This window comes from Drosophila mauritiana, chromosome 3R (genome assembly GCF_004382145.1).
Source record: "Drosophila mauritiana strain mau12 chromosome 3R, ASM438214v1, whole genome shotgun sequence".
In the NCBI taxonomy this organism is placed as follows: Eukaryota; Metazoa; Arthropoda; class Insecta; order Diptera; family Drosophilidae; genus Drosophila; species Drosophila mauritiana.
In genome coordinates, this window is record NC_046670.1 from 2,377,346 (window position 1) to 2,449,434 (window position 72,089).

General features: G+C 44.8%; 3 protein-coding genes across 3 annotated transcripts; 1 reads left to right on the forward strand and 2 right to left on the reverse strand.

Moving 5' to 3' along the window:
- Positions 1–25,520: 25,520 nt before the first annotated feature.
- On the reverse strand, positions 25,521–28,322 carry LOC117142800 (centrosomal and chromosomal factor). The gene has a single exon (XM_033307007.1). The coding sequence runs from the start codon at positions 27,266–27,268 to the stop codon at positions 25,619–25,621; it is 1,650 nt and encodes a 549-aa protein (XP_033162898.1). The 5' UTR covers positions 27,269–28,322; the 3' UTR covers positions 25,521–25,618.
- Positions 28,323–49,987: 21,665 nt separating this feature from the next.
- On the reverse strand, positions 49,988–51,195 carry LOC117143692. The gene is made up of 2 exons (XM_033308484.1): positions 50,440–51,195; positions 49,988–50,388 (listed from the first exon to the last, which is right to left on the reverse strand). Exons 1-2 carry the CDS (start codon positions 50,461–50,463, stop codon positions 50,047–50,049), a joined length of 366 nt encoding a protein of 121 aa, XP_033164375.1. The 5' UTR covers positions 50,464–51,195; the 3' UTR covers positions 49,988–50,046.
- Positions 51,196–69,242: 18,047 nt separating this feature from the next.
- Positions 69,243–71,092, forward strand: LOC117144869 (geranylgeranyl transferase type-2 subunit alpha). The gene has a single exon (XM_033310277.1). The coding sequence runs from the start codon at positions 69,313–69,315 to the stop codon at positions 70,858–70,860; it is 1,548 nt and encodes a 515-aa protein (XP_033166168.1). The 5' UTR covers positions 69,243–69,312; the 3' UTR covers positions 70,861–71,092.
- The last annotated feature ends 997 nt before the right edge of the window (positions 71,093–72,089 follow it).

A 72,089-nucleotide genomic window follows, 5' to 3' on the forward strand; every position in this document is an offset into this window, starting at 1 on the left:
ATTTCCGAGCGATTACGCGTATTGACATTGCTCTCGGCGCTTGGCTCTGGCTGCCACATTTCATTGATAATTCCTGTACGTTTCTGTGCCGGTGCAGATAAAGAAAATGGGCTCGCCGCCCAGAACATGCCCCTTCCAACGGCCCTCCTCCTCCGCCCCTTGTGTTGTTTATTTATAGTTTATGGCCGCGGCCCTAGGCGGTCTCTGATAGATTTAGCAACAAAACACTCGAAATCGTTCGTTCTTATCGCTCACGTCATATGTTTCCAAGTGAGGAGGATTATGGGTTCGGAACATGCAATCTGCGGCTCTGCCATTAACGAATGGCTCCGCACGAAGGGCAAGCCACTTCCAGGTCCCATTGACCAGGTCATCCTTGCCTCGACCCTTTACCTTAATCATTGCGAACCGAAACTATATTTTTGAGCGACACTGGGAACTGCGAAGGTGCCTGATAAAATCGGGGGATTACTTCAACAATTATCTTGTTATTTTCATATCATTTCGCAATCCTTGAACGGCACGTATCTGTCAGATGTCTAGTTGAATCAAACGTTTTATTACTTTTTGTCACCTTAGCCTACATCACATACTACTAGGATCGACAATCAACAATCTACATTTTTATGACGTACTGATACTGATAGATATACTACTTTTTCTAAGCTGCATATTTCTATATATCGATTTAATCGTATCTTTATCTTTAACATCGCTATCCTACCATTTCACGGATCCTGTTACCACCCTTCAGCTGGATTCTCTTTTAGGTGGCTTAAATGAGGGGACATATTTGCATCTGCATGTCGGCTCATATCACACTCATATCACGATTGAAATCAGTTCGTGTTCTGTCCGCAGAGCTAAGGTGTAAATTTCCTTGCTGTTTTGAGCCATTTCTCAGTGGGCTGGCACTGAGCTCCGGAGCATCTTGAGGCCATCAATTATGTTGGTCGGGGCAGCACGAACACGTGACTCGGATTCCTCCGACTAGGCGGTTTTTATTTTCACTCGTTGGAGGCTTGGAACGCTACTCGGAGGTGACCTCCGCCTCCAGGTTCCTCCGGCCAATTGTTGCCACACTCTGGCCTTGGAAGCCCACACAATGGGGTACTCGCTTAAGCAGCGCCATGCACAAATTATTTATGTGCTACTTAATTTTGATGAAATAATTCCTATAGATATAACAACACTTAATTTCGCACATTAAATGTGCCATAACAGCGGGCCAGGGGTCGCGGGGAACCCCTCAATGGCATGTCATTCATCAGCAGAGCGCGGGCAAATGGAAATGAGGCGAAAAAATATATAAAAATGGGGAAAAAACAAAACGAAGCCAAAGGAAGAAAACAGAAAACACACCGAATTTAATGGCTTATGCGAAAAGCTCATCGCACACTGGGATGGTCGAAAAATTTCCATATATACATATATGTGTATAGGAAGGAACAGCCACGACCATATATATAGTTTTCATTGGAAAATTGATTACATTTTTGAAGCTCCGCCTCTGTGAACAATGATATTTTCATAAAACATAAGATTGCAATAAAATTCGTAATCCCTGGCTCATTCTACACATCGCCAATCAAAAATTTTGGGCCACTAAATAGTTTCTATCAACATAAGAAACATAAGAATATAAACATAAGAATTAAGCCAAAAACACATTTTGCAAAGTCAATATTGACTATTCAATCTATTTAATAGACCCACAATAAATGTTTTTCAATACTTGCCTTTATACCGAAATAAAACCATATAAAAATAAATATATTTAACACAGCTGAATCTTAGCCATAACTTTGTGCAATAAGAAAACCTTTTAGCAGCTCATTTAATTTCCCAGTGCCACGTTTCCATTTCCATTTCACAATCTAACTTCTGCCAGTCGTCTCATTTGAATGGAGCCGACTGTTCCGCAGGCAGTACAAGACAACTCGTCGGATGTGGTCCTATTAAAATAAATGTGAATCCAAGAAAATTATGCGTGTAACTAAAATGTGGCATGCAGGCGGCCAGAGACGCAGATACGGAGATCTGAGTGGAGTATCAGCTGCTTTAAGTTTTAAATATCTTCATTGTGCGCGCATAACGAATGAGCCGGGCCTGATTTTGAGCCCGGAGCTTGTGGACCAGACCGAGCAGAATGAAGGAAGGCCTGGGAAAGGCCGAGCAGACTGGTGGTCTGGAGCGGAGAGTCGGGCATGCCAAGTGGAAATAAAGTAATTTAAATATGATGGCAGCACAAAGGGGCCGCAGCTTTGAATAACAGCCATTGCCGACAAGGACTCTGGCACAATGGCCGCAATTGTCGAGGAGTCGTCGAGGAATCTGCGGACGGGTCACGGCTGATTGAATGCGCAATGCCGAGTGCCCAGGGTGCTCCAGTGAGCCGGAAAATCAGGTACTTTTCACACGAAGCGCAGTTTTGCAGCAGCAGCCCAGGTAGCGAAAAAGAGAGTGTCGCGCGTATCTGTCGGATGCAGATATATGGACGCGTATAGATACGCAGATGCGATAGCGGCTTTGTCTCGAGCTTAGGCTGCATTATCAATCACCTGTGTGTTCGCCAGGTAGCCGCAGCCTGCAGCTGGAAATGAAAACCGAAACCGAAACTGAAACTGAAGCGATGCCTGGCATTCATGCATTCTTTCGGCCTCGGAACGAAACCTTTGTGGTAAATCTGTAGCGACTGCTGTTTTTTTCCGTGCGAGTCTTTGGACGACTTTGTCTGCGGCATTTTTATGGCTTTTGAAAATTACTCATGAAAAACTTTTGACCAAACACACACGGCCACGGCGAGCAGGGGGAATAAAACAACTGTCGAGAATGTTTCAAATTGTTTTTCATGGCGAGCCAGCGGCGGCGGACGATTAAAGTATCTTGCAGATACCCGTTCGTACGGCATGCAGACGTGTGATAAATACATCCGCATTACCCGTAAGTATCTGCCAGATACACACTGCGAACCAAGCTAAGTGGTCGGTAGGGTTGTCAGGAGCAGCAGACCCGTATCGGAAAAGTTCGCTGGGCAAATCATTTACTTGGCCTGACTAATTGTCCCGCTAAAATCGAACAATGCCGGGATACTGAAAGGAAAGCTGCAAGACCGCCGCTGGACAAAGTGCCTGCCAGATACAATAGAGCAGTCCGCAGACCAGCGAAAACATAAATGACAGAAGATGAATGACTCCGGCTCCCTGGCGCTGCCTTTCCCCAACTCTTGCCCTCTGGAGTTGGAGGCCAAAGTCAGAGGCTAATGACAAATTAAGCGAAGTGCAATTAAAACAGTCGGAGCCAAAGAAAAAAGCCACTAACCCTGCCGTCGACCGAAAGTCTTCTAGAAATCCATCTGCATCTGCATTAGCACAGAGAGCAAAAGATGTTTTTAGAACAGAGTCTGAAACCTTAGGGTAATGACTCATAGCTTAGCATTAAATTACAGAAACAATACATATTAAAATATCCATTCATGATATGTGATTTGTGTAATTTATTTAAACATTATTTATCAGCAGTCGAAGTAAATAAAAATTCAAACACTTTCAAATTATTTTCAGACTTTTTTTTTCCGGCAATGTTTTTCTACTGGGTGTGTCCGCCTGTCGACTGTCCAATTCATTGGGGGAATTTATTTTCGCACGCATTTGTCGCAGATGGGGCTCCCAGAGACGGACTGACAGGCGGACGGACGGGCGGACAAACGGACGGACAGAACGCAGCCCACGTTCCTGTCTCGTCGGATACGCGGCTGCTTGGTTATCAGCAGCGAAGATGAAATGAAATTGTGCTAGACTATGAACGAGATCTGCCCGTGTGGGCCGCCGTTTTCAGCCAGGCCAGATACCGCTGATATGTATGTGGCCGTGCCGCCCACACGCTGCCCGCTTTCTTTGTCCGGCATTTCCACTTTGGCTCCTTGGCTCTTTGGCCCCCGGCAGTCGCAACATTTCGGACAGGCAGCTCCATTCGCAATTCGCCATTCGCCGCCGCCACAAATCATTTTCAAGTGCCAAAAGACAGCAACAGAGACAAAAACAAAGCACGACCAGCGGAAAACAGAAAGCCAGGCCAAAACCAAAGCCAAAACCCCCCAGAGAGCATTAGAACGGCCAAGACTGGGCTGCAAGGCACACGCAATGTTATGGCGGATAAGGAATATCTGCAGATTGTATGTTATGATGCCCGCACGAATTGTCAAAAATTTACCAAGCTTGTCGATTTGGCGGATTGTGTAAACTGTTTGTGGTAGTAACTTATCTTAAGTTGAAACTGAATAACAATCATAACAAGATACAACACTATAGTCAATTTCCACGACTTTCAGATACGTGTTACTGAGCTACTCAAAAATGTTTCAAAAGAGTGAGTGTGACGGTTTTGGCTTAATCTAAGCCCCCTAGCTGATCAAGAATATATATACTTTTACAGTATCTTCAAAGAATCCAGTTAAGGTTTTACCTCTTCGAGAAACGTTTATTAAAACAAGCGTGTATGTAATTAATATAGCACTTGTTTGGCTGATTATCAGTATAAGTTGAATTATGACTTTACATATTTTAAAGAACATCCGGATTAAATTGAACTTATAGAATGGAAAAAAAACCCATCAACAAATGGGCTGGTTGAGGAGGCAATCGCGTAGAGTAAAACTGACACAATCTAGATTTTAAGTTGAAAGATTTTAAATGCGTTTAATCTATTTACATCCGAACGACATGTGCAATCCGATTTGCGATAAATAAAAATTGCTCAAATTGCCAGTCATGGGAATCAAATGAAACGCATTTAATGCGCACTTTTCGAAATCAATACGTGCTGATTTCTGGGCTCTCGAATTGAGTTTTGGTCAGGTGGCTTTACGAAATACTTTCAAAATATTTGCATTTATGCATACATATCGTAAAACAAATTGTATAATTTTACATTTAAATGCGCTTAAGCCAGCTCTTAATGAAATGTAAGCTTTTGACTGGGGCTGAGCTGGGGCTTGGGGTGGGATCGTATCGGATTCCGATTCCAATTCCAATTCCGATTTCGATTCGGGTGCGGAATTCGGTTTCACCTTCGCCATGCGTGCGAGACCTCCAAAAATGCGGCAAGGCGAAAATCGAACGCAAATGATTTATAATTAAATATTTTGTGATTATCAAGAAGAAACGAAGGAAAAAAAAACAAAAGCGCCAAGCAATTAGCAGAAAATATACGAAACAAAATCGCATTAAGCGACGTTGCAGAAAATTTATGCTTAGCATAAAATTAATAATTTGCCTTTTCTGCGGGTTTGCGCCTTGTTTTTCGGTTTTTCGATTTTTGTTTCTGTTTCGTTTTTGCTTTTATTTCTGCAGCTCAATTATAAAACATTTTCAGCGTATAATTAAGAAGGTCTTTGTGCCGCGTAGCTAATAAAAATTATCAACAGAGTGCAGCTCGGTTGTTAATTTCATTTAGCGCACATTAAAAGTAAATATATTTTTCAAAAACAAAACCCGGCTCAAATGCATGCCCATCGAATTATGGCCGTTGAGAAAGATTCCCCTTCCAAATGTCACACAAGTCTGAAAATTAATGATTCCAGTTCAGGCGAGTTCGTTTCATTAGTTTTCCACTCAACTGAAAAATACGTCGTTTTCGAACTACCCAGATAAGATTGCTTTTGGACAGCTAAGTTGTGGTAAGCTAACCCTCAGAAGTTAAAAAATAGATCCCTAAAACTGGAAATTATTTATTCATAGCAATTAAAATGCGTAATATTCTCCGCAAGTACAGTACGAGTATTTAACTTGTCGAATATGAATAAAGAAAACTCATACTCTGAAAATAATTGGGGCCACTGGAAGTGGACCTACATATACGATGAATGTCTGGAAAAAGTTTTTTCCGCCTCGGTATTTGTGTTTGTGTGTGGATTTTTGTTGATTTTGAAATTTGTATTCAAGCGTTAATTGGCTTTGCTCATTAGCGGGTTTCTTTAATGCTATTAACTTTATTTGCTGTTTATTTTATTAGTAATGCGGCATTGTGTTTCCTGCGCCCTAAGGTCGGCCAGCGACTAATGCGATTGTTATGCCCGATGTGTGTACACTCGAGTCTATCGCATGATTGATAAGTACAACTGTCCAAAGGCGAGTTAGTTGACTGCCCAAAGAGCACTGGCCAAGTGTCCAGAATTTCAAGTGGACCTGCCCGCCGCCATTAGTCACAGGCCAAGAAATCGAATTGTGTCAACAGCACTGAAGTCATCACTCGAAAAGGCGAATTCAGAGTGAGCTACTTTCCATTTCGTGGATTTGTACCCATAAATGCAAGGCATTTCGATGGCATAGCACCCATTGACAGCAGCCGAGCAGTCGACAACCTTCGGCCGCCTTCAATTGCCGCTTTCAATTAGAATCAATCAGCTGTCAACTGCACATTGGGCTGCTTTTTGGGTGAATGTGCCTGCTGGCCGGCCAGACCTTTCTACTTCAATCATCCGCTGATTTCGGCCTCAAGCTGCAAAATGAAAAGCAGCTGAATCGAATCGAATCGTAAGTGATTTTGGCGGTGAATGATTTATGCACGACTTGGAGGGTTACAGTCCAGAATTTACGTCAATATGCTCAACTAACTATAGTTGAAAGTACAAGTATGATTCAGTTACTCGCTACTTTACCTAACTGGATATATACAAAAGGCACGCATATAAAGAAGCCTTTATTCCATGAATATCGCTCCTTATCATCAACAATTTCCCAACTAAAACTATTACACATTTATAGAAACGAACAAATTCCCAAAACTGGAAGTTCCCAAAACATTTACTTACGCCCTAAAGTGGTCAAAACTATGACGCGTGGGGAATATTTTTCCCTAAATCGATAACATTATAATGAATTAAAAATTTTTAGGAAAATGTGTTGTTTGTGTGATATCAATCGTCAATCGAGGCACTAAGTGGGGAAACCTGTTTTATAATGAGGCCAGATAACACACAAATCTTTTTCTGAGTGTGGAAAACAACTCAATGACAGCGTATCTGTGGCCCGTGAAAATGATCAGAGGATTTGTCATTCGGTCGGGCGGCATCCATCTGATGCAAAGCGGCTCTTCCTGTCCAGAAATGCGAGATGTGCGATGTGAGTTGGAGAAGCGAGGCCCAAGTCGTTGTTTCTGTTGCAGTTGCATGTCGAAAGTAATAATTTTATATATGGCACGACAAACACACTTATCGGCGACATGCGTGTTTCCCTCCCCCCGACTCGCTTCACCATCACCCCGCTGTGAGCGGATGTTCGAGTGTGTGTATTTGTGTTTGTGTGTGTGTGTGTGTTCCTTTTGAAGTGCACAGCATGTTAAATTCGTAAAATTCATTAAGATTCCGTTGCCGATGCCAACCAGTGACTGGCAACAACAACGACAACGGCAACGTTGCTGATGTCGAAAAGTGCCAAGAGCAGAGCCAACAAGCGGCAACCGAAACGACCCACAAGACCAGAGATGCCAGCAGCAACAGCAACATCAGAAGCAGCAGAGGTACACTGGGAGAAACCAGCGGAAGGGTACACACAGTGTGTTAGTCTCGGATTGATCAAATAATCTCATATCGTATATATGAATTCTCATATGACAATACTTACGTTAATATGTTAAACATCCATTTGGTTACGCAAGTTACTATGTTTTAATAGTTTAAATTATTACTTGGAAACTGAACTCATCAAAGGTGCGATTAGTTTCATTCTAGAATCAGCAGCTTCGAGAAAAGGTTTTCCAAAGGAATTGTAAGTTACTCGCCAACGACAGTACTTGTACTGCTTACAGACCCAACTTACAAATGTCCAGCTTTGGTAAATGGTTTTCCAGTGTATATTTGCGCTTGATGGTCGTGCTTAGTAAAAAGCATTTGAAACAAACTCAATTATGCCCGCTGCAGTGCACACAACCAGCAACCGACACCCAGCATCCAGTTACGGAGGAGTCCTCCCCGAGATGCCTCTTTCGCACTAACCGCTTCCACTTCCACCCCGCCGCACTCATCTTGCACTTCACGTCGAGGCACGCGGCCCGGCTCGGAAATCTCTGAATTAAATGTAACGTCTGTGTGCCCGAGTGTGACTGTGACTAAAATGCGGTCACATTGTTTGCCACCTCCCCCGACCCCTGGGAACCTGAAACTTTGCCTGCCCGCATGTGTCACACTACTTTGCATTTAACGAAACCCCAAACCGACGAGCCAGATACGCTGGCTTCCAGCCACAGCTCATCAGCGGACCCCTCGAAGAGAGCTCCTTATACACTGGCCAGCTATCCTATTTACATGCGTATAGCAAACACCATCCATACTTCAAATGTTTTAGCTTTAGCTATAGTAGGGAATAGTAGGAATTCGCATAACTGCAGATACTTAAGTTGTGAAACATGAAATACTAAGTCTTATTAGTTTCTTGTAAGTAGATATGCGATCTAATGCTATTGTTGTATCGTATACGGCTTTAGTAAATATAAATATAACTAAATAAGTTGGTGATAATACTGTTGTAAATATTTACGATTGAATTTGGGTAAGGTAATATAAGTTCATCCTCCGAGATTGAGTGTACTCAATCTGACTTCGAATACCAACCAGATTCCACAGGAACGGAATTCACAATCGCGGTGCCGGAGACCCGGTTTCCCAAGCAGTTCCATAGTCCAGACTTCAACTGCCTACTCAGTAATTCCATTTGACATTCAATTTTACGTGCTAACAAACATTTCCCGGCCGCATCTGAAAGAGGGGGAAAAGCCGAGGAGGATGGCGATTCCCCGGCGAATTTTAGAGCATCGCATAAATTCCCATTTCTTTGATTTATAAAAATGAACGACGCCCCGAAAAAAAGAGGGGAGGCCTAATAAATATTCATGCTCGCTGCGGCCGACAAACTATTGATTAAAAACCAAATTAAAAAGAGCCGGCAGCGAGAGCAGTCGTACTTCCAGTAGATACGATCCGATCCGATGCCAATTTCCAGCCGGCTGGCTGCCTTGCTGAAGGAAGCAGGGGAAGGGAAAAGCACTGGGTAGCGTTCTGGCCAAGCTGGGAGGGAGGTGAGCCGGGCCCATTGAGTCACTGGGGCGGCGAACGGGGACCGCTCTGCCATAAATTAAAGGTGATTAAAATATTTAAAGGCTCGCAGTCGGGCTTTCGCTTTACGACCTTAAACAAACATTGCCAAATATCCGACTCCCCCGTGGGCAACTATAAACCCCTTATCAGCCCCTTGGGAAAATGTGTCATAAAAACAAGACAACAAAAACATAAAACTGGCGACTTAACCCGCTGCCTGATAAGCGCAGCAGCGGCGAGGCGCAGTTCGAATGAAATCTTAATGCAAATAGCTGGAGTGGTCAGTGGAGCGGGCAGGTGGAGCCGGGGCTCGAAGCTGTGCTCCTGCATAAATCATTAGGCCTCCAATTCGGGGCCCAAGTGGGGCGGCTGTCGCCGGGCGGAAACTTTTATTTATGGAGCGGCGACCTTCGGCGGGCAGGCGCTTGGGCGGGGCAGCAGGGGGTTAAACACAGGGTGCAGGGGCCCGCAACTAAGCCGCATTAATTTTCATTAAAAGGGCTTAAATGTCGCGCCAAAGTTACTTGCTTGTTTTATTTTTTAATTAGCAGCCAGCGTCCGGAATCATGATTTATGGGAGGCAGCAAAACGCAAACAACAACTGCAGCACAGAGCCACAGCCACAGCCACAGGGATAGCCATCATAGCAATAGCCATAGCCATAGTGAGTTAAGCACTTTAATTAATAAAACACTCAACACAAAACAAATTGACTACTTGACTGGCAGCAACACAGAAATAAGCCAGAGTAGCGGGCCCTAAAATGGAAAAAAAAGGCTAAAACCTCAAGATGAGGGCACAATGGCTCTCCACAGCCTGAAGTGGACTTTTGCAATCTTTACGATGCCCACCAAATGATATTGACAAAAGTGCTCAAGTGGTAAAAATGAAAAAGGAAAAAAAGCACCAACAATTATAGCTCCTCAAGTGTCTGGTACAATCATCAGTCATGGCGCGAAATATGACGGACGAAAAAGCATTTATAGATTCCCCAAACGCGATGCGTAATCATGGGGATAGGGTAGGGTTCCATTTCGGTCAGTTCGGTTCGGTTGGGTTCGCTCCGATCCGATCAGTTCCTTCGACTCCATGTGCCTGTTATTTCATAAATTAAAGCAGCTGGCAAATAATCAGGTCCAACTGGCATCTGCGGGGCAGTAAACAATTACGATTATGGCCATGAGACTGCGGAGTGTCAAACTTCTCCCGAATCATTTTATTGGGCGCACATTTGATCCCCTCGCACAACGTACATACCATATATGGACTTTCGGAATATTAAATCAGACGGTTGTTGGGCAGTTCCCGGGGAAGTTATAAAAGTGGAGCTCTTCAAGGCGAGTAGCCCTCGAGATTATCGATTTCGGTCCAAAAGCAATCTTAACAGGGAGGAAGTTAGCTTGGGCAAGCCGAAGCTTATATACCTTTGCAGTGCATATATGTATTTATTATTTTTATTATTTATTTAATTAGATTTAAAGTCGTCTAATGAAACTAAAACTAAAGTTATATATGATCGAAACACTATTTTGTAACCAATAAGAACACATGACTTCATAACTGAGACACTACCTTGCGTAGGAACAGAAGGACAGACGGACAGACGTTGGTACTGATTAAGAATATACCATATATACTTTGAATGTTTCTGATTCAAAACAATATAACCTCTGAGGAATTTAATTAAACTCTTCTGGATCGGAACCATATATTTTTACTGTAGACCGCATTCTTATTCCAATAAATAATTATAAATAGCTCATAAATAATTACGAAATACGAATTTTAGAACTTGTTGAGCACCATTATAGCCAACTTTAGTATTTTGAGCTATCATAAAGTATCTGTAGGGTGCCTCTTCGATTGAAATTGGAAAGTTCTTTCCCAAAGAAGATGTGAATATTCTTTTATAAGACGAAGTTTATCTAAAGACAAATTTGAGGCATCGTAAGTTGGAGTTCTATTGTGTTTTTTATTGAGAATGAGTGGGAATCAGCTGCCTTAGAAAAGATACAGAAAACCATGAGCGGCGTTACATTGTACCCCGGATTGCCCCACCTTCGATGGCCAACGACTTTCGGCCCACGTCCTCCAATCAATCCCAGCTGTGACGTGCTCCAGTCATGTAAAGTGGAGTTTAAAGTTGAGGCTTCGTATACCAGACAGACCAGGGAAGAGGAAAGGGTGTGTGGATGGGAAAGCGGTTTGGGATTGGAACACTTGACCAGTTATCAGTGTCATAAATCCCTAAACAATCCACTTGAAATTGAAATGCCGCAAACGAAGGCGTTCGAATCGAAACCGAAATGCTGTCGCTGGTAAGTAAAATAAATGAGTTAAAAAGCCCACAAAACGAAAATAGCGATAAGCGGCTGGAAATACTTCACGTTTACTAGGCCCAGTTATAAATGAGATGGGGCGGGGCGGGGCGGAGCAAGTTCCTTTGCTTAATCACACTTGGGCGCAATTGCGGCTTTTGACCGATATTACGAACCACTCAACTAAGTCGCCATTCACGTAGACTGCTGCGTCAGCCGGTCGAGATAGTGGCAGTTCATACCCAGTTCATACCCTTGATAAGTTTTGGTGAGTTGTGGACGACGAATCTGAATCCAATCTGAAGCGGAGATTGCACCCTTTATTTTAGTTTCCGGTTTGCGGCATATCTACAAATTATGAGTGGGCTCAACCTATTTTTAGAACATGGCTTTCAAAATCAATCTTTTATGAAACGCAGTACTTAGAGATTGTATATAATCGCGCGAACTATTGTATTTAACAATATTTTCAGTCCACGAGGGTATTTAGCCAGTCGGAATCGTAAAACTGTCATTCAATCGTGGGTCTCGTTTCTGTTCCCTCGGAATCAGTAATTAATTAAGATACTTTTCATTTGATAATTTCGACAGGCATTCGAAAATTACGTTAGACGGACGGGAGGCTGAGCAGGTGGGTGGCGACGAACGAGGGGCGTGGTCCGTTGGGGGTGTATCAGATTTACGAGCTGACGGACCGACTTAATTGTGTTTGCTTGTCCCGCGTCAGATGAATTCGGGTTTTACTGTTTCGCTGTTTCACTTAGCCGCTTGGCAATGCCTAGATTTATGGGACAGCTCATGATCAGATTGTAGACTGCCCCGTGTGGGCAGGTCTAGAGGGCTAGAGAGCTATGTGCACGCTTATCGGAAAGGGTCTGGTGCTCGCGCACCCAGGAATGCTCGTCTAATTTATGGACTCCATACTCCTCCATTGCTTTTAATTAGTCGGGAATAAATATAATCGCCAGCAGAGCGAGATCTCAATCTGTCCGGCTGCAACAAAGTCGCCTGCAGGCAAGCAGCCAGGCAGCGATCACGTCGAAGATATCGCTATCGATTCTAGCGCTCGGGGCCCCCAGTCCGTACCCAAATCGGAGAATCGGGCGGTCACGGTGACGGGAGGGACGGGGAGCCTTTGTGCTTAATCACCCAGCGGACGGTGGACCTTTGAAGTGGCTTTTGGGGCCGCCGTGGGTTAATTGCGAGCCGCTCATTGGGTGGCAAATCAATTAAAGAGCAGCAAGAAACAGTGCTTCGTTGGAATTCCATTCCTGGAATTCCCCCTTTCCCGGCAGTGGTGGTCAGGTGGTCAGGTGCTCGGGCGACCCTCAGTGTCAGCCTGAACCTCTAAACCTCCCGAATGGGAGTTAGACCCCATGGGAACTCGCTTAGGTGCGAAAAAGCGGCAGAAAAGCAGTTCATGTAAAGCACATAACTAACATAATATATTATCAGGTTCGACAGAAATTCGTATATCATGAGTATCTGAATAGTGTTGAACTAATTCACTAATTAAGCCAAATGTTTCATAAATGCGAATTAATACCACAGCTGTGAGTCAAGGTGAGTCAAACATGCGCCCTTAAAGCGATTCAAGCAAAAAACTCTATCCTCGAAGGTGACCACCACTTGCGCAGTCGTTATTGCCAACCCAAAGTGAGCAAGCTGAAAAGTCCCGGCTTCACAGAAGACCACATTAAATGGCTTTTATTAATGATTATGATTTCGCATACATTAAACCCTCTGGCCGCAGTGGCTTTGGACCCAGGCCCAAAGAGCGGCCCAGTGGCCCACAATGTGAAACTGGCGCGCGCATAATGATTAGTCCAAGAGCAGATGGATGAGGGCAGAGGACAGAGGGCGGAGGGCGGAGGGCAGAGACGAAAACAATACCGGAATAAATGACGAAAACTTATTTTTGAAATTCAAATCGAAGCGCAGTCGAGGCCCTTTGGGTCTGCCTGCGAGTCTGGGCCCAAGTGGATTTCTTTGTATGCCTGGGCACGCCGGCGACAACTGGGAAACTTAATTAAAACAAACGTTTGCGGGCCAAATTAGCATATCAAAAGACCCAACTCAGCCCAGTCAGTCAGCCAACTCAGCCAAGTCAGTCAAGTAATCCACTCAGTCAGCTCAGTCGGGAAAGGTGGCTCGGACTCCCGATGGTTTTACGATTTTCCGCCGTTTTGGTCTCGGCATTTGCATTATAAATACGTTTTGTTTTCGCCGGCATGCGTAATTTGATGCACTGGCCCACTCTGAAGCTGGGCGAAACTACAATTAATCTTTAGAAAAATGCCATAAATTAGATTACCCGGCGAAATGCGACGCAAGCTTTGCGCCGATTATCGCCAGTTCGAACAAAAATATAAGCTGCAGCACATAGCACACACATAAATGTAATCAGGGGTTTGTATAACTGGAGGCGAACAATGAGGCCATAATTTAAGGCATAATGGCCGAAATCCGACTGGGCCTGCACCGCACCGAGCAATTCCGAAAACGTTTTTGTAATTTAATAAATTATTTATGTACTCGATTCATTTGCCGGCCTGGCCGGCCTCAGTTCAACGTATCATTTTTATGATTATATTATATTGTTTTCCCGTGCCCAGATAATGCAATGCCTAAAAATATTTTTATTCTCTTGTTCGTTGGCATTCATTAGAGCCTGATTGTTGTGTGTGGTGCGTACGAGTATAGATTGGATTCATTCACTTTGGAATTAAGTCCAAAATTTGTGTGTTTTCGCAGTGGCCCGAACCGGTTTGGTCGGGTGGAGGGGATCGGATCCGCTCAAGAACACAGCCAACAAAGCCCCTTTTTTATGAGAGGCGCGCCATAAAGGCGAACAATAAACTTGCCACATAAAGCATTCATAATTTAATTATATAGACCCCACACACACAAAGGGGCTAATTCTTTAGAAAATAGCAGTTTTAATTTGATGTAATAGGTTTCGAGTGGAATATGTATCCGGCCGAGCAGAGTTGCCTCTATAAAGCAGGTGAAACAATGACTCCGAGATGTCAGCAATCTTTTTGATTGAGCTGCATTTTAACTTACGCTAAGTCTGAACAATGGGCTACTTGTTAGGCTTCAATTGCCATGTTGAGTTACAAAAGCTCGACTGCGATTGCCCTAATATTTTCAGTTAATGCCATTGGACTTAAGAAAAACGTAGTATGGGTGAAACACCTATGATCATTTGAGTACTATTATGCTATTAAGAGAGTCTAATATATTATGAACTCGTTCGTTCATCTGTTTCACTAGTACGTTCATTTATGTATTCTTACCAGAGATCTATACAAATTGAGTTGGTTAGTGTAAGTTGTAGGATTTTGTAAATTGAGAAACCTGCTCGCGATTAGGGAAATCCAACTCCGCATACACCAGAACACCATGTCAAGTGATAGCCTCCCACTCAGCACGCCAATTTGAAGTGTAATACGTGACTGGCCAGATACTGTATCTGTATCTGGTGCTTCGGAGAACAAATAGCTCTGCAATCGTGTCACAAGGTTCGCTATCGCGGAATTCTTTCCCATCTTTGCATGTGGTCAGCAGCTCGGCCCCAGCACCCACCCCCACCCCCACCCACCGGCGTCCATAAGTCACGTCAATGGCCAGAATAGTGTCGATAATAACTCACGTGCTCCGGCCATCGGCCAGATAAGCTAAATCCAGCTGCGGATAGCTTCTTGCAGTGCAGGTAAAAATTGTTTATGAATTCATTTACTCCCCCGGCGTTTCTCGATTTTCGTGCGCGGAGGAGCCAGCCGTGTGACGTGTGTGCTAATGCCGAGTTATTTATTAGTTTCGGGGGTGCCAAGTGTTGGCCAAACTCATTAGACTGGGCTCCAATATCGCGGGGAGTGCTGTGCTGATCGAGCGTCACGCGATTTTATTAACGCACTTAGGCGATCCCAACTGATCCAGAGACGTGAGCGATTTCGCTAATTTCGAGAAAGTCGTCGCGCGACGATAAAACTTATCGAACAGCTTGCTGTAAATAATTAAGTAAGCGTATTAATTGGTCTGAAATGAAGCAGTGAATCAGTGAAACATTTGCATATTTCTAAAGAAATTCCATCTGAGCGAATGCGAATAACATCAATACCAGTGGACTGGTCTGGGTGGGGGAATGGCGCAATATTTGCTCATTGCAAAATCAATTAACGGTTTCAGGCAAATTGATATTAACGAGTTCTCGAAATAACAACTCAAATAAAACCCCAGCGCGCTATATGGACATGCCAAACTGGAAAATCACGAGACGGGTCGGGACGGGATACCAAAATCAGAGCCTGGAGGGAGTCGCGTCCGAGTCACGCAGGTCCGCCGCCGCCATAGGCAAATACACATGCGAGGAAATAACATAATGGAAACGAAAACAAACGGCGTTAATAATAGCTAAAATGCTTTTAATTAAGTGCAAATGCCAGATTAACGATTACAAGAAAAACACGTCCCATTAAAGCCAACGCAAACACACTCGGATAATGACACATGGCCAGATTTGACACGAAATTGGCTCCAGCTCCGGGGACTGGAATGGAAGTGTGAGTTTTGCATTCGAGCGAATCGAACCGCAGTCCGGGGAATCGTGACAAGATGATGCTAATCCGATAGCAATCGGACTCGCTCCCCGGATCGTGTTGTAATTGTTGACGCCGCCGAACTTGATTTGATTAACATTTCTACTCTTCCAGCGCTCCGCTTGCATCGGCAGATACCGACCCGGACAGCTCTTTTAACTGGAATATCGGGTTAGAAAATAACGCTCGAAGATAGGTGACGATTAGTTGGAAATGTACATATACATATAATAAATCATCAGATCAGAACTTGGACTTCCATCAAAATGATACGCTATTTTACATGCACTCTCAGTGCGTTTCTCATTGGACATAAATTGATGTACTATATCTTTCCTCTAACAAAACATACTGACTGGAAAAATATACCTCGTTTCGAAGGCTACAAAAAGCAGACATAAAATAGCTTGACATGAAATTTCTAGGATTTCTAGTGTATTAAATTTATGTGCTGGCATCGAGAATACCTATAAATCATGCTATAATAGCTGTCTTCGATAAATTGAAATCATTAAAAGCGGATTATCAGCTCGCGATGGGAAAGTTTGTGAAACGGAGCGCGAGAACTCGGGTCTCAAAATCCACGAGCTGCGTTCGAGCTATCTGGATCATGTGTTTGGTACTTGCTACTACCTAAGCTACCTGGGCACCATCTGGACGGACGCCTTTGTCCAGTCAATCAGCAATCGATTCAGCGGAGCTGCCGCGTTCCTTAATTACCAAAATCCGGCACTGTGGAGCGTTACGCATTCGTACTCGCCGGACCCATCCGAATGAAAGAAATCTTAATTAACGCATAAACAATTAACGCGTATCTCATTATGTTCTGTTGCGGCAATCTATCTAACTTCTGTCCGTCTCTGCTCGTCTTTTTTAGCCATTAAGGTGGCTCAGTTCTTCAGTGTATCATCGTTATTGTTATTTTTTGGGTCGGCGAACCACCACCATTCATAAATGATTAACGTGGCCGAAGTGCAATTAACATTGCAAACTGGGCCCAGTCACGAGGCGGCAGGGGAAGAGGGGATGAGGGGATGAGGGGAAGAAGGCCTGCACCCGGACCTCCTCACAGATACTTTTCACATTTCCCCGTTGCCGCTTTATCGGCCGATAATCAAAAACAACGCGACAAAAACTGAGACTTCAGGCGGCCATAAAAGCCATATAATACTCGTAATAATAATAATAATAATACTTGTGCCCACATGGTCCGCTGTCTGCGCGAGAGCGCTTAATTTTATTTCGTTTCCCATTTTTTTACTGCTCGAATTTGGCCATATAAACATTTTTGTGACGCGCGGTAATTACGCTGAAAAACTCATTTGACGGGTCGCCCATTCAGTCGCCGTGTAATAAATCTCTCGATGTGTATAATTTGGCCGTAGATACAAGCGATAGCTGGGTGCACTATTTGGTGTTTACACAAAGAGAAAAAAAGCGGGGATTGTTGTACGGATGTTTGTAAGTCCAAACCAACCAACAAATTATAATTTATGTGTAAAATCAAGTCAAGTGTAAATACTTTATCAAAGAAAGCAAAGCACAAGTATGTGAAGTATCTACTAACTTGGGCATAGTCGTATAAGAATAAGAGTGGTAGATTGAATAGTGTAAGGCTATCACCAAATTTTAGTTTTTTGCCGTGTATCTCTGGCACAACAGGCGACTGAGCAATGAAGATGGCATGGACTCGGGCATGGTGAGGAGTGTCTAGGATGTGGATTGGATCGGTGCGTCTCAGTTGGGATCTGCTGGCTTCCAGGCCTCTAAGCTGCCCGCAGGCAGTCGGAAAAGGGAGAGGGCCGGCCATTAGGTGGAATGCCTGGCCTGCAATCATTACTCATCCGAGGCTCTAGGGTTTCCTCGCCTTCGACTATTGTCAATGGCAAAACAATGAACAGGCGGCCGGCAAACAAATGCAGCGCAACTAGCGGGGGGCAAACGGCAGATAGCATACAGCAGATACAGTCGAGATACAGATATGGCACAGCCATCAGATACAGATACAGACGCAGATGCAAACTATGTGTATGTATACATGTGGGAAAGTATCTCTAAGTATATGCCACAATTTATGGCTTCCTACACAGGCACAGTGTGGCCCCAAAAAAAGCAAATATGTATATGACAAGTCATAAATGCCTCAACCTCATGGACGCAGTTACAGCAAAAGCAACAGCAACACAAGCAGATACAAATACGAATACGAATACAGATACTTTTGTTGTTGCGCAGGCCATAAAAAGACACAAAAATCGACTGACACATCGCTCAATAAACATAAATTATAATTTATTTAACTTTTGCACTTTGTTTCATTTAATTCTCAATGCTCGTTTCCAATTCGAATGGGATTCGTTTGTTTATTATTTGTCTGCTTTGGTTTCGTCGGACTCATTTTATTCGGCGGAAATTCAATGAAAAATTCAAGGAAAAGCATTTTCAGCGCGCTGGCTCATTAAAAGACGCGCCACGCACAACTATTTGAAATATTTTAATTATTTTCCACTCGCACACACACGGGCCTTGTGTGTATTTGCGATTTCGTGGGCGTAGCAGGTTATTTCGAATTATTTTTAAAGCGATTTTAATTGCCTCGCCTGAGACCAATTGACGTCTGTTTTGGGGAACTGCTGCAACTTGCCCCATCATCTGAGCCCGGATGATTGTGAAAAGCACTTCACTGCGGTGTTGAGTTCAGTCCGCCTCGCTTGAATTATGAGCCCTGGAAATCCACATTTGAAACATGAGCCCCGTGAGTGCTGATAGTGTGGCACAAATAGCCGGGGGGGTGGGTGGTAAATAGCTGGGCCGAAGGCCGCGCAACAATGACAAATACGTGAGGTGATATTTCATGCCACCATCTCCATGGAGGGAAGTGTGTTCCCGGGCGAAGTCCCTTCCCTTGATCACAGTTACAAACCCCCATGCCAGCAAAACGCACTCGAGTTTATTCAAGTTGCTCAAATTAATATTCAATTAATTTGCATTTTTATTGTGTTCGGTTCAGTTGTTCTTTGGGTTTTTCTTACGCATGCAGCCCAGTATTATTATAATTCCTTTATATTCATAATATGCTACAAATTTATTCCGCTCTACAGCTTTACATCGCTATATTATATATTTATAAGTTGCTTTTTTTCGGTTTTCCATTCGTTCGGGTATGGATCTAAATAATTTACATGAAAGTTGTTTGGCTCAATCGGAACTGAAACGTTAATATCGTCCATTAGAGGCTATGATGTGAGTTGTTTGGGTGCCTACAACATATCATAATTAATGCAAATGTTCAGCTGTGTTGTGCAAAAAGTGGCTAGTCATCTTGTTGGAGTATGCAGTTGGATTTCGTACATTATTCAAAGTACGATGCACAATAATTATGAATAAAACTACTATCACATTGAAACACACATATGTATGATACCTGCCGGGAAACAATAATAGTCGCTCATTATTATTAAATATCTACACACGCAAGGCGAAAACTGAGGCAACTTAAGTCCGATCATAATGCCACGAAGTTGTTCTCTAACTTAACAAATTTGCCTGGCTTGGAGAGTCGATGTCTTGGCAGTTTGGGCAGATTATATCCTATGCTAGCCATATACTTTGCGGCGGTCAAAAGAAGCGGATGTAATGGGGACTTCCAGTGAATTGAGTGGCAAGTAGTTGTGTTCACAGCAGAGTAAATATACAGAGGTGGTCAAAAGTATTTACACAACGAGCTTTTTTTTCAATTAGTTGACAATTGAAAAAAAAGCTCGTTGTGTAAATACTTTTGACCACCTCTGTACATAGAGCTACATATGTGTGAAAACTGTTGTCCCTTCACATTCATAAGTAATCGGATTTTGCAGCTACGGCTATAGCCATTCCCACCAAATATCGGATGGATTGCATATTTATTACGGTACATATTTAATTTGCTGATGGCCTAGATAGTGGTTACGCTGCGGCACAGGCGAATATGGTAAGGTATGCTATATAGATCTTTGTATCAATTTGTTTAGCTGGCTAATTTCGCTTACTCGCTGGCTTTTGTTTTTGTTTCGGATTTCGATTTCTATTGGTTTGTTGTAAGTCACAATACGGTTGGCTAATGCAAGTTTATGTACTTAGTGTAGTTAAATATATAATGGTATTCGTACGTGTGTGCTGGCAGCTCGTTCCCCATTTATTTGGGTCCGTTCGTGTCTCGTCTGGAGACCCAGTTTCGAGTGGAGTGGAGTGAAGTGGAGTTTAACTACCCAGACACGTCGAATGGCTTCTTCCCCCGAACCACTTCCCCCTGTATTTACAATCTCAATCTGAGCCAACTCACGAGGCTTACCATCTAATTCATAGCTTCAACTGTTACATTGTCTTTCGAGTTGGTTTACCTAATAGTTTTCCTTATGTACCGCTCCTCCCGCCCTGCACTTCCAATGGAAATCAAGGCGGAACAGTGCGTTTCGAAATGAAATGAGAAGAAAACGAATAGTTTAATTACAGGGTATACAACGTTGGTATCGGCGGGCTGGCCGATGGCTGCTGTAGGGGCGTTTTACTTGGAGCTCGCAGCAATGGCCGGCCAGTAAAGCGGCCCTACAGCCTTGAAACGCACTGTACCGAGGTGGCGCTGCACTTAGGCAGCTCTAAGCGTTAATGCTTTTAATTGTTTTCTGTGTGTGTAAGTGCTTTTGAGTTGTTTATCTTTAGATATTTTGCGCTAGCTAACTAGTTTTACACGTTGTCATGTTTGCTTGTCGCTTGGCCAAGTCTAAAGTTTGTAGTTCAAGTTGGCTTTCGTGTTCCATAGGCTTAATGCCGCTTGAAAGCCATTTGACCTTCCTCTCTGTTGCCAACTGCCAACTGCCTACTCCCCCTCCCCCTGCTCTCTTGGCCAGTTCGAAGGCGGCCAAGTGATTTGGCTCGGCTCGCAATGACTTTTTTAGCTACTTCTGGGCCAGCCAAAAGCTTTCACAATTGCGCTAAAATGGAGGTTTAGGCGGGATTATGTGAGCCACAATATGGAATTAGAAATCAATGACAAATCGCTTTTGACATCATCCAGTCCGCTGACTCAGCGCAATTCAGCCAAAGTCTAGCAACTAAGCGGGGATGGAAAGATTCGAAATTCCCATTTTGTGAGCTTAATTATTTATAGTTTGGTAAGCTGTTTTTGGGGCTTGGCATTTGCATATTTCCGCGCACAACAATTCCTATAATTTCGTATTTGGCTTGTAGTCCGCGGGGGGAAGTGGCGAGAGCGGGTCAATTAAGTGCCATTAATTTGCCTTTTTAATTAATAATTTATTTTTTAATTTATTTAAAGCCGCTGCTCAAATCCCGCCGTCTATCTCACTCCGCGCTGCGCATTCATGCATATAAATAATGCTAATTAGTTACAGCTACCGCCTGACAATTTAATACATACGTATATGTTTGCATTCGTTTTTATCTGATCTGTTATATTTTTAATTAAAGCTTATTAATACTGTCGCTGGCGGACCTCCCCAACTCCCTTCCTTCCTTTCCATCATCATTTGGCATAAATAGGTATGTATGCATATATATTTACTTTTACACTTAAATTATGACTGTAGCTATCAGCGCGCTGGGAAACAGGCATGATAATTACCGAAAGCCTAGAAAATATTTAAATGACTTTTTTCTGTATTTCCCTCCTCTTTCTGCTTGTGCCCGCTAAAAATGTTTTAATTATGTCAGAAATGATGTAGCGCGCTTGCCAGCAGATTGAGTTTGACCCAAAAAAGCGAGCAAAACGACGAGGCATAAAAACGCGATGACGACAAAACCGGTTGCCCGGCTCTGAAATCGGAGTCCGCGGGGTCTCCGAAGCATCTGATGCCTGAAGTCTGGGAGTGGAGTGGACTGGAGTGGAGTGGTGTGGAGTCTCCTCCATTCTATCAGCTTTATGACCAGCCTCAACGCGAGTGTCCTCCGCCTTTTCCCATTTTTTTTTTTGCTTCTTTTGTGGCTGCCACTTAGCCCCCTGCCACGCCCACCAGCGCCCCCGCCCACGAACCAGACAATGTTTGGTTAGACAGCTTCCGACGCTGTGTTTCTGCTCCGAATTATTTTATATTTATTTTCGGCGCTTGACAACCGTCGACGCCGCTTCCACTTGGTTTTGGGTTACTCTTTTTATGCCCGGCGTGGACTTCGCTTGATGCGCTTTGCGTCATTTCGGTTCGAGCAGCTTGGTTACTTTTGTGTGGCAGTGGCAGTACGAGTGGAATTTAAAAATAAACCACTCTTGCAACTGGGTGATTCTGTTTTTCATGCCTTTTATTTGCATTTGTTTTTCCTCCGCCGCTTCGGTTTATGTATAACTCGGCTTTTTGTTTGCACTGCCGGCCATTATTGGGTTTATTTATCCGTTGATGACTTTTAAATGGCAGCTGTTTCCCGCTCGACGGCAAATAAAAAAACACTTCTAAATAAAGTCAATTAGAGGAGAAAACCTTTTAGTTGACCTATCCCGCTCCAAAAGGCCTGCATTCGGTCGGACTAAGCGGCTAATCGAATATGGACATCGGAACTCGCGTTTCGCAGCGCCGAGTCAATTGAGTCACCTGCTAACTCCTAAGTGGAATTCATTCGAATTGTTTTCTAAGTTCTAATTAAATCTTTATGTGGGAATCGCTGATAAGGAACTCGAGGCTCCCGACTATAACAGTCCATTTGCGAGTTAAAGTGGCCCTACGTAATTATAGTATGGAATGGCAATTAAGTATGCCCCTATTACCAATCTCTACTGAAATTGTACCCATGTGCAACATGGACGTAGTCCGAGTTTGTTGAAAAACTAACTGGGGAATCTAAGCGGGTACCACAATCCCTGCAGTAAGATAATCCACAAAAAAACACAAAACTAACAGCCCTCGAAGTTACCACTTGATCACTGAGCTCATTTTCAGACCAGGGGAAATGTGTCGAGTAACGAAAGCACTCAAGTTTGGCACTCGAGGGACCGGCCATTATCTGCGATGCCCACACATGGAACCGTAATCAAATCAGATGCGAGTGTGAATCCAAAGTGCAGCTTAGTAATGCCAGACGAGACGAGACGATCCGAGCTGAGCGGCACCTGCCTAACGCGGCAACGGGGCGGATGAGTGACGACAATGGCGATGACCTCGCATTCGAATTGGGGCGGTGGGGCCGGCGGTTAGAGGGGCCATCACTCACCCAGGCGCATGCAAATGGCCCCAGCAGCTGATAGTTGATTGCTCAAACGAAATGAAAACAAACAACCGACGCTGTCAGCTGGAGCTGGATGGGATCTCTAGTATATTTTAATTACACTTGTGTGAATGCCGCCGGCGGCAATTGAAATATTTTTCCGTCTCTAATCTACGACCAATTTAATATGAATTGAATAAGTGAATAGATGGATCCCGCGGAGAGTGCGGCACCATTCAGGAAGCAGTGCCTTGTTTAGATTGGGCGTGCAGGCGGGACTACTTTCTATGGAAAGTGGCCAGTGGAGAGTGATTTCTAAGGTTTCTTGCAACAGATGCTGGTGAATGGATGGAGAAATACAAATGTGCTCAAAATCAGATTCATTTATAAATGTGTTTAAGGTTACTAAGCAATTCACAGCAGATGAATAAAAGTGGCGCTCCCCTGTTTTTCCCAAGGAAATGGCTGGTATGTTGAGTAAGTTATGGATTCATATGTGGTCTGGCCATTTCTTCGACTATCCAAACTGGTCCCACAAATTCCTGCAATGGTTCCGCCGTTCTCCAATTGGACCTGACGTCTTTCCTTGCTGAAGCTCGAGTGGATTGCGACCGCATGGTCGTGGAGTAGATTCGAACTTGTTTGGATGTAGGGCAGCCTAAAGCGGCCAGATGAGTCAGTGCCGGTTCCCCGGCAGCGGATGTCGTTCGTTTCAGTTGAAAACTCTTTTTTTGGCTTAATTAATTCGACGATAGGCTTAATGGCGCGCTGAATCCTCAGCGGGTTTTCCTTGCCATGCATAAATTAATCAGCTATTTGCTTCCCGGAACCCAGCAATTCCCATGGAACCGCGCCAATCGCCTCGCCGTGCAATCAATAATGAAAGCACACACTTTCCCGAGGGACCTTGGGGCCGAGCTAAAACAATTTCAGCTGATAACATCTCGCGTTTCCTGGCCACTCGAAACCATTAGATTTTGCTGCGTTTTCAACTGGCAACAAAGACTAAATGTGGAGCCTAAGCACTGAATTGTGCGGAAAGTAGGGGAAATTCAAGCAGAGCCACAGGCAAAGGCAGTTTCATTATACCGCTGTAACGAATGAACTTCGAGAATGCTGGTCTTTGAAAGTAAGTACAGTGAGGCGCTGGTGGCGTGAACAAGAACGTATTTGAACTTCTAATCGGAAACAAAGGCGAACAAGCGAAATAAACCGACGTCGTGGAACACATATATGTACATAAAGTGGAGATGAACATCTTTCGATATCATAGTGTGTCAAATATTTGTCATTTGATCTAAGTATAAGATATTAAGAGTGAAATTTCAAGCCATAAATCGAAGACCAAGTTTTCGAAATTCGTCGCAGCTCAACGGTTCGTCATTAGCGAGGGACCCCTGTGCGCCGCGGTCACCCCAACCCGCTGCCCGGTCCTCCATCAATGACAATAATCAATCACGGCTCACCGCAGCGGAGGAGACATGGGGCGGAGCAGAATGAGGGAACGAAGGGAGCGAAGATGAAAATCGAATCAAGGCGAACAGAAAGAGGAGTCGGTGCGGTGGTGGGAAGTGTGAAAAGTTGGCCACAAAAGCCGACGGCAAGGGGAGTTTTCCTCGCCGCGGCCAAATCACTTGAACTATGCTTTTCTCGCTCGCTACGTTAATTGAAAACACAATTTACTTAATTTTTGCATATCTCGCTTCAAATTACGTTGCATAATTTTGAATAATTTTTATTCGTATTTTTGTGTTGCTTTTTTCTGCTTTACTCTTCTCTCTCCATCGTTCGGTAATAATTTTGCTTTCATATTTTCGTATTCTTTCGGTAAATGGTTGTTGTAACATTTTGTTGATTTGTAATTAAATATGCGTATGTATAACTTTTAGCAATTGTTTGGTTGGATGTTGCTGCCGTTGTTGTTGCAGTTGTTGTTGTTGCAGTTGTTATTGTTTATGTTGTTGGCTTACACAGAGCGGTTGCTGTTGTTTCTTGTTGTTTGTTTAATTTAAATTAAATTAATTACTAAAATTATTTTATAACAAATATCACTACAATAGTTTGCATTTTTTTGTTGTTTGTTTTTGTATCGTTTATCAATTACTACCATTACTAAAAGAAAAAAAGATCGCTCATTTCCTCTTTTCTCACCGTCGGACAACAATTTCTCATAGCAGCTAGACAGAATTTAGTTTCATCTCTTATTATTTTTAGAGTTAATTACTTTTGATTCTAAAAGCTTTGAGGGGTGTGTATATATAGTACTGTTTAGGGGAGGATCTATTGGTTATTCCTTGAGGCGGCTATTTCATCGACGCGTACTTGGTAGGCGCCTGTCTCATGTGTTGCAAGTTGCTGCTGCTGTTGCTGCTGCTGATGTTGCCGTTGTCCTGGTTGCTGCTGCTGCTGCTGGTGCTGCATCACACGTTGTAGCAGGAGATCTGCGGCAGGTGCTGGAATGTGGGCGTGGCCGCCACCGCCGTGGCCGCCGAACTGAACGGCACAAACGAGGTCTGGCCGGCGGCAGCGGCGGCGGCTGCCAAGTTGAGCGAGGCGGCCGCCGCGTACGGGTGCATCCGCTGAGACCGCAAGTACTGGCGGTACTTTCCGCTCAGCTTGTCGGTGGCCGTGTTCACTGCTCCCGTCGCCCCCGCACCGCTCACCGCCCCGCCTCCGCCCACCGACGCCGACCCGCCCGTGGCCGCTCCGGCGGTGGGCGTGGCCGAGTAGAGGCGCATGGGATTGGTGTCAGGGCCGGCCTGATAATTGCTAGGAACTGTGGCCATCGGCGAGCGGTCCATCAGCATGGACGTCGCGTCCCACGGCGGCGGAGGCAGGCAGTGTTGCTGTTGCTGCTGTGGCTGCTGCTGTTGCACCTGCGACTGCTGCAGCTTCCCCGAGGCGACCGCCGTCTGTCCGTAGCTGCCGGAGATCATGGCGTCCCGCTTGCCGCCCCCTGCCCCGCCGCCACTGCCCTTGGCCGCATAGTGGCTGTGGGGATGCAGCATGTGGTGGGGCGTGAGGGCGGTGCGGGCGGCCAGCGCAGCCAGCTGATCCCACTGGCCGGCGGCCGCGGCGGCTATCGAGGCCTGTGCCGCAGCTGCTGCCGCTGAGTTGGCTGCATGGCTCTGGCTCTGACTTTGGCTTTGGCGTTGGCTTTGGTTGCTGCTGGCACGTTGCTGCTGCTGTTGCTGCTGCTGCTGCTGGTGCTGCTGCTGCTGCTGGCGGACCAGACTAGACTGTTGCTGCGGATAGTGGGCCTGCTGCGACATCTGCGACATTTGCTGGTGTTGCTGCCGCAGTTGCTGCTGTTGCTGTTGGTAGCGTTGCTGCTGTTGTTGCTGCTGCTGGGCACTCGTGGCCGCCCGGGCTCCACGTCGCGCGGCACTACTGCTGGGCGCCGTGGCCACCGCCGCACCGCTTCCGCCTCCGCCCAGGGCCGCTCCGCTGCTCAGCGAACTGCTGCTCACCGCCCGCGCGGTCGCATGCATGTTGTTCACGAACGGGCTGCGCCGCTGCGACTCCATCTTGCGGAAGTAGCACGGGTGGATCATCAGCAGGGGCTCCACCCTCTGGCCCGCCGGCGGCTTGGGCTGGTTGGGCAGCTCGTACTCCACGCTGCAGTCCACGTGCAGCGGGATGCTGTAGTCCTTCTGCGGCGATGGAGCGGGCGCTGTGTTGCTGTTGCTGCTGGCAGTCTGTTGCTGCTGCTGCTGTTGTTGCTGTTGTTGTTGTTGTCTGCTGTTGGCAACGGCGGCGGCGACCTGCGTTTGGGTCGCCGCCGCATGGCTGTGGCGCGTGTTGCTGCTGCTGCTGGTGTTGGCGGGCTGGTGGTGATGGCGGTGGTGTTGCTGCTGCTGCTGCTGTTGCAGCAACTGCTGCTGGTGGGCAGCCACGGCGGCGTGGTACATGTGTTGCTGCTGCTGCTGGTGGTGATGCTGCTGCTGCGTCTGGCTGTGCTGCTGCTGTTGCTGCTGCTGCTGCTGTTGCTGCTGCAGGGCGGACAGGGCCGACATGCCGTGCGACAGGGACGACATGTCGTAGTTGGCATAACAGGCGGCCATCGTCATTGCTGTTTTCAGGGGCTCTTTTAGCTTTTGCTCTCGTTTCGGTAACACAGAATTCGCTTTTGGTTTGCTTATTTACTTTGATTTAGATTTTTAGCATTTTGCGGGCGTTTTTCGCTTCTTCACTTTCGAAAAAATTCACTTTTGTGGTTTTATTGGCACTGGTAATCCAAAAAGAGCGGCTAACGGTAAATTTGCCGCTGCAGGTAATCCGTGAGTTGGTTGTTGCTTTTGTTTTTGTTTTTGTGTTTTGAGATAGGAGGAACCTTAATCCATATGTGTGTTTGCTTTGCTTTGGAATTCGCTTTAACCCGTATAATATTAGCTGCTGTTCGCGTGTTTAACTTTGTTTCGTTACGTTTATTGTATATTTATTAGCGTTTTAATCAGTCTTTGTTTGGTTTTACATAAATGCAGCGAACAGTTGGAGCTGCTGGGTGAGTGTGAGTGCGAGTGGGTGCGCGTGTCGGGGTGAGTGAACAATCCACGTGTGTTTTCAGTCTTTTTGCCCGTTTTCGCTGGCTAACTTAACCGTTGCTTCTTAGCTACTCCTTGTCTTCTTTTCATTCGGTTATGTTCTGTTCTCTTCTTTTCTCGCGGGGGTGAGTTCGCGGAGTAGGTAACTTGTTAGTTCTATGCGCAATAGAACTGCCGAACGAACGTCTCATCCACTCCGAAGAAAAACGCGATCTGAATTGTAGTTTCTGTTTTGTAGTTTTGCTGCCGCCGCTTGCTTCTCTGCCGCTGTCTCTGCCGACGTTTGTAAGCGCAGCGAGTTTGCTGAATACGGAGCGCGCACGAAAAACAGCTGTTGGCCAGACGCCTACGCCTGTGTGTAGGCTTTGCTTTTCTTGTTTTTGTTGATTGTCAGGCCGATTTGCTTAGTTTTCGTATCACAATTGGCCACAGTTGCGTTTCTTTTTTGGCCTTAACTGCGTGTTCACCTTCGACGCGACGTTGACTCTTCTTAACTCTCTTCTACGTTAATTACGTGCCATAGACCACGCTATATCTCTTCCGATGTCCGCACGAATCGAGCTCTTTGAAGCGACTGACTCGAAACGTCGACGTCGCTCCATTCTGCCGACGCCTACCTGCTGTTCGGCACAGCTGATGTTCCGTGACGTATTCAGCACACACACAGTCGCAGGAGACGAGCGCAGAGGCATTGTTATTGTTGCTTTCCTATATAAGTTGCATTCAATGGCCGCTCTCTCTCGCTCTCCCTGTCTCTCTCTGTGACCGCTCTGTGCGTGCGTGTGTGTGTGTGGTACACATTCAGCCATGTTACTACACGGCGGCCATCTTTACAACTGCTTTGGTCGAGACAGAGAGAGACGGAGAGGCGAGAAAAGAGCGAGAGAGCGCACATTATTTTGTAATACGATTTCTTTAACAGTTTTAGTGCTTTAATTTTTTACGGCAAACGCTTTTTTGGGAGCAGCTTTATGGGGTCGTAAAAGCGGATGGGCTCTAAAGGGGTTAACTGCGAGTTGAGAGCTAATTGAGTCGCACTAAAAACGAGGAGTTGAATAAATCTATCAGCATCACCTGGTTCAAATGGGAATGGGTTCTTTTTTACTTATATATTTCTGAGCACTTTGGTACATCGCTGAAAATTAAAACCCATATAATATCAACAGAAGCAGAATAAATAAGATCTGCACACAATTGCCACAAAATCCTCTGCAACGCACCTTCGCACACACATATGTACATAGTTCCTAAATATAACAATACAACAAATACCCCAAGAACCTCTCCGGTTTTGGAATACGAAAGCTAAACTGCGCACTGAGAGCCTTTCTGCAGGCCAAAAAAGGAAAACGAATTGCAAAAACTCAAACAGACAGCGATATTAAACATTTCTGCATTAAAAAATGGGCAATTTAAGTCAGGAAAGGGCACTGTCTCGCTCGCACACACACAGCGAGAGAGCGAGAGAGAGTGAGAAAGCGGCTGGGAATTACACACATTGTAATAAATAAGGAAGGTCGTTGCCATAGCAGCCGCCGTTGGCGTCGTTTTTTTCCCCCCATTTTGTTGTTGCTCCGAGAGAGTGGCTCGCTCTGTGGGGCTCATTCAGCAACTGCTGATAACAAATCAGCTGTTTTGTTGTTTGGGGAGGTGTGTCCGCGTGCGAGTGTGTTGGTGAGTCTGTCTGTCTCTCTTGGTACATATTTTTTGTTGTTTTTTTTTTCTCAAAGCATATGTTTGTTGGAATCGCTGTTGCAGCTGTTGTTGTTGTGGGACTGGAAGTTGTTGCTGTCAAGTTGCCATTGCATTTGAGTGTTGTTGCTAGTCGATGTGCAAGTAAAACGAAAACCCATGTGGCGGATTGGCATTGAAGCATATCTTTTAATTCAAAAAGTAAAAGTAATGCTGCTAAATGTCTACTAAAAAACTAATAATTCGTATTATATGCTAATTATTCTAAAAAATAAAAGGTGTATGCATACAAGATAATTGATACTATTGTTGATAGCCTTAATTATTTCCTGGCTTCCTACTGATGTTGCCATGGTTTTGTTAATGATTTGTCTGCATTGCATCTGTGATTGTGGATGCTTTTGGGAGTCTGGTTTGGGTTAATATTGCCACCATGGTGCTGTAGCTTTGTGGCCACTTCTATGGTGTTGTTGCTGCTGCTTTTAAGCCTTTTCTTTACTGGTGGTGCTTCCGCCGTATTATTTGTATGGCTTTTGGATGTGATGATGTTGTTGCTGCCAGCTTTGCACTCGTGCCTCCCTTTGTGTGCTTATTTCTGCTCTGTTGTATGCTGTGCGGTGCTTTTTTTCAGCTTTTTGCTGCCTTTAGTTGCTTTCTGGTTTGATGTTGCTGCCGTGTTGTTGCTGCTTGCGTGCTTAATGACGAGTCGGCCGCATTACAGTTTGATTACGGGCCGCCAATTTGGAAATTACCGAACTGCTCGAATTAGCGGGCCAGTCGCTCTGCTGGTGAGCCTATGGCTCAACCCCAACCCAAGCGAACGGCCAGAACGAACGAAATTGGCCAAGAGGGGCAACAGGCAAAACGACAACTGCCACGACGACGACAATGCCAGAAGTGGCATAGAAAACTACGAAATTAGAAATTCCAGACAGACAATGGTTCACTCAAGTGGGGTTGGTTGAATGCAGATTAAAAGAGGCGTTGAAATGCCTTAAATGCGCCCTTTATGTTTTCAAAACTGCTCAAAATACTATTAATTTCCGTTAAATTGCAAGTATAACTTGTAAGTATAAATTCTAGTGATAGGATAAGGTTATAGTTATCATAGTTAATGCAGTCCCGTATCGTAAACCATAGACAGAGTGAGTTTCTTTGTATCGGGGCAACGATCGACTATCGCACTCGGGAGCAGTGAAATGTATAATTTGTATTATTTTAGGGCAGCTCTATGATAACATTCAGGATGCTTGTTTGTCCCCAGGTCATTCCTTTGATCGTCAGTCTTGGGATCTGGCATTCACTCATTAAATCGGTCCAGCCCACATTTCCTGTTCCTCTAATCTCTGTCATCGTCTCCTTTTATATTTGCCTGGTGCATCGCCCTGCTGCCCGGACTGCCTTCTTTTCTTCCCTTCTGGCATATCGAATCCATAACTCAACTGCCTTTCTCCTGCTGAAGTCCAAGTCACTGTCCTCCCGATCCGTTCTCCCCGGCCCGGTCGGCCTGTACGGTGAAACCTGTTTGCATTATTAAGTAACCGCTAGGCCGGCAACTGATCCCGACTGCGACCGGTTGCGCTGCATGGCTTCTTCCCAAGAAGACTGTGTTCTGTGTTTCGTCGCTTCTATTCCCCGACGTCTGCACGAAACTTTCGTTTTTTATACCCGCTACTCGCTGGGGGTTAGGCGTATATGCCATTCTAAAAACTACACTTTGCGGCAGAATTCTTCGGTTTGGATTTCTCATTGAAATCCTAGTATAGGTACACTTACAGGAAAAAACCTGTGATGTTCGTAATCCTACCATATGTCACTATGATTCAATAAGAACGTAAAATAAAACAAGTTCTATACATAAATAAATTACTGATAGAAAACGAGCTTGGAAATTAAATTACTTATAACGTGCTAGTAGGTGTTTGAAAAAATCCTTTCTAAGACCCAAGGATGAACCTTTTTGAGGCATCTGTGTGTAGGGTATCTCTTGATCGAGCAGAGCGATTGGGCAGCCCATTTCTGTGTGTCCCTCTTGCTCCCTCCGCTGCAGTTGGCTGTCTGTTTGTCTGGTCCGCTTGTTAATTCGAAATAAAAACAGGAAAATTTACTTTACAATCTGTGCTAAAATCGTAAATTTTTAGCCGGCTCAGGGGAGCGGCAGTTGCTGTGCCATGGCTGTTCCACGTCCAGTTCCGCAGGTAAGACGACGCTGCCGACGAGGCAGGCAAAGAGGCACGGCGCAGCCCGGCGAGGTAGGCTAATCCGCTTGGGCATGACAACGATGACTATTTGTTCTGGGCCCGGATCTCATGCCTCCCGCCCTCCCCTCCTCCTACGACCATCCTGTTCTGTTCTTTTCTGTTTGCGGTTCCACGTACTCTCTTACTCTCGAATTCTCGGGCCGTGCCTAGTTGTTATCTCTTCTTATTTAATTTTGGCTGCCATTGCCGCAGTTGCTGTGCTGTCGCCGTCTAATCTCCACGGCAATATCATCACGAACGCTGGCTACCCGGCTCACCAGCTCACCAGTTCACCAGCTCAGCAGCTCCTCGGTGCAAGAGCCTGCCCGTTGATTGATGCGTTTCCCATTCGGAATTTATGCCATGGACCATTTTGGGCAAGCGCTAAGCAATTCATTTTTTTCCGGCCAGCGGTCCTTGTTTCCCTCTGATGCATGCACCTCAGTCCGTTCAGCGTTGCCCGCTCGACCGCTTTACCGCCAAACAAGCTGGATTTTGAAGAAGAATGCATTTCAAACTGTTGCAAACTTTTGTCTATTGTATTAATGTGGTCAAGTTATAAGATTTCCAAAACATCGATAATTGTTCAAACCACTCTTTGTGTATCTCAAGCTATTCTGCTGGTAGTTAATGAGAAAGCGATTTCAAAATTCGCTCCCCTAAGTATTTCTTAGATATATCTTCTTTTAGAAAGTATCTTACTGCCTGGTTACCATGTATCTTCTTTAAATTCTTCAATAATCATACTGTATGCCTAGAGCTGGCAGCCGTAACTCCATTTCGCTTCATGACTCACAGCGTGCTTAATAGATCTCAGTGGGCATCACTGATCGGATCCCCTCCAGCTGCAATCAGCCAGATCGGCGAGCGATACTCTGCCAGGAACAGCAGCAGCGCGGCAGCAACATCCACCGCAGCAACAGGCACATCGGCAACATCCACTGCGCAACAGCAGCAGCACCATCAGGAGCGTCCTCAGACATGGACTTCGGATGGCAATGGCGATGTAGATGGCGATGGGGATGGCGATGGGGACGGCGTGCACGTCGAGTGAATCTAAATTGCTAAATACCTTTTTATGGTTGCTGGCAGTCGCACTGCGGAGCTTCGGTTTAAGATTTTAAAATGTACGAGTATCTTGGTATCGCCGGCTTTCGCAGAAGCGATCCATAGTTGCTTCATAATGTATTGTGTGCATTTTGATTTTCCCTGAAAGCGAACGGCCCGCTCATTCCTGTGATTCATCATGGCATCATGGGCTGTTGCCGCTTTTGGAAGCTGCTCCTTCGGCATGTTTTTAATAGCCCTTCGGGAATTATTCATTTCCATTGTCTCGCTGCCGTCCAATTTCGATTGCCATCGAGTTATAAACAATTTCAATTATTTTTCCCGTCTCCTTTTCCGTCGCTCGAAATTATGCAACTAATTGCCGGGAATGCGGAGCATTTGACTCCCGAAACGATGCGTTCCCTTTCTCGTCTCCAGTTGGCAGTCAGCTGGCAAATGCATAATTAACCTGACCTTTGATCGCCGGAAGGGATGGCCAAAAGAAGGGAACTCAAACGGGGTTGGCCAGGGTTCGAGAAATTGCAGTTATACGATTTGGAATTTTATTATAGTTCTCTTGTTTCTGGGAGGATGGATTCCTCTACTTTTTCTACCGCTTATTTCTCGCATCATGTTTTTTATTGGAAATGCTATTAAACGGATTCCGCTGAAATACTTTTGATGAACCGGACACCGGAATGTCGTTCAAGTTGGGGTTCTCAAAAACAAAGCAACATACTGCGAGGCAAAAACCTAAAGCGACCACTTGGGCAAGCAATTATAGTTATGTCTCTGGGCATTTCAGGAATTCCACGTATAAATACCATATATTCAATCCAGTTGCCTTTTGAGCCAGCCAAAAATGATCTTCAAATTTGTCGGCGGGCCAATTTGCAGATCGTAATCACAAGCCCAGAGAAGAAGACTTCGTCATAACGGTTTCGATAATGGGTTTCAGATGGACGTTTTTTAATAGGTATTTTACGAAGCGTTTAGTTTTTTATTTACTGTTCATTATTATATAGATGAATTCGGAATGACGTGGTTTAATTTTATTATTACGAAAGTATTTCTAATTGTCTTACCAAGAAGTCTAAAATATGAATTAGGCTGGTTTCCATGTTTCAGTCTTTCTTTCCTGAAATCTGAATCGCCCTTTGATGTCTGCCCCAAAAAAATTCGCGTTGCCAATGGTTTATGCCAGCCGTGATAAGACTACAAAGCCCCATTATCCTAGCCACTCCCCAAGTGAATAAAGTGCAAACAAAAATGCACGCGATTTTGGAGCCCGAAGCGCCGTTCTGAGTTAGGGCCACTTCAGAGCATATATTTTAAATAATTCCCAAATAATAACAGATTCACTTAAACACTCCAAACACTCCCCAGACTGTTGGCAGTATTCGCATTATATAGCCAGCATTTTACAACAATTACGATATTCTTACGCAGAGGCAATACAAAATGTTAAAAAAAAGAAAACGTTGTCTTGAAAATGCCGCCGGCGGAAAGTGACGAAAAAAACCATCAAAAGCGTACATCAGGTCTTGCCTCATAAGGGTGCTCCACGGATCCAATTAGTAAGCAATTTATATGCACTTTGTTTTTGGTGAGGGTATGACGGTAGACTTTATTTTCGTTTCGCATTGAAAAAGAATAGGGGAGCCCTTATCTGGATAAACTAACTAATGGGTATTGCTTTGGGAAGTCCTGAATCATGTATGTATGTATTGTAATTTAGCATTTATTATTCAGAACATGGTCATTCTCTGAGCTAAAGGTGTACTTTGCTTAGGAACAAGCTATTAACTGTAGGGACATTTTTCAAAGGACTAGGGGCCTGTATTTTTATATCCCTATAATTAAGGTTCAGTTTTCGAGTTTAATAAGATTAGAGCAGAGAAACAGAGGGTTGTGTTAAATGTGATGCATTCAAAAGCAGATTCCGAGCCGGAAGGAATCCTTATTGATCGGTCCGACGAAAACTGGTTCTAAAGTGCATCATAATAGAAAAGGGGAAAACGTGTTTAGTAAGTTTTGGCACGATTAACGCCTTTATATTAAGAGGAAATAATTCATTGCTCGCGTAAAAATCAAAGTAACGTAAGGATCCTGTTTCGCTAAACAAGCTCTGCCTTTGATGTCCTAAACGCCCAAGAATATGAACAAATACCCCTGCCTGATTCCAGGTATTTATAATATTAAATTTCGTAAGAGCATTCCCTCTTCCCCCTTCGCATTTTTTCCGATTTTGGCATTGCAATTTCTTCCACTTGGGCTACACATTTTCGAGACATTTAATATGCTGCGACTCAAAGTTTCCCGGTTGAGCTGCATTTGGCCAATTTGATTGCAGTTTCGAGTTCCAGTTATTAAATACTCGCGGGCGGAAGCGGGAAGGGGTATGGAATAGCGGGTGCTGGGCAGGGAACCCTCTCCTCAGTTGGCATATGGGGGTTGTTTTGCCGCCCTTGCCCTCGTGTCCATATCCATATTTAGTTGCCGCCGATGCGGGCGCAATACATTTAAACAAATTGTTTTCGTTCTTGTTTTGCTTGGATATCGTTATGAGGGCAGCACCTGTCGACCGAAGCACACTCGCAAAAACTAGTATCATTTTATAAAAATATAACATTTTATACTGGTAAGCTTCGAACCGAACCTTAATATTGTGCTATTACAGTACTTTTTAGCTAAACACTTAAGTGTGCGTGTTAACTTTTGTTTGGCCTTTCCTGGTGGCTAACACAGTGCCTGTTGAAAATGTAATAACTCATCTGGAGAAGGCTCTTGGGTATTCCTCCCTACTAGATTTACAATTTCTCTGCGTGCACCTCCAATGCAAACGTACAAAACGCTCTCTGCAGATGGTGCGCTCGTTTGGCCAAAGTATCCAAGGGATTACAGGCTGTGGATGAAATGTATCTGGCAGCGCCTGCGTCTCGCCTGGCACGCTATAATTTAGCATAAATTGTCCATGCTGTCGAGATTAATGTATCTAATGACCTGATTTGCTGATTTACAGTAATTTCCAGCTTATGGCGCGCCGGAGAATCGCCGACAAACACACACACGGAGCGGTTTTCACATGTTGGTTCTTAGTTTCACCCTAGCTACCTGCAGATACATTTTGTTTGCGGCCGCTTTCCAGGAAGTGTGCGCCAGATACACGAAAGATACGGCTGCGAATCGCTCGTCCCGCATCCGCATTTGAATGCGAGATGAGAGATCCACGAATCTCGGGGATACAAGTATCTGCGATACCCTCTGCTTGGCCTCTCCTGCGGAAATGAATTTCCAGCCATTAATCATGCGGCCAATAGGAGTTTTTATGGCTTGCTCCTCCGATGGCCGAGCACTTCTTCGGGCTTTTCTGGCCTAATGATGGGTTTGCTAAAGGGATTGAGCACCAGGTCTCTGGGTCTGTGAGATAGAAAAGTGGTAATTTCAGATTTTGTTCTTGCTTACCCAGTTTTAGTGTGCGTTTTTCACTAGCCTTCGACGTGAAAGTAGTTGGAGTTGTTAAAAGGGAGAGATGACTTAGAGGTGTCCTTGCTTTATAGGTTTCTAACTGAATTCATCTGCACGAATCACTAAATACTGGTGATTAGTTAAGGAAGTTACCCTCATTTTATGCCCAATATTTATTAGTGACGAAGGTGTAGTGAGTCCTGGGTTGAAATGCATCCTCTTAATGAGGCAAGGTATGCTATCAACATAATTGGGGCATATCGAACAGGATAAGTGGATTTCTTGAATCATTTCTTAGGCTTAGCCAGCGCACCAGCCACAATTTGGCGCTCAATCAGTCGGCTTCATTCGCATTCCCGCTGCACATTCAAGCGGCAAGGGGGAAGAAGGGGGCGTGCCGGGGCTGAATCTCCGCTTACAGAGACCCCAATCCCAAGTGAACCAAATCGAATCGAATCGCATCGAGTGGAAACGAAACGAATGGAAATCGAATGAAAATGGGAATAAAACTCATTGCACGGCCACTTGAGACGCCTTGAAACGCCTTTGACGGCTGTTGGTCGACAGCCCAGATCGAGATAGTGCACTGAAAAAAACACTCGGGAATGAATCGCATTTGAGATTAATTCGAAAAAAGTATCTATACATTTGAATGGGAATGGTATGTTGTCTTAACTACACTATATATCTGAACAATAACTTGAGCTAAAAACGGTTCCTTTGCAGCGTGGATCTCACAGTGTAACAATCCGAATTTAATTCTATCTTTTGCGCAGCCCGCCCGACCCTCCGCCCCGTCACTCACTTCCTGTTCTGATCCAATAACGAATCGATGGCGGCGATAATTTCCACACGCAGCTGCTGCCGCTGAGCTGCATCTATTTATCTTGCCACCCTTTCCAGGTCCGAGTTCCCCCATATGCGAACGGGTATCCCGCTTTTTCTTGCCATTTATGTATTAAGCCCTTGAGTGCGATATTGCGGCTCAAGTGCGACGGCGGGGAAGCCTTGAGCTTTTCATTTCGCGAGCGGAAATAAAACATAAAAGTAACTCTTGGATGTTTAATGATAAAGTTTGCCCCCCTTTTTCATCCTTCCCTTCATCTTCTCCCTTCAACCCCCAACGCCCTGCCCGCAGTCGAGTGTGTGTTTGGCATTGTTCATCGGCGCCACGCCCCTTGCCCTGCCGCCCTCGGGCACGGGATTGTGCGTTTTTGCACGCTCAGCGAAAAAAACAGGAATGAACAACAAAGAAAATAAGGAGCGAAAAACAAAACGGGAATTGTTGAAAGGGAAAAACGCATTAATTACGCTTTTTCAGCATAAAAAGCAGAAATCGAATCGAACGGATATGCCCGGGGTGGTTTGGGCTGGGTATTACATTTATTGCCGCTGCTGTTCCCAAAGGATACTCCCAGGATACACCCAGTGCCGATCCATTCGGGCTGGTTTACCGCTTGATTATGCGCACTCCATGGATAATTTCTGGGCGGTTCCAGAAACTATTTCAGGAACTCTGGCCAGCTGACACGCTCCATTAGGTGGCTCGGCTATAGGTACGTTGACTGGGAAGGGGCAGTGGAAGTGGAAGGACGGACCGGAAGTGAGTAAATGAAAGTCGACAGTTTTCAAATTAACCGATGCAATGACAAACGCCAGGGCAACCAAACAAACCGACAAACTATCAAGCACAAACTGTCGTAAAAGAAATGGAAACTGAGCAAGTGGAAGATGGTCATCCCAGGCAGCTCGACAACCGCAGATACTCGAAAAAGGACGACGTGGCAAGGTAAAATTGGAACCGTCATACCTGCTACAAACGTAATAGAGCCGAATATTATGGCCGTTTTCGAATCAGTGGAGTTTTCGGGATAATTCTTCCTTTCCATCTGTTGGCAATATTTCGTTGTACTTCGTAGGTAAGCTAATTAAAATAGGTAACTAATGCAGAAATGAATTTTTCACAAATTCAGTAGTTTTGACTTTAGATTTGTGTTTTTGAGATTGCTTTCTAACTTTTATTTCCATTTCTGGATCCATCCTGTGCGAAGTCTGTACATAAATGTATATACGAACATATCAAGATTGTCTTTGGCATAAGAAATGTGTGTCTTGTATATTTCCATGTATTGCTAATATTTTGGCAGTAGCTGTTGCGATGAACTGCCGCTGCAACTGTCGCTAATTGCTCGACTTCGGACTGCGGGGAGTGGAGGGCAGTTGAATAATGTTGCCAGGAAGTTGTTGAAAATCAAGCGACTCGAAGTGACTTGGCCGGCGCTGTCGTCCCAGCCCTCCCTCCGTTACTATAACTTCGACTGCAGACCGCAGACCATCGGCAAAGGGATGGTTTGGGGAGGGGTAAGCGGACGCGAGGGGTGCTCGAGCAGTTGCCCCGGGTGGCGGGGGGAGTTGCAAGACTCATTAGCATTTTTTGCTGGCGGTTGGCTTCATTATGTGCATGTTTTTCCCCCGACTCTGTTTTTTATTGATAAATTATGCAGTCTCACTTGCGGGCTGTAAATCGTTTGATAACACGCAAAACTTGCTAACGGAAAGTGCCAAAAAAAGTGCCTAGAAGGTTAACATGTGTGTTCGGGCCAAAATTCGAGTTTCAGTTTAACGATGCGTCTCGGCAATCACAAATGAGGGTTATGACTTGTGTTTTGAGTCAGAACCACTTGAAGTAAATATGCATATTCGAAATGGGAAATGCCCAAGTATACACCTATATGAGTTTTCGTAATTTAGGTTTGATATTTTTTGAGTCCTTTGCCTCTAATTAAATACATGATAATTGTCTAAACCTTTCATTCAACCACCTTCACCTTAAACTCTTCAAACTCCACTTATGAACTTTATCGTTCACTGTTTTTTTTTTTCTACAATCATGAAGGGCTTCAGAGTTTTAATTAAAATCAACAATGCGAGATAACTGGAAGGGCCACGCGGATGATCTCTACCTAATTCGTGAACGGACCATCATTGTTTTCCATCCTGCCCAAGAACTTTTTGTGCAAGTCTGTCGAAATTTTCATGATGCAAAGCGAGTAGCTGCGAGATACCGAAAGAGGATCTCTGCACAACTCCCCGAGCGGAGATCCATCTCATTATTCCTCCCGTTTATCACCACTCGATCATATACTAGTTGTCTTTTCCCACCATTCCGCAATCTGCGTTCGCCATTGTGTGTGTGTTTCTGGTTTTATTGTTATTGGTCTCGTGTATTGTATTGTATGTCCATATCTATTCGATCCCGTCACTACTTAAATTCTATTGTGCGCTGCCTGGGTCACATGTGGACCTCCCCTCTCCCTCCACTCACCATCTTTCCCTACACGCAAAATAAAACCGACTTGAATGACAACAATTTTGTGTGGACCTTAAATAAGAGATTCCACTTGAATGGGAATTTCGAGAGCCCAGTGCAGTGGATTTCATAAATTAGAATAGGGAATTGATATTATTCCATTTGGTTATTGCTGTGTACATCAGCATGTCACTCCATTCTCATTCGATTTGAGGTAACATATCTCAGACCTCGAAAAGATACGACATGACCAATGATCGAGTACTTTAGAGGGACTTTTTTGTACGAGTGCATCCTTGAATCCCTGCCCCACTTTCTTGGCCCCTTTGAGCCCGTTCGAACGTGGCAGAATGGACAGAGCCGGGGGCACAAAGAAGGGGCAGTCGTCGTGTGCAGAGAATAAAGGGGCGCAGTAACGGAAGCCTAAGAAATTGCGAAACATGTCACTGGCAAACGGCGACGGCTGCCACAAAAGGGACCACAAAGAGATGCATCTGAGATAAATAGAGGCTGAAAGAGAAAAGTCTGGGGCGCTGCGAACAAACAAAAGTGAAAAGTTGCTGGGCTGGGCGCAACTAAATTAAATACATCACACAGTGCCCCCATTTCCACTCTGTTCTAAAATCTTCTGGTATACATATGAGTATCTATCTCATCTGTGAAGTTGAGGAAGTGTCATACGTCTGCAGCACTGCTGTATGAGTTTTGGTATAAATCAATTCATTCATAAGATCTTACAATTGCATTAGTTTCGTCCCAGGCATGGAAACCAGGGAAATTCAGTGTGTTGGACGATTAGGAAAAGTTAAGAGGACGACGTCTGGTACTCCAACAAAGGGACGATCTGATAGAGAACTTGTGGTGGCAGTGGGAAAAGTTGCCCCGCCCACCTATTAGTTCGGACAGAGCTAGTTGTTCATTAAAGTCGTGGCCAACGCCCCTTTGGGCGGATTTGGGTGGCAACTGGCACGTGCCATAAATTCGGGTGTAAATGGAGCATGCCCAGAACCGTATCCTGTATCCAGGCGGCATTTGGCGTTATCTTACAATAAATTGCTGTCTTAGTTTTGCGGGCGAAACCACCCTTCAGGGAGCTTTAGAGCAGCCCCCTTCCCACCGACCTGCTGAAAATTAATATTAATTTGGAGCGTGTATTATTATATTGCACGGCAGCAGCAGCGGCGAACGAACGAATGAAACGATACCAAACTTTGACATGCCCTCCTGACGTCTTATTAAATATGCACGAAGCCAAATCAAAAGTTTTTAGTGAGCGCTGGAGGGAGTGAACCTGAATGGCCTGACAGTCTGCCTTCATCCCCTTCGGCTTGGTGGCTTCGCTGGGTTTGTTGGCCCTGCCTCCGCCTCTTGGTAATAAAAAGTAATTAAATTTCTGGCTTTGCCTTTCTGTTGCCATTGGCAATATGCATTTCCATTGCTGCACTTTCGGGACTTACATAAAACGGAAGCCGAACCGCGGGCAGAAGGCAACTTTGAAAGCAATAATGGCTCTAAGTTCAAAACCGGTTTTTGGCAGCGCCATTTATAATTACAGGATAAAAGATCCACGGACTTTTCAGTCTTCTCTTCTCGGGTGGGGCATTTTAAATGTATGTGGCTAGTAACTATGTCGAATAATACTATGAATAAGCTGTACATATAGTTTGTGTTTTATAGGATAAGCAATAATAATAATCAAAATTTGATTAGGTAGATAAATAGTCAATCTTCATATGTAGACATTTCACGTTTAATTGGGCAATAAACTTACTATCGCAGGGCAAATTGAGGTTTCTAAAAATGAGTTCATAATTGGATTTTACCATACAAAATCCTCGAGGTATCCAGACTTAATTAAGAACTGCCTACGAAATAAGATTTGAACATTAATGCTCAAGCCCGAGCAAAACGAATTAGGCTTGAACATAGCCCTTCTGCCGGCACGGACAGGAAATTGAAAATATTTGATTTTCGAAAACTCCCTTCAAGAATTTCAATCGATAAGTCTTTGATCTGGGGCTGCACCCGCGGCGCCTCCTCCTTCCATACCCTTTCCATCCCGAACCGCCACATCCCACTCCGCCCATTCTCATTCATCGCGATTTGTTTGAATCTTTCATTAGACGCACCTAAGAAATTTCATCCCGAATCGTGCTGCCTTTCATCTCGTGGCAGTTTGGCAAGAACAGCGGCCATGGCCATATGCCATCGAAAAAATCACTGAGAAATAAAAATAAAAACTTAATTTTATATAAATGCTCAAGGAACCAGAGCCACATTGCTGACACATAGCATCTGCCATAAATAACTAAGTAAGATAACATTTTAGAATGTTTCTAAATAAATATTTATTCGGAAGTTTTTTAATAAAAATTAAAAACCTCGAAAGTATCTATTTTTGTCAGTGTATTATCGTGCTATCATGGTGCCGTGCTCAGTGCTCTTGTGCCTAATTGCCATGGCATTCTGGGCGCTGCTTGAGCATCGGGATCCATACTTTTGGGGCTCGGCTACGGGAGCCAAGAAGAGCCGAATTACGAAACGTTCGCCCCAAGGCAAGGCTCAGACAAGGTGTTTACACCAAGTGAATGCCGCCGCGCTCCATCCCGCCCATCCCATCCAGAACCCGGTACAAACTACACTCGCAACTGAAACCGAATGAGAATGGCAATTACGTGAACGAAAGTTGGCTAAGGTCCCTCCCAACCCCTCCACACCCCGCCCCTCCTGCGGAGCCCAGTCATTGGCAGGCGTTTAAAATATTTGAACAGGCGGCAGACAATCGAACATGGCCCGGACAACAAGGAACATACGGACATACGGACAAACGGAAAGGACAAGCCTCCGCACGGACAGGAAGCGGCGGGGGCAGGTGCAACACACTTGGCACAACTTACACTATGGGAACTACCGGCCAGCCTGGCAGCACATAAAAATTTATAGAATATTTACGTGTGGCAGCAGTCTTTTACCTTTCCTTTCAGCCCGGCCCTCGACTTCTGGTTGGCCACGTTTTAGGAGTTGCAGTCGGGGAGTGCCAGTTTCTGTCGAGTTACCAAAAAAGAGATGCACGTGAACTGAGAAATGCACGAGCGGTGGCTTACTTGCAGGACTTTCGAGACTTGACTACCTGCACGCTGCTTTTAGCCCGGACATCTGTATTGAATATTGGAAAAAATCATTATTGAGCATAACGTATTTAAGTGCACATTACAGCAGGAACATGTGGACTTATAGTAATCACTCAAAAGAAATAATAGTGACAAGCTACCAACTGCATCCACTAACAATGCTCAAATACTAAAATATATGTATTTACTTAGAAGCTAAGCAATGCAACAAGCAAGTGAGAAATGTGTCGATTCCCCGCTTCCGGTGCAAATTTAATTAAAAGCCATTTCGCAGCAGCCTCCTTAGATCTCTCATGCATGTGCGAAATTCCGCCCGGAAACGCTGCCTCTAATTAAGTGAATTCACTCCGGCAAGTCAGCCGGAACTTTATGCAGAACTGCCAAGAAACGCTGCCCTTCAGAAACCCTCGAAGATCGTGCAGAAGGCAACGGGGTGGCAAATAAATGGGAAATCAGGCCGGGCTGACAGCAGGTGGCTGGCTGACTGACGAGCTGACGAGCAGACTGACTGACGACGAGCTGACTGACTGGAGAGCTCTCCCCGGAGCCGAACTTATCCGGAATTGAAGTTAAAAGTTATCTGTCTGCAGCGCACCACCCCCAGCGCACCGCCGTTCGCCTGAGTGGCTAAATTCATTTGGCAGCCAAATGCAAATTATTACAACTTACTTTTCCTTTTTATGCTTTTCTGGCGAGGACTGGCTCTGGAAATTATTTACTCGAATGGAGAATGGAGGCGGAAATTCCGGCAGCCAGGCACAGGCCGAAGTTCCGCCGCCGGCCGAAGGGTTGCTCCCAACTTTTGGGCCCGAATTTCGACGTGTAAGGTGGAGTGATGGGAAGGGGAAGGGGAAGGGCTGTACAACTTCGACTTCCGTATGTAGTCGCTTATGATTTGCCTTCAGCAGCCCTCGAGATAGAGATATCGGGCGGCTTGCTGCTTCCTGTGCTCCGAGCAGACCCGCCTTATAAATCATGCAAAGGGTTGGCACTGCCGATAAGGAATCTCCCCACCTCGACTTTCAGTCCCGTGTGCATTTTCTCAGGCCCTCGCCCTCGCCTTCTCCATCGCAATTGTCATGTAAATCAATGCAACTGGCGCGCATCGCTTCCCAAAACCATTTCCATTTCTTGGCACTCCGACGAGCTGAGATGGTTTCCAGTTCCTCCGCAGGCGGAGGCGAAGGCCTGCATTTTGCGCTTAAATAAAACCAATTGAAGCGTAAATCTTTCACGTCGTTCCTGCTGCCGATAACGAATCGCGTAATGAGTGGGAGGGGCGATTGGTGGGGGAAATGGAAAAACACGAGGGCAGAGGTTGAGCCAAAGGGCGAGAAAATGGGAATGAGGGTGATGAGCAGAGGGAAAGCCGTGCCTGAAACAGCAACACTGGGCAACACATTTTGGGTGGATGAGATTATTATTACATTACCGCGGTATTGGCTTATCCTTAGCAAAGTAATATGGAAGGATAATATGGAAAAACCACCAAGGAAATTCATATTGATTCGGAAAATTGCATCGAATATGTAAGTGTTAGAGGTGACATTAGTCAGAAACAGCTAATACGAGCCTGATTATAGCTGCTAGTCGCAATCATCATGACTCACAAGCTGTAATTACTTATCGCCCCATTTTAAAGTCTCGTTTTCCTTGACATTCACGGATAATTGCCACAATCCAGAGATCCAGTTGCGGGCTGTAAATCGAAACGCGCAGAAAGGGGACTGCCACAAAGTCCTCGCCCTCTCCCAGCCAGCTTGAGCTCCAATTCCCCTAATACCAGGGGATCGACCTAAGTCCGCGGCGAAAGAGCATCGGAGTCGTCGTATTAACTTCCATGTGGTCGCCGTCTAGTTTTACGGCTTAGGCTTAAAGCGAACGCGTCGACCTGACCGGCTTGTATTTCAATTAAGTCGCCTCGGAAAACGAAAAAAACGAAACCTGAAACGCGGCACATTTATTGATAGGCCTGCCGGGCCAACGTGCCAGACGAGTAATTGATGTGCCCGATTTAAGCGCAATTGATAAGCGGCCGGAGTGCGGACCTGAATGCAGACCTGAATTGCAGATCGGATCGGGCTGGCGTATAAACGAAGCCCTGCTTCGATGTTCGCCCAGCCTTCTGCCCCGAACTGTCCATTAAAAAGTCAGCAACTGTAGCTAATTAAAGCGACGTCTGAGCAGAGCTCGAATCAAATTCGGCGCATATCAAATTATGAACACAGCTGGCAGCAATTGCCGCCGGAGCCACAACCTGGCGCACATGGATTGGCCATCATCCAAACACACACGTACATATGCAGGCAGACACAGTGAACCCTCGGAAGGGAAGCTTATTATCCCCAGAAGGAATCTAAGTCGAGGAAAACAGCAAAACGACGGGGTCATGAAACTGGGTTCCTTATTAAACATGGCAGCCATTTAAGGCGTCGATTCCCTCGGAACTCGTTTTCAAATTAAAGTTGAAAATAACTTCGATCCATTTGAAGCTGACATGGACAAGCGAATGAAAATTGTACTCCTCCGATTGAGAATTACTGGGGTATATCAAGCGATGTATTCAAATTTGCCTATCAAGCTTCACCATTCGAGTGCTCACTGTTCCTTCATGAATGAAAATGGTTAATGCCATATGGGTTGTTGGAAAAATGAGTAATAACCTCGAGGGACGCTTCTCGGAGAACCCTTCATACTCCGTACTTTCGCATTGTGTCATTTCCGCTTTTTGCCTAATTTCGAAGCACTTCCGCTTAATTAGAAACTCGCCTAAGAATCATAATAAACTGGGGAAGGGTCAGAGAGGGCTCTTTCCCATCGACCACATTACCCATCCGAGCTGGCCAAAAACATGTCCATCGCCCGTATTTGCTCCGTAAATTCTGTTATTTTGTTTTCCTACGAATGAATCTATCCCCTCCCCCTGATTTCCAGCCCCCTTGAATGGACTTCGTTGGCTCTTATCGATGTTTGTCTAGTTTATGTGCCGCGCTTGTGTTGTTTTTGGTCTTCGTTTTGTTTGGTCCGTGTTTTGTTTGTCTGCAACACGTAGGGCCGAAAGAGGAAGAACAACCCAGCAGGAGGACGTCAAGCTGAGCTCAAAAAACCAAATGCGACATGACCACGACTCAAATTTCCATCGACAATCACCGTGGTGCAAGATCCATGGAGATGGAGTCGAGCTCGACAGGAATGAGTATCGAAAAAGATATGATAACTGTAATCCGAGAAAAGGGATGGTTTACTTATGGCCTGGGTATTTGATTGCAGCTTAAAGTGAGGCTTAAATGGAAATGAGAAGATCGGTGAGACAGCTGCTACACTGGTTGGGGATATGCTAAATTATGATTCCAGGGTTATTAATTCTCTGCCTTGTGTGAAGCACAAACGTAAGTACTATTGCTACTGCTACTTCATCAACTTAATTTAATAACATGTAAACTGTAAAGATGGATCCTCAGAATGCCAATACTTTGGGTCTGTAATGGTCACTAAGCCAAACCCAAACTGTGCAGCCAACTAAATGTGGCGAGTACCATTACGGATCTTATCTGCGGCCCTTAGCAAAAACATGAAACATTCCCGAGTGCTCTTATCGCGCTTCTTGGCTCCGCAACTTTGGCCATTCCACTGTGCAGCAAATGAAAAGTTTCTGGGTCGGAGGGGGTCGGAAAAGCCGGGAAGGGAGCGGAAAACTTTCAGCAAAGCAAATGCCTAATAGACATTAGCCCAAAACCTGATTGCCTTGGACAGTGCCTTTATACTCTACTTTGCGAAGTAGGCAGGAGTTCCAAAATACTGTTTTATCAGCGGCCTTGTCCTAAAGGGATAAATAATTAATGTGATTATTAAAATTATTTTAAACTTGCTTCTTGATAATGCGTAACATATGTAATAATATATAAAACTAAATCAATCCTGTTCCTTTGTAATATACAAACTTGCAACTTTAAGGGTATATATAGCCCCGACATCAGACTGAAACCTTACTCCATCGACCTAACCTCTGTGTTCCTGGTGTTGCATTACAAGTGGAAATTTTCAGTTTTGCAGCAATTTAGTTTAATTTCTTTTCGGCTGCCGCACGCCCGGAACATAACGAGCGTGGTTAATTGTAGCGATATACATACTCGTAAAAGAGGTCGGGGATGGAGTCGGAGTCGCTATCCTGACGAGAGGCAGACACGTAGAGTCTGCCCCTGGCCGGGCGAGTCGCGACCTTCCCGCCCCTGGAATCCCCCCAGCCACCCCCTCGCCTGTGTTGTTGCTGTGTTGGCAGGCCGCGTTTTGTTCCAGACGGTGGCAAATGTGTCATTAGGCATGTTTCATGACCCTTTGTCATGCACAAATAATTATAATTTAATGCACTTGCGGCAGGTCTCAGAGCGCGGGGGGATGAGGTTGCACAGGGGGTTAGTTGAGATTTCCAGATAGCCGTCCTCTCGAATACCCCTCCTCTTTAAGCGATTGTAATATCAAGCTTTCGACGATGAAAAAGAGGAGCTACTTTAATTAATTGTAGCAGCCATAATAAACAACGAAAAACGCAGGAAAATGCACAATGTTTACAAGTCTTTAGTCTAAACACAGACTACAAAAACTGGTTACATGCATGGCTTATTCATTTTAAAGAAACAATAAGGTTTTAAGATTTGAAATTAGTCCCAGGATGTATATACCGTTGTGTAAGCAAGGCACAGGTAGAAGGTAGTCTTTCTGACCCTAAAAAGCCTAAATACTCTTGATCAGGATTACTAGCCAAGTCGATGTTCATCTGTCCGTCCGTATTGACGCTCATACCAGATCAGGACACTATAAAATCCAAAAAGTTAAGAATGAGCATTCAGATTTAAGACACGCTGATGTACCACCACTTCCTGAGTAATAGGTATCTTATAGTCGAGAAACTCGACTATAGCGTTGAATTCAGATATAACAGCTGTTTCCCGAGGAACTCGCGACAAAATCGGTTATTGCTACTCGCTACACTGAACAGATTTGATTCGATAATTCAGCCGTATATTGGTAGCTGGGAGGAGGCGAATCAATTACAATCCGGTCATCAAAGCGATTTCCCTCACCTTCTAGATTGCAGCTTTCCCGGGGATTCCGCCAGCACCTCGGGGCTGTCGCAGTAAGTTCTACTTTACTTTGTGCCACATAATTGCCACAATTCGCTGAAGTTGCCAGCCACGAGTGCTCCGCCTGGCAATTACGAAGGCGCAGGATGTGTTTTAGTGTCGCCCTGCCCCAGAGAAGCGGGGCTCCCATTTCAGCCCATCTTGTCGCATCTAATTTGCACAGCTCGCGGCTAAATATGAAAAGTTTGTCGTGGCTAATTTGCTTTATGGCATTTTAATTGTATTTGCCCAGCCTGGGAAATTGCTGGCTGCCGACTACTGATTGCCAGTCTGCTTGCTGAAAAGTTAATGAGCTTATGAATTTCAGATGGGTGTTGCCCACCCGTGCACCCCAGTGGAGCAGGGAGCTCCGATGGTACTCCTTCGGAGATAGTTCCGCGCCTTTGTTGCTGATAACCGCATTAGGCAATTATCGATAATTTATGAAAGTAATTGAACGCCACATCGCATGTGCCGATGTCTGTTTGGCCCCCGACGAGCCTTGTATCTGTATCTGTAGTTGTATCTGTATCTGTATCTATATCTATATCAGTGTTTGCCGGCTGAAAACACAAATGAGCACAGCAGGGCTCGCCGAGTGCAGATACAATTCTTATAAATAGACAACAACAACGGCCCTTGTCGACAGTTGGCAATCATCATCGTCAACCAACTAGGCAAACACAAACAGGGGCTACGAAAGGCCAACTAAGTTGCCGAAGCTACTGATACCCTGGGGTTTCCAAGGCAAAGACTTGACAGCCTATTTATATACCAGCACGGTCGGGTTAATGGTGAACTTACAAAGAATATCTGTATTATTGGTATAAAGCTGAAATAGTTCGCTTAAACAATTCGAATTTCAGCACGGCCTTTCTTGGGGAGTCTCGTTGTAGTTTGGGCTAAAAGTTTAAAATAGGTCTGGATTTTTATTTATTTTAAGAGCGCTTGAAATATTACATCATCAAGCTGTCTTAGTCCAGATCATTGAATTTTGTTTTCGTTCTGTAACTTTGTTGATGTATTTACGAAGTGTTCTGTTTTTAAAGTTATACTTTAATAGTCAATTGCCTGATGTTGTAATTAACGAAGTCTTTAATCTGTGCAAGTCATGACAGCTGAACTATACAAGCTAATTTAATTTCGAAAAGTTTAATAGAATAAACAATTTTGTATTTTCCAGTTCTGGTTTTTGAACTTTCAACAAAGATTCTTTGCAAGCTTTAATATCAAATATTTACCCGATCCCCGTACATCCCAAAGAATTCTTGAATGAGGGACAATACAATTGTGATAAAGTTTTTTAATTATTTTGCTCGTATGCTTAAAACAAAACTTATTTAATAGCATATTTTAATTAAAAGTAACCCAAATGGCAAATAATGTGCAGTTTTAATGTGTAATGTAAACTGTTATATCTCTGGGATTACGTTCTTAGTAACTCTACTAATAGTTTTGCCAAATAGACTAGGTTGTTGCAACTACCCGTAATTTGGCATTTTTACGAGGTGCTTTGCTTTCTGCTCGACATCAACTATAGAATTTAACGCCAATGACTTTCTTTGGCGTGTTTCGACCTCATCTGTATCTGTGTCTATAACGCTCCAACTGAAACAGGGACAGATAGAGAACATGTCAATATTGGCAACAAAGCATTGTCATTAACGAAACCAAATAAAAACATTAAATGTTAGCTGGCATGGCAGGAAAGTACACACCAAATACATAAAACTGTGTTCAGAATTTCGTGTATTTGTGGACACACGCAGTCGTACTATTTATTGTGTGGGTCTGTATTTGCCTGGAAAAGTTGTTTCACAAATAAATAAGCGCTTCGGAATGGAAACATTCGCTCCATTGCCCATAAATATTTGTTACCGCTTATGTTGATTCAAATGGTTCGGATTGCCAACTGATAAATTGTTGCGATGGGCGGAGGAGTAGGGTTGGGGTTACCGGAATAGGATTCGGCTTTATAGCCTCACTTAATTGTCACCCAATCGACATAATTTATAATAAGTGAAATGACAGTTAACATAGGTGGGCATCTAGTGTGATCGTAATAGAAACTAAAATATAATCAAGCAATCCAGATGGTTTTCAAACACTACATTCATGAATTCATGTGAATACAATAAACTACTATTAAAGTACTTTATAACACCGAAAATAGTCATATAGTCTAGTAATGACCACCCTCACCACATCAATATGATGTATTAATTTTCCAGTCTAACTTACTGTATTTACTCATTATATATTTATTTATTAACAACATTTAATATACAAATATTATTCAACCTGCAGTCGACTTCAGAGCGTTTACTCCGATTCGTTTTATAGAGAATGTTTCGTTTTTAGCCACCATCGGCACTACGGAAATGTCACTGTCCGCCTTATAGGAGTATCGTATGTTGTATCCTTTGGATCCGATTTTGTAGGAGAGCAGTAACCATCCTTCATGCGGCGCAGGGAACTTTTGCTTAATCTCCCCATCGAGCTCTGAATTTCCGTCAGTATCTGCGATTACCGATTCCCGTCGAAAAGCCGATCCATCTGGATGATTGATCTCCAGCTGGTATCCCCTGCCGTAGGCTGGTGTGACTTTTGAGTAACTCAAGCTCAGGACGAGAATCCACTGGGAATAGTCACTCTATAAAGAATAATTCATGATGACTTTCGGACTCACTAGAGATACTAGTCTGGAAGACATGGTGTTGTACCCACTGACACCGAATTGCAACTAGATGTGAGGTGTTCAAAAGCTCAGAATATTCGACAGATGAAGGTGCGCAAAACAAGTTTAAATGCAAAACCAAATTGAAATCATATAAAAAGCGGTAGAACCACCCAAGAACCAGCCATCCAGGTAGGTGGCTCGAATCTTTAATTACACTTGCGATTTTGTATTACTCATGCATATTATTTTTCAAGTTTGCTCACTGACATCTTAATGACGTGTTCTCAATCTTCTGCTGACTATCTTTTTGCAGATACTTGTGAGTGAGCTAAGCAATAGATCTGTCGAATATATATGTTATCCCGAACATCCCGAAATATGTACATCTTATTAATTGCTCCAACCTCACAAAGGTGTTGAGTGGGGGAGCAGGCTTTGGTGTTTATTGGAGGCCGATTGAAGTGAGTTCCGCGAACGGCCTCTTTGATTTCAAGACTTGGCTCGGAGCCCTTCTGCCTTATCGAAGGCTGGCACACACAGTCACCTGTTCGATGTCTGTTTGCCCCTTTTAGCGGCATGTGTCTGGCCATCACTTACCACCTCAATTTCCCGAAAACCGAATGCATCTAATAAATAGGCGCACAATTAACAAGTTCCTAGTGATTTATGCCGACGTCGCCGCTCGCTTGGGTTGTTACTTGCGCTGGGTTGGGTTGGTTCGGGATGGTTTGGAATGGTTTGGGTTGGGTTGGGCACTGTTCGGATCGGATCTGGGACTGCGATTTTATGGGCACCCCGACCGAGCGGCGGAACAATGCAGGAGATAATTTTTTACGAGCCACTCGCTGGGCACGCCATATGCTCGGGATGGAACTGGACAGGGAGAGGCAGGTAGACTCTGGATATGTGGCCCGAGATCCAGGGCCCTTCCACGGACCGCGTGTGTGCAATTAAACAATTTCGGGAAGGGCGTTGGACATGCGCTCAGCCTTGACAGGGAATCTCATTTGGGCTGCAAAGTCAATAGAGGGGCTGTCAGATCATCGGGTTCCGAGGGACGGGTTGTCTTCGGGGGAAATATAATTGAATTTCGTTGAAGAAGTGCCCGTGCGCCCAAGGGCTTGGATTATATGATAATTCCATTTCGGGAACTCGGAGGAAATACATAATGAATGACGTGGTAACAAGTTTAAAATTAAAATATTGGCGAAGCTATGTTGTAGAACAATATCTTGGTATCCGTTCAGATACCATATTCAATCAGAAATTATTTTTAATTATAAAATTTAATTTAAAAATTTAAGTGGCTTATTCTTGAACATCCTTTCCCACAACGAATGTTTTCCGTGTGCCGTCGAGAAGTTCCCTCGAGCCATCTGAGACAGTTGTCCAGGGAAAACTTTTCTAATTGCTCCGCCTGCAAGTTTTGCCTCATAATTTCCAAGCTGCGGCTCGATTGAACAAAGCAATATTTGCGCAAGTAATTTTCGGTCCAAAAAACTTCCACGTTCCTGCTCCCAGATCCAGAGTCGAGCTGAGATGGCAGAAACGGCGGGCCAGAAATGATTTCCCAGCCACGTACTGCGGCACGTTGCCAACTTTAATCTCTCGAGCTGATTCCCGACTCCGTTCCACCCGGCTCCACCCGCCCCAACTAATTTTCGTTTAAAAGCGCAATTTATGTGAGCTCAGCAGTTTCGCTCTAATACGAAATCAAATAGAACTTTTCCAGCGGGGCTGGCCCAGCTGAATACTCGTATATGGATTTTCGCGAGGAGTGGCGAGGCGGAGGCAGGGAAATCGTTTTGTTTGCCGGGCTCATCTTGATTTATGGTCAGGGAAGTTCGCACATTGGAGATGCCATTATTTTGCGTATTTATACAAATGTCTTTCCCCACACATGAACATATACTCGTAGTAGCTACGTGCCTCGCCATAAATCAATAAATGAAATTTACACGCATATTTCGTGTTACGTGCCGGGTGGAAACTCACCAGATAAAGCTCCCTCCGAGGGCAGCGGAAAACTTTCCCCGTTGGAAACTCGAATCTGTCGAATCATCGGTGCAATTCATTTTTCTTCATTAGGCGTAATCTAGGCTTTCTACGGGTCATCCTCGCGGAGCGGTAGCAGGAAAACCAGTTAATTGCCGCCCAGCTTCCTCCACGCTCCCCACTCCATGCATTTGTCCAATCAAACGCATTTGATCATCTCGCAGGAATGGAATCCTTAGAAGTCCCATACCGAAGCAGTAATTTATGCGGCTGCTTCTCGGAATGGATAAATGAGACTCTGGCCGCGATGACAGGCCAAGAGGCCTTGAAGGGGCATATATGTATGCCCAGATATAGACTCCGTCGAAGGGGAAACCCAACAGCAGCAAACCTCATCTACATCAGTCGAATTTTTAAATGGGCCGTGAGTTCCAAGTTAGTCACCACAGATACAGTGGAGTTTTCCGACTTCATTACTTTATGTAATTCGATGCATGAGTTATGCCGTCTAACAAAGGTTACTAGAAAGAGCCAATGATAGCTTAGATATAATACTTTCAATCTAAAATCAAAAGCTGATACCTTCTTTATAATAATCGGCTGTTACATGAACTTTGCCATATGCATCATACCCTTCGCATAAAACACCGGGTGCAGGAAATTTAGCCATGCCCCAAGACAGATCTGCGAGATGCACGCGGAGGGAGCCCGTATGCCGCGGTATACATAGTCCGCAGCCCCAGAATGCCCATAAAAATGGTGCGCATTGTTGTTGCCCCCACTGCAGTGGGGGGAGCAAAAACAACGACGGCAGCAGCAGCAAAAAAAGAAGCATATAAACAACAATGTCATCAACATAATTGTATGTCAAGTGAGTGGCAGCAAGAAGCGTTGAAATCGGTACATGGGCGGATACCAGAATATTATGTGGGGATCGAGTGTTTTAGCAGGCAAAGCCAGACTAAGAGCCAGATCCACAAGACACAACCGTATAACATATACTCGTAAAGGGGTCTGATCTGTATAATTCGCCGCAGTTGCTCCCCACCGAACTGCCACGAAATGAGCCCCTGGACCTGAAGGGCAGGAGCTTGGGAAGGGGTAGGGGTAGGGGTAGGTGCCTGCAGGGCTCCCTGAGAACTATAAAAAGAAAGGGTGGGGGAAAGGCGATGCCAGGAACCACTCGAACCCGAGACCATGACGAGACAATGCAATCAAAGGAGCCACCAGCAGACGTTGAATTTTCAGGGCGTCGAGTGGTGGGGGATAGGGGGGGCGGAGTATCCCCCTAATAGACAGTCGGTTGGGGCAATGAATGAGTGACGAGTCGTGCATAAGCAATATTAAGCCATCGCAAAACAATAGGGGCGCGGCTGAGGGAAGGTGGGATGGTTCCGCCCCTGCTGATGAACACGCTCTCAACTAATTCGAGCCAAGTTTTTCCGCCAGTTAGTGCCAATTTCGATTGAACTATTGGTTAGATAATACTGGCCATTTAGAGCTCTTAATAGCTTCATAATCCTCCGCTTTGGAAATTAGATCTGCATTCAATGGAAGGACATTCAGCATTCGTTGTGTTACGTTCGGGGTAACTACCCTTGTGGGTCTGCCTCCTCCGAATGCGGCTCATATCGGATCATATGTACGATGTGCGGCTTAGGCGATGCGGGTCGTCCAATGACAAAAACACGGATTTAGCTGCCGCTGCACCTAGCATTCAGTAATTCTCCATTCACGTCAGCGGCATCATGAGGCAGCAGCGCCGTCATTGTCGTCTCCAGTGTGTCCCCCAACCACCCAACCACCCAGCCTCCCATGGAACCCGCTCCTCCTCGTCTCGACGTCATCGTCGTTGTCGTCGTCATCAGCAGCAGAGGCGGTCGTCGTTGTTGGTTTGTGTGTCATTGAAATGAAACGCCGGGCGACGCCTCTTGAGCGGAATTATTATTACCACTTATGTAGTCGCCATCGCCATCGCCATCGCCAGCAGAAGCAGAAGCAGCGCAAACTGGCATTGTTTTCCCACTGCGAGGCTTGGTTTTGTTTGCTTTCCTCTTTTCTATTTTGTTTCGCTTTTCTCGCATGTGTGCACTGAGAAAAATCACTGAAATCTGTAAGTCTGTACTTGCAACTTCGGTGTAGGAGGTTTGATTTAGTGCACAGATGTAGTATTTCGGAACAATCTTCAACAGGAACAACCCAGACATAATGCATACGATCTGAGAGCATAATAACATTTATTTTTCCCTCTGCACATGCAACTTTGTGCGCTGGCTACACTCATTTCCACATGAATGCATCAGCAGCAAGAGGAGTCGGGGCAGGGGATGCCATGTGTGGCATACCGCACGAAACTGTGGACCCATACCCATGCCCATTCCCGAACCAAACCCAGCCAAACCGACCCGCCATAAACCGCAAGTCGTTAAAAAATGTTTGAAAATTGTAGCAGCGCAAATACTTGTAAATAGATGACTATGATGACGATTGCGCTGCGGATACGGATGCAGATGCAGATGCGGAGGAAGGGTTAGCATCGTACTCCAGATACAATTCCGCATAGAGCATATAGCATATGGACACTCAAGAGTCCCCAGAGTGCCATTCTGATATTGCCATTGGGAATACCGCTCACACTGGGGGATTTCCGATTTCCCAGTACCATTGAGTTTTAAGATAAAATATTTCAATTGAAATGGTAGCATAGGTTGCAAGTTGATAAACCCCTAGAGTTCTCCCGCAATTAGTAAATATTACATTTATGTATATACGCTAGTTAGTTACTATATCTCCATATCGCAAGGTATCACTAGTACTGTTCATATTTTGATGCAACTAATCATAGGTTGAAAATACCTAAAAGTAACCCAAAAACCCTACTACAGGGAACCTTGACTGAGATACAGCCGTGCAACAAGTATAATATGATTTCAAAACGTTTACTGACGTGTCTGGCGATTCTATTCTTAGGTTTTGTTCTTTGGTTCTAATAGGTTGACAATGGTTACACATGTATGAAATTTGAGTTCGACACGTATAAAGGTCGTCATTGAAGCTACCACGCTTTCTACCTAGAAAGAGCCCATTGTGCGGCACAAACATCTCATGTACATTTGCGGAGAGTCCAACACAAATCCGTCAATAGCAATGGCTATTTCCAGCATGGAGTTCTCGGCGATTTCTCCTCGATGGCCACTCGAGGAGAATGGCAATAGCAAGTGGCTGTCAGTCGCTGCTCTATAAAAGGTCTCACATATGCCTACATAGCATCCGCAGAATGCCCCTAATGTCCACTTACCAGCAGCCTACTTAAGAACACGCCGTGCCTACGAACATGGCAGTCGATCGATCTGCAAACTTGGGTCTGCGGATATCAGAAGCGGACCCAGGCAGATAGATCTAGTTCCAGTTGGAGGAAGGCGACTTTGGGAGGGGAAGAATGGCGAAGTACACTCAGAGAAAAGGTCTGGAAAGTGATACAATGTGCCAGTGAAATGAGCAATCAAATGCTATTGGTTGGACTAATAGTATACTCTCTCGTTTAAATCAATGATTCGGTTGTCTGTCGATTGGAACATTTCGATCCATGCACATGGGCTCCATTTACTTCATATTTAATTACCATTTCAACTAAACGCTTCGCAGAGCCCAATTAAAATCAAGTTAGTGCCGCATAATTGGGGAGTTCAATAAATTGACCGCAAACGATTAGAAAATCAATACTTGCCACAACATTTTTCCATGTGCGTAGCACTCATTAAATGCCAAGAACATGCGACATGTAAGTGCGGGTTGGGGTTGATGTGTCCACGTCTTCGGGCTCGTAAATACCCTGGAGGATTGCGGGTGGCGACGCACCTTCGTCGTCCCATTTCGAATTCAAAATGCAACGCCGGTCATGCGAACTTTAATTACACAACTGCGCAATGGCCAACTGGCGACATCGGTTACTCCATGTCCACCGTGCGTGCTCATCTGTCTCCAGTCCGATCAAGTTAGAGATGGCAAATAAGTCATTATTATTATTCTCATATTCATTTGACTAACAATCGATAGATCTGATCGAAAGATGTGACAGATATTATGATATTTGACATATTATAATGCAATATATATTAATATATATATCATTTCTAAAGGCCTTATCAGAATTTTGTGTAATTAATAGTTTCCTATACTTATATACTGGTTGCCAAGGCATAATACACTGATACTAATTTGCCGAATATTAACACTTTTTTATATAGTTAGTATATAATATAGGATATTTCATAGTTGGAAAATCCGCCATTATCTGAATTACGTATCACTATTATACCAATATATACCTATTGGATACCAATTGTCATCCCTTCAATAGTAGTTTCCTCCTCCTCCTCATCATCCATCGATTCTTTCACATTATGACCATCTGGACTCGTCGGCTGGCTAAATGTTGCTCATTAAGTAAATTACAATTGCTGCTTCGGCGTTTTTCTTGTCTTCGTTTGCATGTCGCATGTGGGCGTGGCACGTACTTTTCCGGATGATGAAGGCGGAGCGGGTAGCGGGGATCGGGCGGACTGGCACTGGTTATGTGTAATTAATTTTGATTAACGGTTTCTGCTCCGGCGAAAACTTTTAACTTAACTGGATAGCAAGTTACAAGAGCGTTTCGGTGCGTTACATTTTCCTTTTGCCCGTCTGAAGTTTCGGTAAGGAAGCTCGAGCGAAGGGGGAGTGAATAGTAGTCGGCTGCTGGGATTTGGTGGTTAATGTTAAATGAAAGGTTACCTGCAAGGGTTGTCAGCCATGACGACGGGGGAGGAGCTGATAAGTTGCCACAGGCTGTAATCCAAGAATGGGGGAGGAAGCCAAGCTGAAAAGTTTGCAGCTCGACGACGACATTGCTAGGGATATAATCAAAGGTGCTTTCCTTGAATAACGTATATTGGAACAGGTGCGCGAGAAGCGAGGAATGGTGTTTACATAAACCAAAACAGTTCCTAACTCATTTTATTATGAGAAAGCACTTCGAGCCCTTGGGGATCTTAAAGTTTGTTCTTGAAAGGTGGGGGGTAAGTGAAAAAGGTTACACGTATGATTTCTTTTCTTCATTAACCCCTTAATACTAAATGGCAAAGGGAGTCTTTCACTACAACTTTCCCCAATTGAATCCACAACTGATTAGCTGATGTTTGGAGCCCGCAACATTGTCTTGATTAATTATCACGCCCACAATGCAAATTGCACTGCCATCCTATCCGGTGAAATATGGCACAGCTGGGTAAGCCATGGTGAGCCCCGACTACCGATACCCCGTGCCACTCCTCATTTGGGCTTGTGCAGCAGGCGAAGGAGGAGAGATGTACATATGTATAGAAAAAATGATGGCCTACTCGGGCGTCATAAATTAAAGCCAAACAAAATAAATCAATAAAGATTAAATCTTACGTGAGGCACACACAATTTGAAGTGCTCGTAGTTTGGAGGCACAATCCAGCTCGCTATGCCCGCCCGTATCTAAGTATCTGAGTATCTGGGTATCCGAGCATCTCTATCTGTCTGCCGGCATCTGCATCCGACTTCGAATCCGAATCCGAATTCGTATCTGGGGCCTCCTCCGCGGAGGAGAACGTGTGTCTGCATATGAAAGCGCCGCCTTGTGTCGCCCTACTCGGCCGAGTGTCTTTGGCAGCCCTCGGAAACTACTTAAGTATTTAGGTCTCTGCGCAGTTGCCTCGCATTTTGAATGCTGAATAGGTATTTAAATTTCATACAAATTCTATGGGCAAGTCTGGGGCTCTGCTTTTTCTGTCTTTTGAGGGCCTGAAGAAAGGAAAGAGCGGCTCAGCACTGCAAAAGGCCGTCCGATTCAGTCAGACGGAAAGCAGCTTAAAGTCCCCTCCATCGCTCGACATCCGCCGACTGTTTTTTAGGCTCCAGCAGGAGGAACAACTGAACACCGTTCGGATACATCCACACATATCGGTAGAGAATGCTTGCGCTTTAATAACACGCAAAATAATAATGCCGGTTATAAAAAAGCTGCCATGCAGCATCAACAATGCAAATGAAACAATCAACTCGCTGCCACACAATGGAGGTTTTAGAAAAAGCGGGAGTCTCTTTTCGTTCTGCAATGGGTTATGGCGACCGGGGGATTGGGCCTTTGTTGGATCTGGTTGGGCATGACATAACTCAGCTTGTAAACTGGTCCATGATTACGAGGCGATATCAATGGGTGGTCGGTGGTCGAGGAACTCCCGCTCAGATGGATGAGTTGGGTGCAACGTGCGGATGAAATTTGCACGGATGAGTTACGGGTTTCCAGCGGACCCATTCAATAGGAACTTTTCGGCGAAGGTATTCGTATTTCTTAGGCAATGAAAGGTTATAGAAACTTATACAACTCCAACACAAGACTCCGCTATATTATTTATATATAGCATTGCTTTATTCATTTACCCATTCACCCTTTTCAAAGATAAACTTTTGTTGACTAATTCCGCTGGGTTTTGCTGTACAAAGTTCGAATGGCGATTGATTGCGGATCAAACGATTTTTTCCACCCATAAAAAGTATAATAGATTCGTACCCTTTTCTATGCGCCCCGAGTTCTAGATAACGTTCCTATACACATTTTTTAATTTACAACCACCGATCGATCCTTTGCCCAGTCATTATCGTCGTGACCAGCAGTCCGGCAATCCACGGGCTTCACTCAGCCACGACTGAGCAGATAAACGATAAATGAAACGGTGCCCGAACACTTTTTATTAATAAGTGCACATTAATGTTTGCTTGATTAAGCGCTCAATCAAATGAAATTCTATACGCATGACGTCCCGAACAAAAAGTGGAGGAACATGCGGAAAGGAGCGGACTCAACAATGCACAATGGGCGCGGCAGAGTCGCAGTCCTTGAGGATGGAACAATCCCCACTAATTCCGAGGCCTCATTTCCAATGAACATAACTCACATCATGCGCCGCTAGACCGTTCTGTTCGTTCGAGTTCTTCTACTTCGATTTTCGTGCGCCTGATGTTCTGGATTCGTTTTCCTTTCGCGCCCATCAATCATAATAATATTTCAGAGCTCACACATCAAAGGAGGAATCTCGGTCTGCGTTTTATTTTCGGCACTTGTACGAACACCCGCATATGTATCTTTTACTGCTGTGGATGTGCACTGCTCTCAGTTTTAATACCCATCGCCAAAGAAGAGTTTGCAGACCTTCGATTACTAATAATAAAACTTTTTCAATCATTCAAAGATGTAAGTTTAGATACACGGTCAGTATCTAGAGCTCCAACCTAACCCATCCTGACAAGATAGACGGAATATCTGCATGTACTTAAAGCGCGCCCGAGATACTTTTTTCCGTGTAGCTGAAACTGTGTCTCCCTGGATTTTTCAGCGGAAGTGCCACGGCGACGCAAGCTGCACCTTGCGATGATGTCCGCCCCTTAATCGTCCTCGTCACTTTAATTGTTTGCACAGCAGCCGAGTTCGTTGGGATCTGGTTTTTATCTGGCCCGACACACATTTACCGTTCTGCTGCCCGGCATTGTTCGTCCACAAGGACTCCTCCTCGGCACCGTGTGAATTTCCCAGGAGCCCGAGAAGAGGGTTCCTCCTCCTCCTCCTTCGTTTATTTGCAATTTTTTGCATTCAGACGAGAGTTCAGGATGTTTGCACCTTTTCACAGTTAGGATGAACGGACGGACAAACGGACGAATGGATGGATGGATGGACGGATGGATGGATGGATGGATGGGAGCATCCCTGTAAGCGAGTATCTGGCAATAAGTACAACGTATCTGGTTGCTTAATGACAGGTTGAAAGAGGCGACCTTCCCCGGAATCGTTAATGCGCCATACGAAGCAATTTAATATACGAGTATGCACTTCGTTCTGGTGGAACAACCCCTAATGGAAGGGCGGGGAAGGAGCGAGGAAAGCCTTTAGAAAATGGCTCACAGTCGAGTGTCTCCGAAATGTAAATGCAAATACAACGAGTACAAAAGTATCTCAAGTATTAAGCATTTCACGACTTGAGTACGAGTTGAATTTTAATGCGGCGATCTCAAGAGGCGCACACAAAAACGAAAACGTAAAAGAAGAAAGAAGCTCAAGTGCCCAAGGAATCGGAATAAGAATCCGAATCTGAGTTGAAAAACGCCGAACAAGCAATATAAAAAGCAATTGCTATAAATCAAATAAATCATGGGAAGCTCAGCTCAGTAGAGTGGAGCGTATTTGCACATGCCGGGAAAGATTCGAGACTACTCGAGGGCCGAGATCCCAGGGAACTGCAATCCCTCACTCGACCAGGTCGATATCAGCTGGCCTTTGAACCCGCTCGAGAACCGAATCGAAACACACTTGCAGTGCCATAGAGTGCGGCTCAAGCGGATCGCATAAATTCAGGGATCACATCAATATAATTAAATCGAGTGATGGGGATTAACAAACATGTTTCGTTCTTATTTATCTGCCAGACTCGACCACTCAGATTTATGGCCCCACTTGCGATACCTGCATACTAATTAGTTCGATTACAAATTGTCGCAAAGCGATTGAGAACATCTCGCAAAATGCTAATTTCGAATGCGCCTGCTGCTGATGTCAAATGAGCTCCATAATGAATAAAGATTGTGATGTCAAACGAAATGTAACGTAATTACCAAGGGCTGAATTAATTGACTACACACATTACTCTGGACTCACACATAAAGTCAAGTATTCGAACGTCTTATAAATGGCACTTTAAAGTTGCCCAATATAGCTATATTTGCTTTTATTTGACAATATGCTGCTTAATTTAAGCTACTTATTATTAGTCTAAAATATCTTTGAATTGGCACTTAATATCGTTCAATATTCAGGTCTATACTGACTCGTAAATAAAATATCGAACCTGCCCCTTCCAAATAATCACATTTACCATTTAATGTAATCGGACTTCCTATCTAAGCGACTGGAATGTATTGAAATTAATTTAAACAAGCTGCCTTTCAATCAGCCCTAATTCCATTACGAATTTTCTCATGCGCCCAGCCATTTGTGACTTTTCAACGGAGATGAAAATCGATAAACATAATTTGAATATTCGAGTGAAAACACATGGGTGCCCGTGAGTAACTGCCTTTCGAAGCGATGAATGAAAGCAATTGTTGGAATTCAGCAGAAGTATTTAGTATACTAGGAAGCCTCCATCGCTTCCATTTAATTCAAAAGAAATGCAAATTTCGCTTTGTGTGTTATTCAATTTGAGAAGTAAAAAGCAGGCAGCCGAGAAGCAGCCCTGCATTTAATGAATTATCCAGAAAATGCAAATGCCAAGTGGACCGCCGCCGTCTGAGCCCGAAATGGAAGATGACTGTGAGGATTTGCAGGCCGCGTCTGGATCTGGATGCCTGCCAGGCGGATTCAGAATCAGAATCAGAATCAGTATCTGCAGCTGAAGCTGAGGCCGAAGCTATGCGCCGCAGTTGAATGCTGAATGTTGAATGCTGCTGCGATGCTGCCAGCAATTGTTTGTGTTTACTTAGCGCTCGCTCCGCTCCTTTGTGCCCCTTTCAATGTTGCACGTTCAGGTCCGACGAGGCCTTGCCTCGGCTTTTGTGCCTCCGACTGGGCCAGCTCTCAGTTCTTGATTTTTCTGGCTCTGGCTTTGAATGTGGTTCCAGCCTGCCTAGACGACTTGGGCAGAGGGTCGAGAGGAGAGCAGCGCAGCGCAGCGCACTTAATCATATTCGATACAGATAAGCTTCACTGCCGGTACGTGCATAGAATTTGAGCATACATAATAATCATCGGCATGCCCAAGGAGGAGATGTCTGGTTGCGTGGCCAGGGGCAAGGAGCTTACCCATATTATGTACACTGGCAGAAAGAAGGGGGTAGATACAGAGACAAAAGAAAAATGCATTCATGTGAAGTTGAAACAACACAAACTTACGACTTGAACAAACCATCAGAATTGTTGATTATGGTTCCTACCATGAAATATTAATGAAAGGGGTTCTGTCCTCGTTTCATGACATCCCGTTAAGGAGCTAGGAGTATACCCCCATTTCGCTCAGTGTAAGTCTGGTGAGCACCCGAAGTGTAGCTAGAAAAGCCCTATCATAAAGCAAACAAAGGGAAGAATGAAGCTGGAGAGACCGAGAGCTGGCAAGTAACCAGGGACAGTTTGCAGAACATGCCCAATAGACTGGGGATCAGACACCCCGACCCTGAGCAAACCATTTATAATTTCGTACTATTATTATTCTTTTCGAAAGGCAGCCGCGGCCATCCCTCCAACCGGTTGTTAGGCAGCTTTTAAGTTCAAATTATGTGCCGTATAGCGTTGCCTGCCATCGAGTGCTTTAAATTTGAACTTGGCTGGCTGGCTGGAACGCTGGTGCGACCCCTGGCTGCGGTTATGCCCATTCGGGCATCCCGACCCATCCAGCTGGAGCCGAAGTCGAGGCCCAGCCCAATCCGCAAAACCGCAGTCGAAAAGTATCTTTGTATCTGCAAGATTTGCGCCATTTGATCTTTGGCTGCCGGCATGGCATCTCTTGTTTCTGCCTCATTTTTGCCTTTGTACAACTTTTTGTTTCCATATTTTTCATAAGACGGCTGACTTGGCTCAGCCTTTGTCTCGGGTTTCCAGCATATGCTGTCCAGTTGTTGCAGATGCGGTAATTCGCACGGCAGCTTAATCACCCAGTGGATGCGGCACTGGGTCGGGGCGATCTGAAGAGGGGAATTAAGTAGCACTGGCTCCAGACTGCGCATATCTCAGAGCCCATATCAATTAGCAGGCCCTTACAACCGATCCTCTTGTTTTGGATTGGGCAGGCGAAAGGGCTAACCGAGGTTCTCTGAGGTTTATTGAGCTTGATCTCGAGATTTGCCAGACTAAAAGTACTGCTTCAAAGCCTCGTCCACAAAAAACGTATCATGTGGTTACAATAAGCCCTGAATCCAAACCAATCACAACAGTTAGGGATTCCAAAAGGGAGTTTTTATTTCCACAGTCTTAAATATTCTGACTCAGGAGTCCGTACTCCTTTTAAACGAAAATTCATTTCTTTTCCTAATATTATTACATAAATTTGATTTGCTGTAGCTAAAATAGCAATCAGCAAAGAATTTTGTTTGTTTTCTTACTCAGTAATTACGTTTTAGCCATGAAGAAAATCACTTCCCCGTGGATTCTATGAAAATAATACTGCGACGTCATGGCAAAAGTTTCCCATGCGTTTTCTACCTCATTATCGAGTTTCAATTACTTGCATATTTTGACAGCATAAATTGGATACCTTGAAAACGATCGCCAAGGCAACTCAATCCCACATCAAATAAAATAGGCAATATTCTGTGATACCCAGCATCTTTTCGTTAAAAATGATTTAAGGCTAGAATATATACGACATCTACTTGATCTCACATGAGTATAGAAACAAATTACAGTTCGAAGATTTAAGCACATTCATTGCCTTTCTCATGGTATAAAACACTACATTTCTTTCCGTTGAGTTACGTATCATATGCCTTTCGACCAACCCAATATTCCCCTTTGACCTTAGGAGTACAGGGTATGCAGTCCCAACAACGACCCAATCACCAGCATAAATCCAATTAACTACAACTACGAGGCTGACGGAAGTGCGGGACACAGGACATCGCAGACAAATCGGAAAAGTTGGTCAAACAGTAATTCAGTAATCCAGCAAGAATCAAAAATATTAAAAATAAAATCAATGCGAAGCGAAATATCAAAGGCGGAGTGTAAATACCAGAGGGTGACATTGACAAAGGGGTCTGCATGGGGCGGGGAAGGGTGTTTGGCAAACGCTTAATTGGCATTAAGCACGTTAAGAGGAGCGGTGAGAGGGTAGCGGGAACGGGAAACGGGAAACGGCAGGGGAATCCCCGATCCTGTGGGGTGGCAAGTGCTGTCAGAGCCAGCCAAGCGTTGGCAGTTGTAATTAGGACAACGGCGCGCGGGGAATTTAAATCCATGCGGCTGAGTCTGAGCCCAAGTGAGCTGCTATTCTTTCCATCTCCTGGTGTCCTCTCTATTTACTTAGGCACGTCGTTCGGGCCCTGGATCGTGGTCCTCGGGCCTCGGTCCTTGGGCCGTGGGCCGTGCGGCAGGAAAGCCTTTAATGCCCTCGGTAAACAACGGAGCGATTTGCGCACACAACTGTTGGCCGGAACTCGCCCATTCCCCTGCACTGCGAGAAATTCAGTAAACACCATACCCGGCTATAGTATTCATCAGCGAAAAGGATTGCAGCATCCCGCAGCCAGTGTGGACTTTCTGAGTGTACTGGTCCTCCTCCAAGCAGCTCCTGTCACGTTGCATGCCAACCAAGTTGCTGGATGTTTCTGTTATTATTATTGCAATTATTATAATTGCGCACACATAGCCATCGACAGTTCGACGGCCAGAGTCCTGCCAGAGTCCTCCTGAGTCCTGCCCATACACACTGGCACTGTCACACGTAAGTTGCACGCAAAAGTGGCAAGTGGCAGGGGCGGAAGGCAGAGCCTGGAAATAAAAACTAATTCACTTCTGGCGCTTGGCAGTGCGCTCGTTTCCTGTCCCGTCGTCAGCAGATTTGCATAACTTTTTCCAATTTCCAAGCTCAAGCTGTGGCCAGGGCATACGTATGCTATATACTTTTATATCTATATGTATTCGCCTCATCCTCATCCTTGGCCCCATCCCCATCCTCATCCTGCGGCCATCTCCGGGTACAGGCGTCGTCATCGTGGCGCTGACGTCTCCCAGACTGCTTCTTATTTACGTCAATTGCTTGCGCATTCGCTTGGCCCTTATTCAGATACACTCAGCGGATGTGGGCGAATGTAGTTCATTTTGGTGCAAATTTCGGTGAAATTAAGGCGATTTTAATCACAGGCCAGCTTATCTGGTGGAATCGTAGATACTTGATGCATCTCGATCGTTCACTTTGTGAAGAAAAATCTGAATCTGCTCTTTAGAGTCTATGAACGGGTGCAAGTTGCTGAAAGTCCTTCTCAAGTTCTGGATACTTAGTGGGCTTCAGACTGTAATCATTTTCTTATTGTGTGAGGCAACGTGGATAAAGGATAAGGAGCTAGGGAGCGGAAGTGGGAGTGGATGGGCCACCGAGTGCCAGAGTTTTCCTCCTGCGTGGGCATTAGGTGTCAATTTTCAGCGTGGCGGCGAAATGCTCGGGAAATCGCTGAAATTTGCATGGCAGCCAACGCGATGGACTGGATACAAACGAAGGGAGGGGATTTTGGGGAAGGTGGTACGTACGTGGTAGGCCAAGGAGAAACCACTGAATTTCGCTGGGGTCTACTTGGATTACCAATTGGAGGGCAACACTTGAAGCTCGGCACCACGTGGAAATGAAAGTGTACAAGTTAATGGCATTTCATGCCGAGCAAATTAATCTGGCGAAATTTCAGCCAGACTTTCTATCGTATCCAATATTATGTTTCGCAGTTAATTACATTCAGATATCATCACTGCCTTGTTGAGCAATTTCAGAACGGCTAGGAGCAAACAATTTCTTGTCCGAATTCATTTCACTTATATCTAATTCGGAGCTTAGTCTCAACTGCAATTTTCCTATTTTAGTTTAACGCCCTAAAAAGCCACACATTGGGAAAGTCTTTATCTCAATTTTATAAAGAAATACAAGAGTAGATATTATGGTATTCAGTTTCTTTTCTACTAAAAACCGTCGCATATCACGGAACGAATTGATGTGAACCGATATAAATTTGATTTTAACATCAAAGCCTTGAGAATCCCCGGCTCAGACTCGACTGGCATTGATAAAGTATAATTTAAAGTGCAGCCGTCACTACTTAACTTGGCCTGCTATCTCCACCGAAGGATCATCCCCTGCCAGACGCCCCGGGGCAATCTCCCGTTCGTGACCAATCAATAGTTCAATCCTTATCCCAATCGCAATCACGAAGAGCCAGCGGAAACTTCATCAGGCAAGTCATAAAATTTAATTAGAAAAGCATTTCTCCAGCGAGAGTGACTCCTCGAAGTGGGAACTCAAACACAAAACCTCCTTTATTGTTTTATGGCTGTGCGAAGAGGAGCAGAGCAAAATAAATGAACGACGGCTGGGCCTGCGGAGGGATATCCTGCAAATGGGCAGGGTCCTCTGCTTCCAGGGACAGGCAGGAGTCGTGCCAGGTCGGGAAACTGTGTGGCAGGCAGCAGGTGCAAATGAAAAGGACTGGGAAAAGGCGACTGCCAGGCGTCTTCTTGGAGCGGGAAAATCAATCGAGCAGCAAAATCAAAGAAGTTGTTCATCGCCGCCCACCAATAAAGCGATGTGCACTGCTCAGCAGATTTGTGGAGTTTTGGTCGAAAGTGGAACTATTGAATTCCTGCCATGTTGCCAAAATTGAGATGTCATCAACCTCCTTACGATTCCTACTCTCACATTTAGTTTTCAGGCCAGTTTAAACATATGAGTACCAAACTCTTTTCAGACAGTTTTAAACATTTTCCCAGCGTGCACTTACAAAACGAACCTTATCATTCTTATTTTTCTCTCCTTTCCGAGGTGTTTTTTTATTTTTTATTTAGCACCAATTTTGCGCAACGCGCTGAAACGTGGGCGTGTCGTGGCCCCCTGCCAAAATCGCGTTTATCAAAGTCAGTTCCCGAGGGTGGAATCGCAGCCACAAAAAAAGAGGGGAAGCAGAGGGGGGCGTGGCAGGTCCTGGCATCGTTGCCGTTAGACGCGGCATCCTTCTGTCGCTCCTAATGTGATACGCATCAATTTATGAATTTGAAATATTATGACTGATTTCGGGCGTCTCAAATGCGGCTTGTCTGTGGGTTCGGACTCGGACTCGGGTTCGGATCGGCTTTGGCCCTAATCTGGCCAACAGGTCAGGACGAGCGAGGCACAGGGGTTGTCGGCCGAACGAGCAGCTTAGGTGGAAACCTGGCAGCACCCTCGGAATACCACTCGCACGACTCGCCAAGTAAATCGGAGCAGATAGTAGCTGCGCCAAAGGACAAAGGACCTCAATGAAGCGAGATTTCTATTTTTACGACAAACTCAAACAAAGGCGGCGATTTAAAGCGAGGACACCCAGGGATGAATCGTTCCATCTCGTGAGCGACATCCGACGCACTAATCAGGAAAGCCAAGCCGTGTCAGTTGGCAAACAAAGGACACGGAATACCTTTCCAATAGAGCACGGCTGAATTCTATAAATTGTAAATGTATAATTAATGATTTTTACGATCTCCGTCAAATAAATATAACACACGGTAAATTGAATTAAACCATAAATCAGTATTATTATCCTTCATCATGAGTGTAGTCAGATTAAAAATCTTTCGGATTGTAAATCCACCATTGTAACGGGCAGAAAAGTAGCACGCATTTAGCCATTTAACATACAATTTAAGGCTTAGAATACTAAATATTATTTTAAAACACGGTGTAATACCAGTTAACCCATTTGGGGTACAGGAGTTAAAAATACATTTCAAAAACGATGGTTCAAAATGCGATCGTGGGCAAGTAAAATTGATATTTTTTAACATATGGGATTACGGAATAATCGATGCTGGACTCCAAATTTATACATTATCGAATATATTCATGATTTTTTACAAGATTCTACAATGAATATTCAAACAGTAAATATGAAAAAACATTGTATTTCTTCATTTAAGGAAACGAATCGAAATACCTTCTGTTAAAACTTAAATCAACTGTGTTTAGCTGTCTGATTTCGGTGACGCAAAAACATTTTTAATTGTTTACAGATTCAATAAACTCTGCGTGAGACACACTACAATCACCTCGCTTAATCACAGTTCTCTAGCTTTTATAGTGCCCGAGATCACAGCATTCATACGAACGATCCTGATTAAGAATATATACATATAACATATAGGGTCGAAAAGGCATCCATCTAGCTCTTACATACTTATCAACGAGTCTACTAAGCCCTTTTATGCCATAAGTTAATTGAATTAAATTAAGATTTAAAGTAGGTTAGCTGCGCCACAATTTACATTCTGAAAATTAAAAAAAAAAATGTTCTACCAGCTGAATTTATATTAAAAAATAATAACTCTATTTAAGAAATAATTTAATTCATTAAATATAATATAGATAATATTCATAATTTTGAATCGGTTATACAAACAACGGCGCGCCTTACTTTTAAGACAACAAATAAAGCGCCACCTTTCGTCCAAATAACTAATTATACTTTTACCAGCAAGCCAAGCACCACCTTCCGGATGTTTCGGGGCTCAATACAGTGAACTTTTGTAAGATTGTACATGTCACGACAATGTCTCAATGCTACGAAATCTCATTAAATGTAAAATGTGCTACGAATAAATCGACGAAAATATGACGACTCGGTTCATTTGAGAAATGAAAAAAGGAAACAAATTCTGTAGTGATTACAAGTCAACCATCGGGTGAAAGCTTGTGGCGTATTTTTTCCTGTGCCATTACTTTGTGATTGTCAGGAAATGTTAGCTCAATTAACATCAGATTAAATACATGCCTCTTAGAAAATTATGATGAATTGTAAAACTATAAAAGTGCTCGGTTAGTTGTGAAGTCTCTATAGCTCTGGTTTGAATGAATGATATGCACCTATTTTGCATTGCGTTGCAGAGGTTCGCATATTCTGTTGATTTTTACACTATATGAATTTACATAAGTAAGGAAATTAATTTTTTATTTCCAGTGCATGGAAATGGTATTTCTTGAAACTAAATTGGCATACGACGGTATTTACTTGAAGACCGGTTGGTATTTATTATCGTTCCCGGCGCGGCCACACTGCTGACTAATAATTTTCTTATTTTGTAAATATTGGACTTTAATACAATTTAGGGCGATGCACGGACGCGTAAAAGTGAGGACAACGGAGGAGGAGCGCGAGCGGAAGAAGAAGGAACAGGCTCTGAAGGTGCGGGCCTACCGTGCAGCCATGGGAAGAATTCAGAAGAAGAGGGATGCAGGCGAGCTGGACAACGAAATGCTGAGCCTGACGGTTCAGATCTTGCTGCGGAATCCGGATGTCAGCACGCTGTGGAACATACGCAGGGAGTGCGTGCTGGAGAAGCTGTCCAGGCTAAAGGAAGAGGAGACCGCGTGCGAGACGCCCGGCGAGGAGAAGCCCGAGGAGGAAAACCAAACCGTGGAGGATAAGACGGGTGAAGAGAAAGCCGCTGCCGAGGACAAGTCCCATTCCATTTTCACCTGCGAACTGGACCTCACCGAGCAGTGCCTTATGGTCAACCCGAAGTCCTACAACGCCTGGCACCACCGCTGCTGGACCCTAGAACAGAATCCCAGGGCCGACTGGCAGCGGGAGGTGCAACTGTGCAACAAGTACCTCAAATTCGACGAGCGCAACTTCCACACCTGGGACTACAGACGCTATGTGACCGGCAAGGCCATGGTTCCGGCCGCCCAGGAGCTGGACTTTTGCACCGAGAAGATCAGGGTTAACTTCTCCAACTACTCCAGCTGGCACCACCGCAGTCTCCTGCTTCCGGAGCTCTACCCCAACCAGCAGAGAGACCGGCCCATGAGTGAGGAGAAGTTGCAGAAGGAGCTTGAAATGGTGCTGACGGCTGCTTTCACGGATCCCAACGACAGCAGTGCTTGGTTCTACCAGCGCTGGTTGCTGGGCAGCGGCGCCCAATTGGATCGGGCTCCTAGAATAGCTGCTTTTCGACTGGAGTCACATGGAGCAATACTCGCCCTAGACAAGCCCTACCCAGATATCACACAACTGAAGACTGAGTTAGTTGGGGGAGGACAGACGATTTTACTGGAGTCCTGGCTACCAGTGGACAAGCGTGGAACCAGTTGGAAGTGCCAGCAGAACTTCGATTACCAAAGAAAATCAACTTACTCCCTTAGGCTCTCCGATCAGAAGGTTGACCTCTTGCCCCTGTCTGGCTCGGAAAACGGAGCCTATTACTTTGCGCCGCCACATGGCACCGCGAGTTGCAGCAAGGATCTCCTGGCGGAGCTGCAAACGCAGCTGCAATCCTGCCTAGATCTTCTGGAGTTTGAGCCGGACAGCAAGTGGACCCTACTAACAAGTGCCCTTCTCATGCGTGCTATCGATTTCTCAGCCAATCACGAAACGAGCTTGGCGCACTTGGCCAAGTTGGAAAAGGTGGATTCCTTGAGAGAGGGTTACTACAAGGACCTCGCTGCTAGGTGGACCTTGGAGTGGGAGCTTGCCAAGTGGCCTCAATCTGCCGACTTTCCCAAGAGATTCGACATAGCGGATGACGTACTGCTGGAATCGCTTCCCTATGATCAATACTTAGTCATCGCTGATGAAATAACCTTGCCCAACAAACTACGAGACAAATTGGGGGAATCAGTGCCCAAAACGTTTGCAGACTTGAAGTTGCAGTCATAGACCATCGGTGAATTGGTTTCGATAAGCTAGGCCATATTTTACATTTGGTGCTGAACCGTCTTTGGCGATTTTGAAAGTTTTGAAAGAAGTGCAACCAATCGCTAAATTCCATTTTGCAATTATTCCTATTTATTCCTTTGTACGAGTATGAGAAGAAATGTTATGTGCATTATTAAAACTTATTATTACGCTCATTGTATATCGATGGCAAATATACAAATAGTAAAATATCCGCGATTAGTTTTCCTTTAAATTGGAAATGAGATTAATTTTGCTCCATGTTTATCAAGATAGATTTCCTATTTAAGGAAGCTGTAAGCTTGTTATTTCCAAGTCTTATAACCAACAAATTGAACATGCATTCTAGAAAAAGTTTTTAAAAGGCTCTTTGTCGAAATTCACACAACACATGTTTGCTTCTATCCGCAAGTGAAATCGCTGACATCCGCAGCCATCCATTATCGAATGTTCCACGAGTTAAATGGGAAAACCATCAACACTGCTGCATGGAACCGCTGGCTACTTTAAGCGGTCCCGGAATCTGCCACAATGCTGAGGGTTTCTTTGACATTGCCACCATGTTGCAGATGCAGTTGCTGCTGCGCTTCTGTTGTTGCCACCGATGTCGCCTCGTGTGTGCAGCGGGGAGCTGCGAGATTTGCGGTTTTTTGGCGGCTCTTGTGGCTATATAAATTATGCAAGACCCTCGAGGAGGAGATGCTCGTCGACGGGATGGCGATGCGAGGAGCTCAATGCGCGTCCACAACATTGGCAGCCGCATGTCATTACGTGCCGCAGCTGCACGAAGGAGACTCACTGAAAGAAAAATAAGGATTCTAGATAAAATTGGTCCAAAATGGATATAGAACGTTAAATTATAGAGTCTACTTTAGATTCTACAGTAGATCTCGAAGTATGGTTGGCCCTACACCTATTTGGCCAGTTAGTTGTGAGGAATCATCCTAAAGCGTTTAAGCCTGGTAAAATAGTTTATATAAGCAACTATGATTTGCTTACTCTTCGCTACACTAAGTTTTGTTAGGTGCAGCGGCAGCAGAGTGGGCGGGAGGGGACTTCCAAGGCGGAGAGGCGTTTGACAGGCATGTGAAAGGCCGCCAGACGTGCCTGGAGCTAAGCTCCTGGCAGGCGCCATTCCCACTTGGGCGTTAATACTCGCCTGCAGGTGCTCGGGCAGGAAGGCGGGCGGGCAGGAGGTGCAGCTGTCACCT

Bases quoted from the DNA above. Each gene is read 5' to 3' on its own strand.
- LOC117142800 (XM_033307007.1), bottom strand. From the start codon at position 27,268: ATGACGATGGCCGCCTGTTATGCCAACTACGACATGTCGTCCCTGTCG.
- LOC117143692 (XM_033308484.1), bottom strand. From the start codon at position 50,463: ATGTCTTCCAGACTAGTATCTCTA. The intron at 50,389-50,439 runs GTGAGTCCGAAA...GACTATTCCCAG, and splicing joins CTTCCAGACTAGTATCTCTA to TGGATTCTCGTCCTGAGCTT.
- LOC117144869 (XM_033310277.1), top strand. From the start codon at position 69,313: ATGCACGGACGCGTAAAAGTGAGGACAACGGAGGAGGAGCGCGAGCGG.